We start from the raw sequence: 71349 nt of genomic DNA, 5'->3' as shown, positions 1-71349 counted from the left end.
ACGAATCTAGAAACATTGATGTGTCCACAAATTCCTCATTAAAAGGATAGTTCACCCAAAAATGAAATTTATCCCATGATTTACTCACCCTCAAGCCAGGTGTATATGACTGTCTTCTTTCAGATGAACACAATCTGAGATATATTTAAAAATATCCTTAGTCCTCCAAGGTTTATAATGGTTGTGAATGGGGGGCCACGTTCTGAAGCCAAAAATAATGCATCCATCCATAAAAAAAAGTAATCCATTCGACTCCAGGGGGTTAATAAAGGTCTTCTGAAGTGAAGCGATCCATTTTTGTAAGAAAAATATCCATATTTAAAATGTTAAAAATTCAAATAACTAGCTTTCGGTGGACGACCATACGCAGAATGCGCAAGTCGATTTGCGACGGAAGAGTATCCTTTGACCTGACGCACAATGTAATGACGAACACGGAGGCGCAGAGGATAGAGCAAAACAAATCACCGGTCACGGATTATAAGTCTAAAACGATAATTTTTAAAGAGAAATGTCAGAAGATTTCGATATAAGAGAAGAGGAGCTTAAATTTGTTGCGTAGCCCTATTTGTTTGAACCGCGAGAGGCGTCTAAGCTTTCAATATTCCTACATCCTGCGTCATACATCGCGTCAGAGGATTACTCATTTGGCACAAGTCGACTTGCGCATTCTGCATATTGTTGTCCACCGAAAGCTAGTTATTTGAATTTATAAAGTTTTAAATATGGATATTTTTCTTACAAAAACGCATCGCTTTGCTTCATTAACCCCCTTGAGTCATATGGATTACTTTTTCTTTTTTTTTTTGGATGGATGCATTATTTTTGGCTTCAAAACACAGCCCCCCTTTCACAACCATTATAAACCTTGGAGGACTAAGGATATTTTTAAACATATCTCCGATTGTGTTTGTCTGAAAGAAGATAATCATATACACCTAGGATGGCTTGATGGTGAGTAAATCTTGGGATAATTTTCATTTTCGAATGAACTATCCCTTTAACCCTGTAGAGATACTCACACACACACACACACACAAAATGATATTCAACATAATACTGTCAAAGATCACTATTTTCCAGAGATTGTCCAATTAAGCATTATACTGTTCTTCTCTTGCAAATACATGTTTGTGATGCATTAATTAGTTGGATCTCTAAGCAGTCTGATGTTTGCAGTCACTGTCGGTAATTCTGTGTGGATTACGCTTGATTTATGGAGGTGGTTGAAGCTTGATAGAGGCGCTTCTAAAAATGACTATTGGGAATGTATCTAAACACTCCCACCTCATGTCACAAATCTGAGGATTACGGCAAGAAAACTTGAGCAAGAAAGGGAGATTAATGAAGTATGAAATGATGATTAGGATGACAGTTCTGAGCGCACTCACACAGCATGTCCTGTCGTGAGTGGGCAAGATAAGGCCTGTCAAAGACAAGGTGATGATCTGCGTTTCTCTTTTTCCCTCGCTACCCTGACACCCCCCTCGCTTTCTCTCTCTGTTCTGCCATGTCACTATGGTTCTATAAACAAGTGAACTCCTATCTTCCCACCTGAGTGATGGGGTTCACACCTTTGTCCATCTTTTTCCATTTTTCTCATTCTCTCTTTTCATCCTCCTAAAGCACCAAATGTGAAGTCACACCTGCTGTCAGAGCCCTACTGAAAAAGGCCTACAATGGCTGCCAGCACTGCAACCACATTGATGTGGCTGCCATTGTGACAGCGCATCAGCTGTAATGTCACGCTGACTCTGGCTCTGGCTCACATATTTGTGGAGTTCTGATCCAACAGTCTCTTTTCAAGCGTTCATCTCTAGTGTGCCGAAGACCTTCCAGAGACCTTCATAACAAAGGCTCTTGCTGCTGTCTCACTACCATCTGACTACAGCGTCTACACTGAGACATAATGAATTCACTGTTTAAATTGCAGTGAGACCTTCAGCAAGATCAAATTTATGAAGCAGTGTGGAGAGAAATCTATAACTTGTCAATGAAGAAGCCAGACCACATTGAAAGCAGGACTGAGAATTTATTAAAATATTGAACTGCTGTTAATAACATTTATTTCAATTTTTTAAAGATACACTCAGTACTTTTTTCCCTATGTTTCACACAAAGAAATTAATTGTATTTTTAACAAACCTGTTTAAACAGACTCCAGTCATATTAGTGGCCTAAGATGATTTACACGACATGGTGGCAGACATGCTGAGATCACATGACCAACCAAATGGTATACACTCAATCATAGTAACTCCCTAATATCAGACATTTTCATTTCTGGAATAAATTAATCATGGTTAAATGTAAATAACACATTTCTACAATGGTATTGGTAACAAAACATTTGCTTGAGACATCCACACTCCTAGGTGTCAGTATACACTATAATTTCAACAACATTTAAAGTTTTGGGGTTGGTAAGATTTTGTAATTAAAAAAAAAAGAAAAAGACAAAAAGTCTCTCTTGCTCACTGAAGCTGCATTTATTTGATCAAAAATACAATAAAAACAGTAATATTGTGAAATATTATTACAATTTAAAATAATTTTTCTATTTCAATATATTTTAAAATAATTCATTAATAATTTATTCTTGTGATGGCAAAGCTGAATTTTTCTAGTAGCCATTACTCTAGTTGTCAAATAAAGTCCACTGTAGGCAAGTCAAGTAGAGCAGTTTATTATAGCAAATAGTGATGGTTGTTTTCAAAACACCCTTTGTGAAGCTTTAGAAACCTTTGCGAATCATTTGTTTCGAACCAGTGATTCAGAGCGCATATCAAACTGCCAAAGTCACATAATTTCAGTAAACAAAATGTTTTGAAATTATAATGGATTGCCACTATAGGGGGCGATGATCTATGTGAACCCATGAACCAGTGTCTATATTGGCGGTGATGATTTATGTGAACCCATGAACCAGAGTCTATATTATTTTTACCTGATCTCGGATAATTTTTTTAAATTTGTAGATATTTAATAACACATTTGTATATGTGACGAGCAGGGTGGGCGAGAGCCGTGAGGGAACGGCGCGAGGCCGGTGTCACGAGTGATAATGAGCGTCAGCTGCGCGTTGCACCGGTCTCGAGTCTCTCACGGAGGAGCTCCGGAAGCATAAAAGGGGAGCGATGACAGTGAAGGACGAGAGAGGACCAGGCCTGGACTTTACTTTATGTTTTATTATGTTTGTGTGGCCAGCAGACGTCCGTGAGGGTCTGCCAGCATTACTTTCATTTCGTATTTGTTATATTTCGTATTTGTTATATTAAAGTTGTGTTTACCGCTCGCCGGTTCCCGCCTCCTTCTTCCCGTATCTATGAACAACGTTACAGTATAATAAAAAGGAAGAGTAATCTTTTGGTATGATTGGTATGATTAACCAAGCTCTACATAAAATAAAACAAGCCGTACAATTTAATAAAATAACAAATATCATAAAGACACTTAATATTTAATGGTATTAGATGATTTGTTTATTGCATCTAATAGATTACATCTTCAGTAAAACATTTGCACTGCATTTACACCGTTCTGACCAACAGGCATCATCAGGGTGGAGACACAGGACACACAGGAGCTGTGTGTACACTGCTTGGGAGAGGAGCATGCACGAACAGCTCTTGAGGGGGCTCAGAGTGCTCAGAGAGGCTTGTGCTCCCCCCGGCTCAGGTCCCGCATCTGCCGGTGCAGCATCTGTTGTCGTGTAGATCGTAAATGATGCTCTGACACTCCCGATCCCGACGCGAAAGCCCACTCTGCAGTTTCTTCTGAGGATGTGAATGTGCTCAGCATCGATGCAGGGGATTTTGAGGACTCACCACCTCATGCCCCAGCGTATGAGGAGCACATGGAGGTTGTAACTCGAGCTGTGGCAAAATTAAATATCGACTGGCCCTGCAAGAAGCAGGAATCGCTTAAGAATAGTAAGCTGGATGAGCACTTCCTGCAAACAAGAGCACAACCTCCACGTTGGGATTTATCATTTTTCCCCAATCTGCATAACGAGTTATGTAGATCGTGGAACAGACCGTTCTCCTCAAAAAATCTAACTGTTAACGAGTATAGCGGCATACAGGGGGCTAAGGAGAAGGGGGGTTGTGTCCCATTATAGATCTGTGGCATCTGAACTGTTCTTTGAGGAGATTCAGGTTCAAGATGCTGACTATTCCTATTATCGTGAGTCCAATCAGGTCCGAGGACTGGTTTGTCATGATAGATCTAAAGGATGCATATTTCCATATTTCCATCCTTTCTTCACATAGGAAGGTTCACTTTCGGGGGCAAAGCATTCCAATATTGGGTTCTTCCAATCGGCATAGCTCTCTCTCCTCGCACGTTTACCAAATGCATGGATGCAGCTCTGGCTCCGCTGAGACTCCAGGGCATCCGTGTGTTGAATTTTGATGACTGGCTTATACTAGCCCAGTCTCAAGATATGGCAAAGAGATGTCGTCCTTGGCCATATAAAACGCCTGGGGTTGAGACTCAACACAAAAAAAGAGCGTGTTGACACCTGTGCAGAGAACGACATTCTTGGGGGTGTCATGGGATTTGATTACAATGCGGGCACGATTGTCTCCTGCACGTATCGAGTCCATCTTGGCCACGGTGTCCAGGATAAAGCTAGGGCAGGCCATCACTGACAGGGTCAGTCTGCTCTTGGTAGCCCCATTCTGGCTGGCCTGAGTATGGTTCTCAGATATGGTTCTGTGGGTCTGGCCCCTGAGGGGGGCTCAGTACCTAGAGGCTGCTCTCTCAGCCAGAATGGTCGAGACTATACTTAATTCTAGAGCTCTATCCACAAGGAAACTGTACGACCTAAAGTGGAATGTTTTCACCTCTTGGTGTAGAGAGTGTGGGTTGGACCTAGTTAACTGCCCAGTGGCTTCAGTGTTGGATTTCCTCCAAGTTCGCTTCTCTGCTGGACTTACCCCATCCACACTTAAGGTGTATACGGCAGCAATTGTAGCTTCCCACACTCCGTTAGGTAATGGACCTCTGGGGAGGCACCAGTGGGTCATATGGTTCTTCCATGGAGCATGGAGGATGAAGCCTGCAACTCATACCCGAGTCCCAGCCTTGGATCTGATTGTGGTTCTCTAGGGCTTAGCCTTTGCCCCCTTCGAACCGCTTGAGTCAGCGTCCAAGAAGTATCTCACGATTAATATAGCTTTTTTTTGCTGACCATTATGCTCCTCAAGAGAGTTGAGGACTTTCAAGCTCTTTCTATTTCTCCTCCTGCTTGGAATTTGCCTCTGGGAGGGTGAAAGCTATCTTGCATCCTAGATCAGGCTACGTGCCTAAAGTGCCTTCTAATGTGGCTCGGTCTACAATCCTTCAGGCCTTCCATCCTCCACCGCATGTGTCGGCAGAAAAAGTGAGACTTAGTGAGAAAGTGAGAAAAAGAAGACCTCTGGAGGTCCCCCTAAGGCCTGAATAAGACAGAGTAAAAGGCCTTAGAGGGACCTCCAGAGGTCTTCTCGTTGGAGGAATTACAATTATTAGTATGTTTTGAGATCCCTGGTCTCCAAGTTCCCACATGCTAATATGATGTTCCCACTAATTAATATCTCATGGCCACGACATATAAAGAGTTTGGTTCCAAAACGCGATAAACGGCATTTTCAAAAAAATTTAGTTTCCGCCAAAATCAGTATTGTATCTGGTCGGTATTGAAAAGTCATTTATTAATTTTGCGCAAAATGCGAAATCCGTTCTATTATTCTGTCATGTTTTCTCCCTTTCTTTCCGAAACGCGGCAAACGCCAGTCTCCTTTCTCTGCAGAATGCGATATATCCACTCAACCAGTCACAGCTCACCATTCCACGCACTGTAAACAGTAATGGCGGCGCTCTGAATACACCAGGCATCCTAGTTTTCCTTATCTGCTTTGTACTTTGTGATCAACAAAAACAGAAAAATTAATAATTTTGACGGCATTGATGAACCTGTGGTGGTTTCTGCGGTGGGGAAGAAACGCAAGTCATTGAAATGTAATCATTTACGTGAGGAGATTAAGACGAGGCACTCGAGTCGGGAGGAGGAAAAATGCCGGCTGTTGCTTGTTCCACGACAGCATCAAACTTCTGTCATGGTCCCCAAAACTGAATTATGGACAGTTTTTAAAACCTGTTTTTAATACCAATGTACTCTGTAAATGTGTTTATTTTAGATACTCTTTAATCGGTTATGACAAACGGAGACAATTCATTTATAACATTAACAAGATGACTCGTTGAATTCATTTTGGGAGCGACGACTGAATGTATTTTTAGTAAAATGCCTGTATATAAGATTAGTATTGGCAAAGTTCAGAGGCTGTCATATATATGAATCAACTTACTTTGTTGGGTATTTTCAATATGAAAAATAACTTTTATATTGATGGATTTATTGCATTTTGGGGAAAAAAATAACCCGTTTTTATAATAAACCTTTTGAAATCAAAATGTAGATTTGAATTTTTAATGTTTTTATAACCAAAAGATGCTATGTGAAAGTTTGAAACAGAAAATAGCGGTTTTCATCTTGCCACTTTCTTGGTAAAGAAAACACATTTTTACTCAAATTAATTAAAATGGAGTTATAGTGTTTTGGAACCAAACTCTTCATATTATCATGTTCCCATGAGTTAATATGTCATGACCACGACAAAACTAAGTGAACCGAACATGTCCCTCCTGGTCACCGTAGATTGTGAGCATTAGCAGAACTGAATGTTTCAGAATAAACACGAAACACATGCGATCGTTGTCATGCAGTGAATCTGGCCAGCGTGAAAACAGTTTGAAACAGCTGTGTCGTCATCAGAGCTTGTGCAGCTGCTCTTGAGAAGCTGCGCCTGCTGACTCAGCCAACTGCTCTCGAATCGCTCTCGCAATACTTTGATGCCAAGTTGGACAAAATTTCTAACCGGCATGCATTGTTTCAAGTCAGAAGCCGATCGGTCATGAAGTCGAACACACCAAATCACTTGACATGGATATGACAATGACTAATTTCAAAATAAAAGACATGAAACAAAACCCAAAACAGACATGGCACTAGTTTTCAGTGTCACATGATCCTTCAGAAATCATTCTGATTTGATGCTCAAGAATCATTTCAGTTTTTGCTGCTTAATATTTTGTGGAAATCATGGAACAAATTTTCATGGATTCATTGATAAATAGAAAGTTCAACATGCATTTATTTGAAATAGAAAACTTTTGTAACATTATAAATGTCTTTACTTTTACTTTTGATTAAATAAAGGCATCCTTGTAAAAGTATTAATTAAAAAAAAAAACTTTGAATGGTAATGTAAATCTTAACTTGGAAAGTTTGACTAGTTCCACTAATTATAATAATTTACTTAAACGTTGTTATTAACTAGTTAATTACTGAGAATTAGCTTAGCCATGCTAAAACATTTCTAGCATGATTTGAGCTTAAGAAGCATTGAAGATTTATTGGGGTTTTTGACTACAGAGCCCCTGCACATGACATGCAAGGAAAAAAATTAAACCATGCGCACGATTTACTAATTCGTTCCCTCGATTTACTAAATCGTGCGCACGATTTACTAAAACGTGCGCACGATTTACTATTTTGTTCCCTTGATTTATAAATCATGATTTATAAATCGAGGGAACGAAATAGTAAATCGTGCGCACGTTTTAGTAAATCGAGGGAACGAAATAGTAAATCGTGTGCACGTTTTAGTAAATCGAGGGAACAAAATAGTAAATCGTGCACACATTTTAGTAAATTGAGGGAACGAAATAGTAAATTGTGCGCACATTTTAGTAAATCGAGGGAACGATTTAGCCTACTATTTTTTTCCTGCATGTCATGTCCGACAAAAAAATTTGAATATAACATTCAAGTACCAAAATGGACACCGAGTGAACCAACATCAAAGAAGTTGTAGGTTTGCTCTTCTAGTTTTCCAATGTCAGCTATTATAAATCATAGTTATGAAAAATTCTTAATGTACAAATGATGTACAGTCTGTTACAACATAATGTTAACATCTGATAATGGTTTTACTTTCACAGCTGGTTAAATTTAGCCCACATAACATTTCATGCATCACAAGTTGCAGACAGGTTTGAAATGATTTATGTGAGGAATGATTTGGAGTGACGAGTGTACTGTTTTTTTTTTTGTTTTTTTTTACATAGACAGCCCTCAATCAATTTCCTCACATACACTCAAGCATACACTATGGGTGGGCTACAATTTGCAGTTTGCTCTGTAAATTAGTAGTAGTGTTGTTTATAAAATTTAGCACATTTAGCACATATTTTATAGTTAAGCCACTTAAAATATTGCAGAGCCTGCTCTGAAGGCAATTCTAAAGAAACAAGAGGAACCCATTTGTTATTATTACTATCCAGATGCAAGCGTCTGATATTTCACAGATTTAACTCCGAGTATGAATTTGCGCTCAGTGAGTTTGATACTCGAATCTGACCACTTGAGGTTCTTGTGAAACTCTTTTATTAAGACACAATGTCATGACCTTTGAAAACTTTGGAACTTTGAAAAAAATAATCTAACAGCTGTGTATCTTCTAAACAAGCTTGAAAACAAAAGTTTTAAAAACTGAGCTGTATAGAATGTACACTGAACTATAGAAATCTGACAAAACAAAACGGGGAACAGCTGAATATCCAGTGACCACAGATTCACCTCAAACAGAATCATGGCCACAAGAAATGTTAGTTTCAGGCGAGTTTGAGTTGTTCAAATACTAATGGTCACTCTATCAATTTATGGTCTCTAAACCAGTGAGCTAGAGAAAATCATTTGATATCAGAATTGGAATTTTGACCTTGTGGCCTTCAGACATCCATACATTAACATGTCCTTGGTCTGGGTCTCAAAACTTAAAGAAATTGTTCACACAAAAATGAAAATTCTGTCAATATTCCTGTCAACATTATTCACATGCTTCAAACCTTACTTTCTTCTGAGAGGTGAATTATTTTTGAAGATCAACTAATAATAATAGTAAATGGGAACTGAGGCTGTTAAAGGGTTAGTTCACCCATAAATGAAAATTCTGTCATTAATTACTCACCCTCATGTCGTTCCACAACCGTAAGACCTTCGTTCATCTTCAGAACACAAATTAAGATATTGTTGGTAAAATCCGATGGCTCAGTGAGGCCTCCATTGACAGCAAGATAATTAACACTTTCAAAAGCCCAGAAAGCTACTAAAGACATATTTGAAACAGTTCATGTGACTACAGTGGTTCAACCTTAATGTTATGAAGTGACGAGAATACTTTTTGTGCGCCAAAAAAACAAAATAATGACTTTATTCAAAAATATCTAGTGATGGCCGATTTCAAATCACTTCCTTATGAAGCTTCGAAGCTTTATGAATCTTTTGTTTCGAATCAGAACACAAAACGAACTTCGTTGATTTAGTTTGAAGTATATCGAGGTCTTAAGAAGTCATGGTAAAATCAAAATTGATATTTTTTGTGGAATATTGCGGTATTTATTATAAATAATTTTTATATTATAAATAATTTAATCACAATGATCCAACAATCCCAATATCAATGGGCAAGATCAAGTCTTGTCCTACATTTTTTCTTTTCTAAAAGCTGTTTCACTCAGATATGCGTCACAACAGGTAATAAAAGATTATCACAACTTCCGTTTCATTCCAACTTTAAATGGAAGAGGTTCAGTGTTCAAAGCGAATGGTGGGATTTCAGGGATCTAGTCTTGAGTCTGGGTCTTAGGGAGGCTGATAATGGACTCCAAATCTGGCTGATATAGACCTGCCTGTTGGCTACATAGGAAGAATACTAAAAACATATTTATAAACTGTCTTTCATTCACATTGGGGCAAGTTCACTTAACAGTTGCCACTTCAGTGCACATTATTTCACTATCATTCCTCTCAGTGCAAACACACCTCCTTTCTATGTGAATGAGGCTCGTTAGAGAATGTTATAGAATGCTGTATTCACAAAACTCATAAGTAAAGATACCCGCTGTAAAGAATCATTCAGCTCATTCATGTGAAGAAAACTAAAAAGTGTCAGGTGTTGTTCTGGTTAAAGGCATATAATGACATAATGTCCAGTCAATGGGCACATCCTTACTCAGAAAACATAGGCTAAGTTTACTTGTCATTTACAATAGGCCTAGTGGCTGGTTGTCATGACCACACGAAATAATAATAATAAAAATAGCCAATTTAATATTTCTTTCTCTCTTTTTCATTTTCCAACAAAAGACAGAAAGCCTTTTAGTGCAACTACAAACATGAAAAGCAAAAAAACATGCATTAGATGAGTAATCGATGCTTTAGCAGTTCACTTGTTCTGTGAAAGAAATGTGTGGGCTCCTGAGCTTCCCGCCAGTAATTACGAATGTTTGGTGGCGTTCATGCGCGATCATCTCGTAAATACCATAAATCTTACCTGACTTAGCTTAAAATGCTTCATAAAGAACTTAAGATTTAAGAGGAAAAGATTTCACCTAGAGGAGAGACATTCAAGTCCTGATCGTCCTCAGAGTGCAACTTCAGCTGTCTCAGGGCGTTTAGATCTTGCAGCTGTGACGACGAGTGGCTCAAACAGGCCGTCAGCACCAGAAACAGCAGCCGCCCATCAGAGATACAAGAGCTGACAGCCCTGATTTAGAGCCGCCGTATCACTGAGAGAGAGACGGGGACATGCCGATTACAGCAGTCTACTCAACTTATTTCTGCTCTTCATTAAAGCAGATGCACCCACACATAGTTAAGATTTTCATAATCACACTCACAGAAAGATGATACCCACTTACAAAGAGGATTACTACATATTTAGCGAATTCCTCTCTCAACGGTCCCAGTGGAGCTCAAGTGCCCCCTAGTGACTAATATGCTTATTTGATTGAACACATCATGATATCAATATTACAATTGGCCTTTTTCCTGTCTTGCTTTGAGCTCATCTCTATCAGTGTTTCTCAACCCATCATCAGCTCATTAGAAGAAACTCCAGGATCTGAAATTAATTTGTCAGATAAGCAAGTCATCTAAAAAGTGCAGTGTTGGACCAGGTTCAGGGTTGAGAAACACTTATCTACACTTGGTGCTCAATTATTATTGGCGCTTAAGTAATGGTTATTAATATCAATGTTGAAAACAGTTTTTGCTGCTCAATTGTGGAAACCGTGATGCATTTTTTTTCCCCGGGATTCTTTGATAAGTTCAAAAGAACAGCATTTATTTGAAATATAATCTTTTTTAACATCATACATGTCTTTACTGTCACTTTTGATCAAAGGAAAACAAGCATTCTTGATGAATAAAAATATTAAGTTGCTGGTTTTTATGTGTCATTGTATCACACTGTTTATTTACTTCATTATGTATTCATAAGAGAGAAGATTAGCCCTGTGATTGGCTGGTTGATCTGTCAATCACAGTCACAGCAATATCAATTGAAAGGGCTGTACTGATTTCTGATAAAGACTGACTGACAAGTGCTATCAGTGTGAGAGAATGTCAAAACAAGCACCATAAAAGGACCACAGATGGTCCATCCGACTTCTCTTCTGAAGTTATTTGATTATAGTGTGAAGAACATAACCAAATTTCAATTATTCACTAAAAAATCTTCCCCTCCTCGACTGCAGCACTCAAATATGCCATATGAGCATGTTTCGTGGAAGGTTTGGTGTGGAACCATGTGTTGTAACCATGGGGTTTTGAAAGCTACAGCATGTAATTTGTTAAATTATATGATAGTGTTGACTGTTCTGGCAATTAACATTTTACTTGGCAATGATTCACTGAAAGGCAAATACAAAAAAACAAAACAAAACTGCAGCCCTCTTACAGCCTTTCTGGTCCCCACTTGGCTGCACCAGAGATTTTCTGGAGGCGCCTCTGCCCAAAAAACAGAAGAATTAAAAATGATCATAATTTTAACAGTAAAAGACTGTAAAAATGCTATGGTAAAAAACCTGCTTATTGTGTCCAGTACTGCTAACGATAAGCTCCTTTACTCTGTAAAAAATCCAACAGGGCATTTCATGTAATTTTACATTAAAATATTAATAAATTTACAGTTCTTAGAAGTGAAAAAGAATTCTCTGTGACACTTCACATGTGAAAGTTTTTCATTTAAATAACTGTTTCTTCTTATGTTACATCTTATGTTGTTAAATTAATTGCATTTAGTGTCATGTTTGTTACCATGGTACTGTGTGCACCTTAATTTATTGGTTTTTACCTCAGCCTGTTGATTCATCATGTGGTTTTCTCTTTACCACCACCATTATAAAGGTAGAAAACAGATTTTAGAACTTCAGTAGGTTGTTATATTAACATTATATCACATTATAACATTATGAAATACTACTGTTTTTACCATACAATTCACTGGATTAATTTTATCATGCTTTTTTGTCTGTTTTGGAGTGTAAAACCGAAATTCCTGGTAAAACTGAACACAAGAGCTCTCACAAAAAACAGACACGATGCAACAAAACAATAAACTTGCTAATATCCGAAGAAACTCAAACTCAACTAAAATACCATGTGCAAAACATACCTAACTGAATGAGTAAACTTTAAGTTACATATGCCAAACTAACTTAAATTATTTGATTAAAAAAATACAGTAAAAGTCAAATTGTGAAATATTATTACAATTTATAACAGCTGTTTGCATTTTAAAATATATTAAAATAGACATTTAGGTAACACTTTATTTTACAAGTTACTACATGTACTTAGTAATAACAGTAAATTATGCATAATTACAAGTAATTAACCCTAACCCAAACCCCAACCCTATAAGTGCATGTACTTAATTAATATTACTCAGTACTTATTACAATGTAAGTAATTACAATGTAACTAAGTAATTACAATGTAACTACATCACCTTAAAATAAAGTGCAACCAATATTTAATCCTGTGATGACAGCAGCCATTACTCCAGTGTTACATGTCACATGATCCTTCAGAAATCATTCTAATATGCAGATCTGCTACTCAAGAAACATTAATGTTGATACAGTTTTTGCTGCTAGATATTTATTTTATTTTTTTGGGGAACGTGATACTTTTTTCAGTAGAAATCTTTTGAAACATTATAAATGTTTTTACTGTCATTAGATCACTTTAATCCATCCTTGCTGAGTAAAAATATTAATTTCTTTCAAAATAAAAATATATTTTACTTATCATATACTTTTTTTCTAATCTCATCTCACCAAAAAAAAAAAAAAAAAAAAAATTTCACTCTCCTCATCCCATGTAAAGCATTCTGTGAATTAGAAATCCCCTGACCAGATTCAGTTAATAATATAAATTGCACAACACAAATTAATTACATAAACTTGTTATACAAATTTAAGTTGATTGCATGTAATGAATTAAAGTTGGAAAAAAATATTCAAGAATTGCGATATTACCTCATTTTAATTAGTTCAAACAAGCAGCAAAATAATTTGACTGAACTGCATAAGTGTGAACATTCTGCTAAACATCTCCATTCGTCTGAGTTTAGAACGACATGAGGGTGAGTAAATAATAATTTGAAATTTTGCATGAACTGTGTTTAAATATAATAAATTAACTTGTTTTGCAAAATTTAATTACAGTGCACTTACCAAATCAAGTATTTTTGCTTACTTTTGTTCAAAACATAACTCTGAAACTGTAACAGACTTTTAAATGCACAATCCCGCATTCTACAATCATTTACAATATAACTCATAGGGAAAGGAATATCTATTTTATTTTCAGTGAAGGACACGCATGATCCATTCACAAACATTCTTAACACATCTTTCATTGTAGGTGCTAACAGCGTGGTTCTCAACCCTGAGCCTGGGAACCCAAAGCACTGCTCATTTGTCTCCCTTATTTACACACGTGATTCAGATCATCAGATCATTAGCAGAGAGCTGCATGAACTGAACACTGTCTGTCACATAAGGGAGTGCTGTGAGTCCCCAGGACCATAGTTGAGAACCACTGGCCTTAAAATATCACCAACATTAGTGCAGAGGTCTTCAGCCCTGCTCCTGGGGACCCACTGTCCTACAGAGTTTAGCTCCAACCCAAATCAAACAAACCTGAATCAGCTAATCAAGATCTTCAGGATCGCTTGAAAATCACAAGCTGATGCAGTTTGTATAAACTTTGCAGGGCAGTGGAGTTGAAGACCTCTGCATTAGTGCCATTTACCCTGATGTCAGAAAACACACAAAGACACCGACAGTGTAAATTCTTATTATGGGAGTGTCTTAAATATCAGTCTTCACCTTCAGATCGGAGAGTCATGAACTTGAAATCTGGACATGGCTACTACGTGACATTTTGGCACCAAAACAAAGGGAAAATGAAAAGTAAGTGCCTAAACTTCCACACTTAAAAACAAAAAGCAAATACTGAATGTGTTCCAACAAAACATCATAAATTGTTGCTTTTCACATGTAAAAAAGGAATACTGAATTTGCTTTTACAAATACGTGACACGGCAGGCTTGAAGAGCTGAGCTTGGCTGTGCAGGAAGTGAGTAATGAAAAAACAAGACAGCTGGAAGGGCAAACACACACTCCACCTGGGGCGACACAATCCCCGTCCCTGTCTGATTCGGTCCGTCAGTCTCTGAGGGCGGTTTGTGTGAGCGTGTTGGTGTCTCACTTGGCTTTGCCGGCGTCCTGTGTCTCTTCCTCCACCACTACAACGGGCAAATTGTGGAATTGACCATTGGCATCCAGCTGTATCTCCCCTGTCTCCTCCGTTTCGCCTTGCACCACCTCCTCGCCGTCTTCCACTACGGTCGCACCACCCCCCGCTTCGTCTCCCTCAAGTTGCAGTTCCATGACACTCACGCTGTGGTCAGCGGTTGCCGGGTCTATCTCAATCAAGGTGGTGTTATCCTGGTTCTCGTCCTCCTGCATGACACTGACGACGCCGTCTTGCATCACAACCGTACCTGCGACCACCTGACCGTCTTGGGCTACACCAGCAGTAGTCACCTTCTGCGTCAACTGGACAAGCTCGACGGGACTCATGACTGTCCCGAGCTGTGCGTGGTCCTGCATGGCTGTGGCGCCCAGCAACGTGAGACCAGATGCGGGATGGAGGGCAATGGCTTCGGCTTTTCCATCAGAACCTCCAGCGATTCGCGTGAAGAGCTGCGAGCCTGCGGGTAGAGCATGTAGGGTGACCGTGTTAGATGACTGATTGAGGCCGGCCACTGTAAACGAATGGCCGATGGATGAAAGGGTGATGGGGGAAATGACAGTGAACTGCTGTGGCTGGAGGGTGATAGGCTGGGCTATGGATGTGCCAAGCACGGTGGTGGAGGCGGGCCGCTGGAGGCGGGGCCGTTTGGGAGCACGTTTGGCTGGAGGGGTGGAGGGGAGAACCAGACTGCTGAGGACCTGTGATTGAGACGACCAGCTAAGGGACTGCTGCCTCTTCTGTTCTTCTACCTGCTGTTCCAATGCTAAAGAAACACAAGAGACAAGTTTTCAAAGAATTAAAGCAATAATCTATGTGTTACAATGATTTTAGCATGGCTAACGAGTGCTCTTATTGGCATAATGCAAATCACAGTCTCTAAAACCCCCATAAAGTCAGCATGAAACGGAAATTGTGCCAATAACTTTTACATTTTCCATTTAGCCATTTTCACACAAATTATAATTACAGAGGCAGATTATCAGTTAACAAAGACTTATTTTCGAATGGTTCTTTGCACAATTGTATGTTTGTAAATAAATACATTTTAAAGTTTGCATTGCATAACCAGATTCTATATGTAAGGCTTTTCTAATGCAGTGCTTCTCTAACCTGTCCTGGTGACCACCCCCACCACTGCACATCTTAAGGCCTGTTTACACCTGGTCACCTCATGTGTTTTTACTGATTTCAAAACACTGCTTCATGAAGCTTCGAAGCTTTACAAATCTTTTGTTTTGAATCAGTGGTTCGGAGTGTTTATCAAACTGCCAAAGTCACGTGATTTCAGTAAACAAGGCATTGTTACGTCATAAGTGTTTCGAAATTTCAATGGTTCACGTGACTTTGGCAGTTTGATACACGCTCTGAACCACTGATTCGAAACAAAAGATTTGTAAAGCTTCGAAGCTTCATGAAGAGCAATGTTTTGAAATCACCCATCACTAGATATTGTTGAATAAAGTCGTTATTTTGTTTTTTTTGTAAAAAAAAAAAAAAAAAATACAAAAAGTATTCTCGTCAGTTCATAACATTAAGGTTGAATCACTGTAGTCACATGAACTGTTTTAAATACTTCTTTCAGATGCCCAGAAAGCTACTAAAGATCTTGCTGTCAATGGAGGCCTCACTGAGCCATCGGATTTTATGAAAAATATCTTAATTTGTGTTCCAAAGATGAACAAAGGTCTTACGGGTGTGGAACGATATGAGGGTGAGTAATTAATGACATAATTTAAATTTTTGGGTGAACTAACCCTTTAAAGGTGCAGTATGTAATATTGACAGCTAGCAGGTAAAATGGGTATGCAGTCCAAATTCAAAATTAGGGGTGTTGCGATATACCGGTATTGACGATAACCGTGATATTTAAAACATGAAAAATCGATATCGTGTTAATTAAGGGTCTGACAATATATCGTGATAACCGTAATATTTAAAATGAATAATACACATGATAATATGACACGTAAATAATCCAGCGCCAGTGCCTGGTTGACATCCCAAAGTACAATAGGTGGCGGTATTGCACCTTAACGCTGCCATATGCCAAAAAACAGAAGAAGATGCAGCAGGCGCAGCTGCTACTGCCGTGCAAAATCATGTCGTCTGATAAGACAGAGGAGATTCTCTACACAGCAGAGCATGTGAGCGAAAACGTTTTTAGTTTCATATTTATCTTTAAATATTATAATGTTATTTTTTAATTTAATTTACGTTGATTATGAAAAGTGAACAGCATGAGTAAGATAGGATAGCTACATCAAAAGATGTGCAATATCGGGAGACATGGAGTGGGTCAGACATGATTTTGACCACTTCATTAAGTTTTGTTTTGTAGAAAGCCTTTCGTTAAAGTGATTTTCGTTTTGTATAAATTGTATCTTAATTTTAATCAATATTTCATCAGCCAATTTGGATTTAATAAACAAGAAGCAAATATTGCAGACAATATAATGGAGGCGCCGGCGCGATCACTTGCATTGCACGTGAACTGGAGCAGGTCTCATAAATTAACCGAAACTCAGCGTATAGGCTGCTTGCCTCACAGACATGAGAAATATATCTATAGAAAGCTTGAAATGTCTACTTTTAAACGAAACAATTCAAAACGAAAAGAAATAGGCTACTCTCTGATTATGTAATTCATATGAAATGTGCATTTAAAATACGGATAGAGACGTTTTAAATGATTTAACATGGAGAATTAACACACCATTTTGACAGTATATGGTTTGTCTGTGTTCAAGCCATCTTGGTTATTTTCGTTAGAATAATGTATATTTATAATGCTATGCTAATCTACATAGCCTTTATCACTGTATAGAATACTATAAAATAATATAATTTCTGCCTCTAAATAAAATCACACAGCATGGTCTTTAAAATGTGCATCAGAAAGTCTTTTCAGTTCTTCAGGATACATTCAGGCAGTGTTTTTTATTCCAGCTTGAAATCTGATAAACTAAATACTTGTCTTCCTTCATAAAAATTTGCTAAAGACAGAGAATGCAAAAAGTAAAAATAATTGTGCCTTGTGTTTATCAGTTGTTTATCAGTATCTGATTACCCTTAAGTGTAGTTGTTGTATGCAATGGTGTGATTCATTGGCTTAAAAAAAATAAATGAAAAAGACAAAATAAAGTAAAGATGAATTTGACGGATAACATTAGGTTTTTTTCAAGGTTTCTATAGATATCGTGATATATCGATATTGTGAATTCTTCTGGCCACGATAACCGTGGTGTGAAAAATCTGATATCGTGACAGCCCTATTCAAAATATTGGAGAGAGCTGTTTCTCCTGCCCCATCCTCCTCAGACTCGACGCTCACGCAGGTTGCCAGTTTGTGGACACGCAACAGGAACAAATGCAATTGAATGGAAGGTGATAAGCCTTATACTTATATTAAGTTTATCCGCATTTTAATATGCCTCTGGCCATAGAGCTTTTTAGATGGATGGCGAGGCTTTTTAGTTGGGTATAATCTGCGATCTCACACCTAGTTCAAATTGGGTAATTTGGCAGTGGGCAGGATAACACAGACCAAAAATAAATCCGACACGGAAAGCACATTTTAAAATAGAATAACTGGCTGTAGCATTGTTTTTCTGAAAAACAAGTATGTGAACTTAGAATTTTCCTAAATATCTGCAAACATATTATGGTATTTATATGCTTTAGTACAGGCAAAAAAAAATACATACAGCACCTTTAATGTTTTTGATTAAAAATTAATCAACAAGAAAACTAATGACGTGCACAGATAAGTCACTTATAATAAACACTGCAAAGTTCCAGAGAAATAAGAATTGTCCATTTTGATTTCATGGTGACTTTAACAGTAAAAAAAAAAAAAAAAAAAGTAACTGACAGCCCACAGCGGATTTTCATTTGTTAATAAATTGAATGAATAATTCTCCACCATACAGTTTGTTAATCTAACTATTTACAGTTAATTATTTTCTAAGATATTTAAAGCTGGCACTTGGCAGTCAATGTAGCTTGCTGTATTGATATGGAATTCAGCTAATGTGTGAAATACACATGTGTATTTCAGCTATTCCAAATGTGTATACATGGCGCATCTAATTAGAATTTATAGGAGGAACTATAGTAGGGTGTTTCATAAACTGCATTTAATTGTGCAATAAGTTTTAAAGATGGGAATGATGGGAATTTGTAAAATAAACTAAAGGTAGTTACTTGCTGGGTTCAGAAAAGTGTAGCACCATGCAAAAATGTAACTTTCACGGGACGACAGTTGTGTTTGCTGATAGACAAAGTATACTTCAATGATAGGAAATCACTTCAGTGAATTAATTAAATTAATAGGAACACAGTTTCAGCTTGTCCAACAGGCCACACCAAAAGTTCCATTGTGAAAATGTCCCTACTTCCCTTCGGCCTCTTCACTCACTTGACAGTGTTCGGAGGACCTGTGTCTGCTCTGGGTCCGTCATTTGCCTTCGAACATTCACAATTTGTTTGATGGAGTCCAGCAGGTTAAAGACTTGTGCCAGGTTGCTCAAAACCGCAATCTCTGCAAGACAGAACATGTGATCACATCTCAAGTACATACAAAAACAAACAACATATTAAGCCACATTCCTCTTTCACCACTGCACCTGAATAACAAAACAACAAAATAAACTGACATACTGAATGTGTTTTTCATGGATCTCTAATCCTGTTTTTAAACTACAAGCTACACCTGCGGGGTTAAAATACACCTACAGGGTTAATCTTATCTTGCATTAAACATTCATTTTGGATTGATCTATTTTTGGAGTTCACAATTTGCAACAAAAAAAAAGTTTTATAAGAAAAGTCAGACAATTTTGTGACGGATAGGATTCAGTCTACGATATTACAGTTATTTTGTGGTATCTGCAAACAGCGATTGACAGTTATACAACTCTTACAGAGAATCAATAAAGTCAAGGCTATAATGTGATCTTATCAAGGCACACGTGATCTAAGCTGATACACTTTCTTCAATAGCGGAGCCATAAAGGTTGATATCATGCTATTTAAAGATGGGCATACACTGTGCGATTTTCATCCGATTTCATCCGATCTGATTCTGACTCGTGCGACTCTTTTTTGAGTCGGGCCGATTTTCATCTTTGTCGTGCGGCGTTTGTCGTGCAGTGTTTCTGCAGTGTACAGGGGGAACCGAGAGGCGATAAACCTCTCCCAACCGGCAATCGGATGGTCAGATGAATTACTAGCATGTCAGAAATTTTGGGCGCCCCTCGTGAGGATATCGCACAGTTGAAGCAGAGCTACGAAACGATTGCCCTAAACTCTGTGTTTTTTCCTCTCACTGCGCCTGCAAAATGGATAAACCATAGGCTATTACCCACGTCTTCCAAGCCACCTGCGTGTAGGCCTACATATAGGCTATACGGTGCCTCTTGTATTAATTTATTTGATCATTAATTTACTTGTTTCATTTTTCACTTTCTATTTACTCATTTAGGCTATTTAATATTTACTTAATTTTATTATCACAGGAAATGTGAACCGTTGCCCATCATTTGGCAATGGTGATAAAGAAAAATGTCACGTCGCAGGAATTTTTTCCATTTTAAACCATGAAGGCGAGTCAGTGGATATCACACAAGTAATGCGCAAACTTTGCGTGAGAGTTATGCCGATGAAGAAGTCTCTGCAGAAAATAAAAGTAAAACCGAGAAGCTTTCGGTGCATATTCTCTCAGAGACAATGAGAGATAAATCCTACTTCAACATGCTGATAACGGTACGCTATGTCTTAATTTATTTTCTTACTATTTCTATTGTGGCCCATATACTGTACGTAGTGAAAAAAATGAGAAGATATGTATTTCATGTTAAACAAGTTGTTTTTGAAGTGAAGCTGCTTTTGACTGATTGCAGTGGTCAGACACATTATAGACTTATTAATTTTAATTATAGGCCTATAATTCATTGTACAAATGTCTTTAAATCATTTTCAATGAGGAGTAAGCTAATCTATCAAATCTTTTTTTATTATCCTTGCAGCGCAGTTGTGCAGTGATGCGCTATGAAATTAGTTTATTGCGGGCCAAATGAATTTTAAAATAAATTTAATAATAAAAGTAAGCCTACCCTAATAATAATAATAATAATAATAATAATTTAATATATAAATTGGAAATGTTAAATTCTCTTGATATCCATAGCTGATGCTTTTAACGATATCTCTGGAAACATATGGTTAATCGGCACAATCCAGTAGGTTACCGGGGTTTATCGTGCATATTTCAAACGCATAGTGTGAGCAGTCAAGTTACAACTCGTCCATTGGACCACATAGTATTTTTCTCCTGAAGGTCTTAATGAGCTGGTTCAGGCGTGTTTGCTTAGGGTTGGAGCTGAGCTGAATCCATGAACAGGATTGGACAAACCTGGCACAGATCATTTTCTGACATACTGACCTGCGTCCTGTAGAGAGCTCTGATCAGTGCGTAGCTGAACTCCTCTCAGCAGACCCAACAGCTCTGAGCGAATATTAGGCACCACCTCCCCCATCATCCCCACCTCAGCGATACCCCTCCAGAAACTCAGCGTCTCATCTAGGAGTCACACACACAGTATAGCATTTTTAACATCTGTGGATACCAACATCATTAATGTATGGCACTCATGAGTGATGTTTGATGACCACATGACTTTCTGAATGTTTTATTTGCTGTGTTTACCTGAGATATCAGTTGTGTCTCGTTTCTCTGAGGCTTCTACGGTGGCTGGGCTCCACTCCATAGTACCAATCACATCTTCTTTCTTCTCCTCTACTGTGGCCATCTGACCTCCGTTACCCACAGAAACATGCCCTGCAGAACATATACAATATGTATTGTTATATCGGTACATCTAAATGAAAACGATTAAAGTTTATTTTACTGAAAAAAGTGTAGAAAACATAATTTTTGACTTAGGGCTGGGCGATCTGGCCAAAAATATTATCACAATATTTTTTCCATATCATTCAATATTGATATTTATCACGATATTCATTTACCTACCATTAATGAGGAAGAACATATTTGTTAGATCTTGAGAATGAATGTGAACATGTAAACATGTTTGTTCACAATTAAACTCCACAGAGTATCTACCTTTTAAAGGGTTCACCCAAAAATGAAAATTCTGTCATTAATTACTCACCCTCATGTTGTTCCAAACCCGTAAGACTTTCGTTCATCTTCGGAACACAAATGAAGATCTTTTTGATGAAATCTGAGAGCTTTCTGTTTCTCTATAGACAGCTATGCGACTACCACTTTGACACTTGTTGACAAAAAGTTCATAAAGTGATCGTAAAACTAATTGAGCCATTTTTCTGAAGAGACATGATCACTTTATATAATAAACAAATTGAATTTAGGCTTTTGTTCACATATAAACATTCAACAACTCACATCAGTTGTGGTAAATGGAACCTCAAGCATGTTTGCTTGACGCGTGCGAGAACCAGTGAGGTTCATTCTTGTGTGTCAGTGGTAACTTTGTTTTAAAAAAAAAAGGGGTGGGACAGGAGTGTTTGGGGGGGGGGTACAATAATAAATGCACAAAATTTGACATAGAACGCGTGATTAATGTGACAGTTTCATCCTTACGTCTACTATAATATAATATATTGTAAGTCTCAAGGGTATTTAAATTAGTGAATAAATATGTAGATCCACTTTGAAACTATACTTTGAACGTGCCAGAGGTTCTGGGTTCTAATCCCCCCTCGTATAGTTTTTTTTTTCCTCATTAAAAACAAAGATGTTCATCAGTGATTACATATCAAGAGCAGGGACACGTTTGTGTGCGTTTTTTCACCAGAACTGATAGAGTCTCCGCAACAGCGTTAAGCGATAGCATAGATTGAAGCACTCGTCCGTGTGAAGACTGCGCAGTGTGCACGAGCGCCAAGAGAACACTTGCGCCAATAAGCACTTTCAGCATGATTTCAAAAACAACACATTACAGCGCCAGATCGCCTCTTATTTAACACAAATGTACGAATTGCTAATCGACTAGAGATGTTTCTTTTGCATTAGATACATCCGTGCCAAGAGATGTTTCAAAAAGTGGTGAGGACAATGTCGACCCTGGCAAAAAGTGATGTCCCATCCGTCCCACCCGCAAATTACGCCTAGGTCGTGTTTTACGCAGAAAGTTTGAGGTTCTGAAAGAGGTTTGTTCTCGCACATGAAGCAGGTTTGTTTGAGCTTCTGTTTATGTCCGCTGATGTGAAATTAAATCTGTTCATCATAAAAAGTGATCAAGTTTCTTCAGAAAATTTGGACTAAACCGTTCAATTCATATGGATTAGTTTTAAGATCTCTTTATTAACTTTTTGAAGTGGTAGTGGTAGTTGCGTAGCTGTCTATGGAGGGACAGAAAGCTCTCAGATTTCATCAAAAAGATCTTCATTTGTGTTTCGAAGATGAACGAAAGTCTTATGGGTTTGGAACAACATGAGGGTGAGTAATTAATAACAGAATTTTCATTTTTGTGTGAACCATTAATTTAGGGCCTCATGATTTAAAACAAATTTATATAAACTTATATAACTGATTATATAAACAATTTAATCAAGCTTTTAAAATGCAATTAAATAAAGATATAACAATAAATTTACAACAAATCATAGCATTTTTATTTTTTGTCTGATAAGATGCTGCACAACAGAACTATGAATTTAAAACATGGATGAAAAAATATCTTGGTTGTATGATATTCTTTAGAAATAATAATATTATTATTATTACTTTGAGAAGTTCATTTTAGTATAGACAACAGAAGTGATATATTTCTGTCATAATTTCTTGAAGTTAAACCAAACTTTTATTTTGACGGTTTGTCATGAAGGTCTTTCAGTTTTAGATTTTCGGTTTCAGAGTGTATTTGATGGCAGTTTTACTCAAATAAAACGGTGAAAAGCTTGTGAAGTGACTCCCAAAGCAGCTCTGGAGATGAAGTTCATGAATTCATGTCCTCATATATATAGGCAGATGCTGAAAACACCGTGAGCGTCACATGCGTGTGAGTTTGTGTATTAGGTGAAAACGTGCCATTCATTCACACAGAGACACGCAAATCACTTATTAGGGACATTCACTGATATACAATGATTTATATCTGCTGCGTGTTAGGCTGTTAGATTGATCCATATTGAGTAAAAATGTCCAGAGCTTATCATCGTTATCACCGTACATTTTATTGCGATCTCAATATGATATTGTTTATCGCCCAGCCCTATTTTGACTAGACTTTTTACTTTTGAATTTAATTTGCAACAGTAGCTGTTCGGTCAAAATGATGGCACTACTTAAATAAGTCCCTTGTCAATTTAAAGGATAAAATAAATATTGAATATTGAACAAAAATATTGGAAAATAATCAAAAGCCTGAAAAATATCAAGAAATAATTTTCTAACTATGTCACCCAGCTGTAGTGAGTGTATGTGTGATCTAACCCTGAGCTGTGGTGGGTGTGTTGAGCCCACTGCCATCCGGTGGGAAGCGTGTGTTGTTGATCAGCAGGTCAAACTTGGTGCTGCGGCAGGTGTTTGTGCAGAGAGTGCTGTGCTGATAGAAATCCAGCTGACCCGAGTCCATCATCTTCCTACATGACACACACAGAGCTTTCAGAGGTTATGACTAATACTCAGTTGAAGAATATTTGTTTTTATTAAAAAATTTAAAGGGGTCGAAGTGGGGAATTTTCATTGGTCTATTGTAACAAATCAGTTTGATATACTGTGAAAACTGTGCAACTTTCGGAAAACACAAAACTCCCCAAAATGCAAAAAGACTGATGTCAGGCAGTGATCCATCTGGAATAACTCAGGATAAGAGTAAAATATAGTAAAAATCTGTCAAAACTTATGCTGTTCTTTTCCGTGTATTGCACCTACCACTCTACAGATCCATCAGAACAATCACAAACAGAACAGTCGCATTTACCGGCGCTCAATGAAAGGTAGAGAATGATATCCAGTCATTTCAATAGGAATCTCTGCGATCATTTTCCATGAGGGCGAATAAAAGTTCCCTACACGGACCTCACTGATGTTCAATTTGGTCATGTGAATTTGCCGCACTGTGCTAAATGCTAATTTTGCTATTGTGATCGTACCTTTAGAAAGCATTGGAGTGGCTGAAGTTCATTTTAACAAGATCTCTGATCTTTTCAGTCTCATCTGAACAGTCTGAATGGCATATTTTGGTGGAAATTGTTTTATGAATATGGCTTATTGTTTTATGAGGTTACTACTGAACAAAAGGGCTGTATATTGTGAAACATCATAGCAAAGTGCCATTACTCATGGTCATGAAAAAATAAATTATGACTGACTTTGAAGCAGAAAAAAATTACATAACATTACAAAGGAGAAAAAAAGGTCACAATGGATATTAGCTGTCTTTAACTACTATGTACTTGCATTAAAAAATGTTAGGTACAATGTACTTTTTGTGTTCATGTTGAATCGCACAACACTTGCTGCTATTATGGTGGGATACGGGTAAGTTTAGGGACAGGTTTGGTGGTATGGGTATAGGTTTAAGGGTGGGATAAGGTGTAAGGAAAGGATCAACAGACGTAATTATAGATGTATCTATAGAAATTAATTACAGCTATAATTAAATGCAGGTTGTTGTTTTTTTTTTGTTTTTTTTAAATATAAGTACCATGTAAAAACATGTATATACACAAAAAAGTGCATTGTATCAAATTATTAATTTAGCAGTTAAAGCCACTTAAAGGGATAGTTCACCCAAAAATGAAAATTATCCCATGATTTACTCACCCTCAAGCAATCCTAGGCATATATAACTATCTTCTTTCAGACAAACACAATCTGAGATATATTTAAAAATATCCTGGCTCTACCAAGCTTTATAATGGTAAACGGGTGAACGGGAATGTGTTTTGAAGCCCAAAATAAACGCATTCATCCATGATAAATATAATCCATACAGCTCCAGGTAGCCTTCTGAAGCGGAGCGATGAGTTTTTTTAAGAAAAATATCCATGTTTAAAACTTTATAAAGTAAAATAACTAGCTTCTGCCAGACGACCGTATGCATACTGTGCAAGTCGACTTGCACCAAATGAGTAACCCCCTGACACGATGTACGACGCAGGATGTAGTAGCGTAAGCTTAAATGCCTCTCACAGTTAAAAAAAATATGGCTGGGCAACAAACTCAAGCTCTTCTTCTTTTAAAAGAAATCCTCTGACATTTCTCTTAATATTACTCGTTTTAGACTTCTAATTTGTGACCGGTGTTTTGTTTTGCTCTATCTTCTGCGCTTCCGCGTTCGTCATTGCATATTGCGTTGGGTCAGGGGTTACTCTTCCACCGCAAATCGATGTGTACGGCCGTTTGCCGTAAGGTAGTTATTTTATTTTATAAAGTTTTACATATGGATATTTTCCTTACAAAAACCCATTTCAGAAAGCAACGTTTTTGCTCAAAATGTTGCTTTTTTTTTTTATGAAATTTACTACTATTCACGTGGGGATAAAAAAAAAATGCTTGAAGTTAGAATAAAACAGTTTAAAAGTAGAGGCTCTGTTCAATATTTTGATGTATTGCTTGTTCAGATATTCATACAACAAAATATTCTGGGAGCCATGAAAATGTAGTAAAAATTATCAAAAACGCTGGCGCTGACTGGCAACTTTTTTCAAAAATGCTGACAGGAAAAGAGTTCATATAAAGTGGCACCAAAAAATAAATACATTCAAAATATATGATATGTCTGAAAAAGGCTAGCAATACCGTAATGGGACACATAAAAACTACTAACACTGATAGCTGACACTGAGGTCTGATCTGAAGAGACCCAGAATGCTTTTTACCTGAGCATAACCCCACCCATTCGGATCGCTCGCTTCCAGTCCTTCAAAGTGGCTTTACCCGACATGTGCACAAACTGCTTTGGACTAATCAACTGGTCCTCATACTGCAGAAAAACAGAGAAAGCCACATTAAAACACATTAACAACTGTTATCTGCAGCATTAAGGTCTACACGACACCAACCTTCACACATTTGACATTGATTCCTGGGCAGACAAACTTCTTGAATAGAAGGATGGCTTTACTCTCGCCGCATGTAATGGGATAACCAAGCTCCAAATCCTCTCCTTCAGCAGATGCCTCATCTGCACATAACACACACACAACAGTTTATTGTGAGAAAACTTCATAAGGTGTATTTATGGCAGAAACTGAAGCGTAATCCGCTGCTTGGAGAGAGCTGATAAATTTGAGCAGACAGACCTTAGAGCATTTTTACAGCTAAGACGCATTTGCAGGAATCCACAGTGAGATTACTGTCTAATAGTTATTATGTGAATTAATGACTGTTTTAACTACTTGACTACATTTTATGAAGAACATATGAATGATACTTGGCTGTGCAAAACTCACTGTCATAATGCAAAGAAGGAAAGTATCACTAATAAGTTTTGGGACATGTTTACCTTGTGTCTCCACTGCCACAACTGCAGCATCTGTCTCACTGCTTTCATCTCCAAGCCTAAAACATAAAACATCCATCTATAACATCAAGCTCCACTTGTATACTCCCAAGAATTAAGCTGTTTTGGTCCTTTCTTTAATATGACAGATGTAAAGTGTTTGTCTATTGCATGCTTGTGTGTTTTGATATACCTAGATGTCTAGTTTAAGGTCCTCACACCTACCCAGCTGTGATGGGCTGCAGCTGTAGGATCATTTGAGTCTTGCTTTGGTTGTCAGGCTCCACATCCTCTTCCTCTGTGCTCTTCATCACCACCATGTCCTCCACGGACACAGTGACTTCTGTCTCTGCCATAGCCCGCGCTCTCCTTCAACACTGAGGAATATGAAATACCTGGTGAATATTTTATCTATACTTAGGATTATTATTATAATAACTAAGTATCAATAATAATAATTAAGCACCAAATCAGCATATTAGAATGATTTCTGAAGGATCATGTGACACTGAAGATTGGAGTAATGGCTGTAATGGAAAATTGAGCTTTGCCATCACATAAATACATTACATTTTAAAATATATTAAAATAGAAAACAGTTATTTTAAAGTGTAATAATATTTCACAATATAACAGTTTTTATGTATTTTTAATTAAATAAATGCAGCCATTGTGAGCATAACAGACTTCTTTCAGCAGATAACTTTTTTCAAAATCGAAATTATTCCAAATTTTTGACCGGTGTTTATAGTAATAATAATAATATGCATGATATTCCATTAAACTACTGATTATATTTCAGAAGATGTTTTGCTTGATATGTCATTATCATTTAAACTCAACATTGACCATATTTAATTTTCCTAAAGTGATAGTTCACCCAAAAATGAAAACTCGTCATTTACTCGCCATCAAGTAGTTCCAAACCTGTATGAATTTCTTTGTTCTGCTGAACACAAAGGAAGATATTTGGAAGAATGTCAGTAACCAAACAGATCTTGCCCCCCAATTGACTACCATATTATTTATTTTTCCTACTATTGTAGTCAATGGGGGGGGGGGGAGATGAACAAAGGGGGACCTTTGTTCATCTTTAGAACACAAATTAAGATATTTTTGATAAAATCCGATGGCTCAGTGAGGCCTCTATTTCCAGCAAGATAATTAACACTTTCAGATGCCCAGAAAGGTACTAGAAACATATTTAAAACAGTTCATGTGAGTATAGTGGTTCAACCTTAATATTACAAAGTGACGAGAATACTTTTTGTGCGCCAAAAAAACAAAATAACAACTTTTCAGCAATATCTAGTGATGGCCAATTTCAAAACACTGTTTTAAAGCTTTACGAATCTTTTGCTTCGAATCAGTGGTTCGGATCGCGTATCAAACTGCCAAAGTCATGTGAACTATTGAAATTGCGAAACACTTACGATGTAACAAAGCCTCATTTACTGAAATCATGTGACTTTGGCACTCCGAACCACTGATTCGAAACAAAAGATTTGTAAAGCTTCGAAGCAGTGTTTTGAAATCGCGCACAATGGCGCACAAAAAGTATTCTCATCGGTGTCGCTATATAATATCAAGGTTGAACCACTGTAGTCACATGAACTGTTTTAAATATGTTTTAGTACCTTTTTTTGACATCTGAAAGTGTTAATTGTCTTGCTGTCAATGGAGGCCTCACTGAGCCATCTGATTTCATCAAAAATATCTTAATTTGTGTTCTGAAGATGAATGAAGATCTTACGGGTGTGGAACGACATGAGGGTGAGTAATAACATAATTTTCATTTTTGGGTGAACTAACCCTTTAATACAAGGTTGTGGTCTAACAATTCATTTCTTCATTGTTATTCCAAAAAAGTAGTCAATCATATGAATGTGTTATAACGTGCTCCACCTCTTAATCAACAGAAACACATAAAACATTACACATAATGATGACCTAAGTCGAAATGGAAAATGTCAACTTATAACACCATTGTGGACTTCAACGTTTAATGTTTTTATTTTGTTCTTCTTCTCTTTACAGTAATAAATCAAGGCACCAAGAACATTGATCAATGGCAGCCTCAGATTACAAAAATCGTGCATCCGAAATCTCTTGATAGCGATTCCGTAACTGTGTCAGTGTATCCTTTCCACAGCTATGCCAGTCACAGCAGATGCCCTTTTTAATCTTTCACAACCCCTAACTGGAAGACCCACTAAAGGTGTCAGGGTATCTCCATGAGGGTAACTCAGATCTCAGACAGTAATAAACAACAGATTATACAGTGGCATCATCTGTAGCATTAATTCAGTATGAACAAGTGAATGTGTACTGTATGATAAGGCCAATCTACAAGCTAGTGTCTAAGAACATAATATTCAAATAAGGAAAATGTGCATTCAAATATTTTTTACTCCAAGACTAAGCCAGTTAAGATAACCAAATCTAAAGCAGTGGTCCATAAATGATTAAAATGGCCTGAGACGAAAAATTACTTTAAATGGTGACTTTCAACAGTGAAGTCACTGTTACATGACCAAGCATTTCCATATTTAAAAAACAAACAAATAGAAAACTATATAAAAAAAAAAAAATTAAATATGGCTTATATTAACTAAAACTAATTGTTTTATATTAACCATTTTCAATTAAAAGAACCATTTCTACTGTTGTCAGGATATAGTGTGCTTTTAAACTAATATATATATATATATATATATATATATATGAAAGACAAACTAAACAGTGTGTATATATATATGAAAGATAAACTAAACAGTGTGTATATATATATATATATATATATATATATATATATATATATATATATATATATATGTCAGTTTATCGAATTATTGCTCATCTGTCTAATGAAGCCTGTTAAACGAAACGATGGCACATGGTGGTACCACGTTTTGATTGAACCCATGGTCGCATCCCATGGTATTCTTTAAAGTACGTTGAAGTAAATACCACGGTACATGAATATTGACATCATACAGCCTCATAGTACTAGTACTTACTATCTGACAGCACCACTGTACCATGACACGATTACCTCTTCTGTTTACCATGGTAACAACAGATTCCGTCAAAATACCATAGTTAGCGACTGGTATTAAGAACCACCTGTGGTCAAAAACGTATTTACCAACATGAAAAAAGTATTGCGCTGTTTGAAAGAGACCACTCATGCATTTATTAAGATTTAACAGCAGCGACAATAATCGTGGTAACTATTGTATTGTGGGGAAACTGTGTTGGTTGCCATGGTGAATGTTTCTAAGCGACTGCACTTTTAGAAGTGTTGTGTTCTTTGGTTGCTAATTCAGTTAGCATTTTAGCTCTTCATGTTGCGCCATTTCTTTCTCACTCATCTGCTGTTCATGATGCTAACGTGCTATGCTAACACACACCTTCATTTCACTGCTTGTTTGTTTGTGGGTGAATGCGTGTTTACAAACAAACATCCCACTCTCAAACACCTCAAGCGCGGCTAATTCATGAAGCATTCACTGGCCGTACGGGCGGACTGTATCTAAATGACGCGCTGGCGTCGCGCCGCGGTGTTCTGTTCTCATGACGTCTCCCGTGCGGCGGGACGCACACACACAAACGACAAGACGCTCCTCCGCCATTCGAGGGGGCTGCTGCTGCCACCCGAGCCGTGAACACTTCTAGTCGACGTTCTGTCGAAGTTCTCCGCTTTGCAGACACGTTTAACCGTTACATTTGAGAGGATGAAATGCGCTGGACTGGCCTTACCGTTTAGATCGCGGTCGGTGTCATCCTTACATAGCGAGAGGCTTTGAGTGAACATGCGCAGTTTGTTGAGCTACACTTCCTGCTCAAGCTCGTCCCTGTTCCAGCTCAAGCCATGAGAGACTTTACAGTACACATAGGACTGCTTGTATTAAAATAAACAAGGTTCATGGGATTGCTAGTATCATTTAAAGTAGTTGTGATGTTATGGTGCAGTTTAAAACTTTAAAAAGCCACTGTTTTTGTAATAAATTTGAGGTAAAGCATTTCACCCGCTGAATACTGCTCTCTGCGTCTGCTTGTGTGGAGTACAACTTGAAAACATGTTTTCAATTGAATGGATCTAATGGAGATATTTGTACACTGATATTAGTATCATTGTTTAAACTTAATAATTCCTTAGCCTGGTATCTACAAGCACTTGAAAGTCCATTAAATAATAATTACAATAACTGTGGGTTGTATATTAACTTTTGGAGTTTGTTTAAAATGGGCACTAATATACAAATTGGAAATCCACCCAAATATCCATTAAACAATCAAAATTGAGTAGCTGGAGTACAATAAGAGTATGCATGCGTTGTATGTGAATATGGTAATCCCTCATAAAATCATCTGATACAATTGAAATAATTTTTCAAAAGGTTTTATTTTTGTTTAACACACCACTTAAAAACATTCACAAACGCTATATACAACTCACGTTTAACGTGTAAATCTAATACTTTTCTACTACGGAAAAATAAACAGTTTATAAACAAACAGATACACACATACTACACTTAAATAACTAGGACGAAAGCGTTTTATTCTACATTACTGTTCATCTATCTTTAACATTTTAAGAATGGAGCGCCAAGAACAACGATCATTGGCAGCTCCGAGTTTTAAAAATTGTGCATCCGAAATCTCTTGATAGCGATTCCGTAACTGTGTCAGAGAATCCCTTCCACAGCTGTGCCAGTCACGGCAGATACCCTTTTTAATCTATTGTTTTTTTGACTGGACCTCACATTCTGGGAGTCAGGGTTTCTCAGCGAGGGTAACAAATATATGGCAAGTCAAAACAACGTTTATTTTTAGTATGCTTTACGATTCCCAATTCATTATACACTGTATAATCAATTGTACAAGATTATAGATATATTTGTTGGTTAATACACTAAATTAACTCGAAACACAAGTGCAGAAATGTATTCTAACGTGAAGCATCATGGGATTAGGGCGGTAACGTTGATGATTGACAAGCACTTTGGCCAATAACATAACTGTGGATGCTTCGTCGGTGTTGTCTGATTGGCTAGTGATTACAAAAAATGTTTAAACGAGTATATAATAATTACACACATTAAACATCAAATTAACAATAGCTAACATATCTTAGAGGTAAAAACGTTGTTGATTATTATGAATGCGTTCTACTGTAAATGTCATATTGTGATTGTGTGTGTGAGTGAATGCAGTCATACAGCAAAGTCTTATCCTTCATGACCCAGGAATAAAATGCTAGAATATTATTTTTTGGTAACACTATAGCATTAAGAAGCATTGTTACATTATGCTAAACTGCTGGGCTTCTTCGGCTTATTCTTTTCCATATTCCAAATTCATCACGTTTTCAGGGAGAGTCCATTCGGTGGCCATCGAGCATCTATTCTACAACTATAATGCTGCCTTCACGTGCTATCGGAAATTTCCTACTTCCCAGTCGTGATTACAAGCCCGCATTCAAGTGTTTTGTTGTCGTAAAGAACATGAATAATGGAGAACACCAGGTTTATTCTTGCCTATTTATTGGGAAATCATTTTAAAGCCAAAATGATATTTAGCATTCTATATAGTAAGGCTGCTTGCAGGTGATGTCAGAACTCAGAAGCCTAAGGCCCCGTTTATACACGTGTTTTAGGGTACGTTTACACGACAACGATATGCTTAAAACGGAGAAGTTTTTTCAAACCCCATTGTCAAAACGATCAAGTAGTGCGATCCCCATTCATACGAATCTGTGTAAACAGCGCTTGTGTTGTTCCGTGTAAACTCTGCTGGCAGGCCATTAGATGGCGATGAAACACTAGACTGAACATCTTATAAGCATGTGCATGACGTAATCGTTTTCACAGATTCGCGTTTGGAGACGTTTTCAAAAACTTGCACTTTGAAACCCGTTTTCAAAAGTTAGCATTTTCAGGCCACCAAAACGCTGTTGTCATGTAAATGAACAGCCAAAACACATAAAAAGTTACACGACGGTGTCATGTAAACATCCCCTTAGTTTTAAAAGGCATAACTTTTGCTACGGTTAGGCCTGTTGTTTACACTAGGCTACTCCGGCGTTTCGACCCTCAAAAATTCGAATTCGAATTCGAATTCGAATTTCGAAAATGCGCTGCAGAGCCCGTTTTAGTTTGAAAACGCCGGGGTTGCGTTTCAGTGTAAACGCACTAAAACGAAGACTTTGAAAACGATGGCGTGGCTGCCCAAGTTCTCTCTGCGCATCCTTGGCGACCGTGTAAACAATAACATGGAGACTGAACTGCAAGCTTTGCTGGCTTTGTTGTCATTTTTAGCATCCATTGTGCAGTTAAACTCTGCTTTTCTTTTTTTTTTAATACTGCAGCAACATGCGCAAGAGGCAACTGTTTAAACAAACGCGCATACCCAGTGTGCATGAATGGACATTTGACATGTGTTTTTGGTTGTGTAATGTAGACTGAGATCATTTCTAAAACTGTGGGAACGCTAGCATAGACCAGGATCGTTTTCATTTTAAAACGAAAACGCACTAGTGTAAACGGTGCCTAATTCGCCGCTGGTTCCTTTCGAGATTTCCTATGGGGTTTTATAATGGGTTTTTTTTTTTTTATTTATTTGTAAAATAAAACATGTGGTAAACATAACTTGATGATACTTTGACGTTTTGTTCTACAACGTAAATTACACACAACCATAGCAAAAACGTGAGTTAATTTTTGAAAATGTACGTTTATATCAAGTAACTATAAGACAGCTTGGGGGTGTGAGTGTGTGAAGGATCCGTCCTTTGTATCCTTCATTGCCTGTGAAATGAAGGACGCATTTCAAGGCCGCATTTGAAGGAGCCTTTGAATTGGGACACACAATCGGCCTTCGAATGCGGATTTCGAAGGATGCAGCTTCTTGAATTGAGACGCAGTTAACGGATGGATCCTACGCAGCCTATAGCCTATCCCAGAATTCATTGCACGGTTTAGATGTTGACTTATATCTTACCAAGATGTGGTTTTATATACTTTATATTCTGACTTGAGACTTTAAAGGTGAAGCCTTTGAAGTCCGAGTCCTTCGAAGAATGCAGCCTTTGAATTGGGATGCAGCTTATATCAGCAAGGAGTGAACAAAATGAAGTGAGGAATTCAGACACTCATGTATTACACCATGTGTCAGAGAGCTGGAGCTGTCGCAGAAACAACTTTGTCATATACTTTTATCCCACATGTAGCTTAGAAATAAAAAACAGTCATGTTGACTTTATACATACCTCCATGCCAGCTTTGTAGTTTGATGTTAGGCTATAAATATAAATTTGGTTGTTTCATGGTTAAGCTATTTATGTTCATAATCAACTGAAAACTCATCTCTTCCGTGAGCACTTAACCTAATCATTAAAAAAAAAAAAAAAGATGCTTTCACCCCCCCCCCCCCCCCCCCCCCACCCCCCCCCCCCCCCCAATTCTAGCTTATGCTACTCTAAGCAATGTCTGAAACTTGTATTGTGAGGACTTCTTGTGTTCATTTGCCTCTTTACAATGAATCGCTTGCTGTATTCCTCATTTGTAAGTCGCTTTGGATAAAAGCATCTGCAAAATTAATAAATGTAAATGTAAATAATCAACTAACCATAAATCATTAAAAACTCACATCAAGATTCACATCAAGTTTACCCAACCATTATAATGAGACGAATTCATTAAAGAATACCTTTTTTTCTCATTTTCTCGTTTTTGATTCTGACATAATATTCAACGGCTGTTTTTCATGACTTTTCCCTCTGTAAAATCAGATATCGGCAACAGCTAGGTGACAACATTGAGAGCTACTCATCATTTCGATGTAATGTCATCTCTAAATTGAGATGATCCTCACTGCAGAACACGAGATCCAGGGGCGAGGTTGGATCCAGATCCAGCTCCTCCCACTTTACATAACCCTAAGCCTACCTGTTTCCACCCCTTGATCCCTAAACTTACCCATCTCCACCCCCTGGATCTGGATCCAACTCCTCCCACTTTAAATATCCCTAGACCTACCTGTCTCCACCCCCTGGATGTCATGTTCTGCAGAGAGGAGCTACTGCCTAAATTGGACTAATTTGGACAGTCATGCTAAAAGTGTGTTGTTTTAATAAGGGAAATTTAAGGCTTTGTGTCGGGGAATTAAAAAAAAAAAATGTATGTGTGTAATAACGACTGCAATCTCATTCCTGGCCCTTTTTGATGTAAAGTAAATGGAGTCAATGGTGGGAGTTGGAGTCAACTCCGAAAAACCTGGAAATCGAACACCCCTAATTGAATGAATCGGTTAAACAGATGGATGTGTCTGTAATCGCCCCTATTCCCTATTATTTGTGTAGGCATTCATTTGTAATAGTGTCCGAAATCATAGTGTACATACCAAGTGCACTCATTCAATCATTCACTCGTTTTCATTCACTCATTCAGTGGACTATATTAGTGGAGTAGTGTAGGGAATAGTGAATAAGCATATAAGGGGCGGTTTTAGATACAACCTATAAAGAAGTATGTGAATTGAGATGCACCTACTTAATTTTCCGCCACTGGTTCAACAAAGTAACCTGCAGAAAGAATAACTGAAAAGTCAACATATACAAATGGTACATTTTCAGAATGGTGAAATCATGCCATATTACACTGCTTGTCTTAAAAAAAAAAAAAAAAAAAAAAAAAAACCTGCAAGAGATGAGAACACAGAACTTCATCCTAATTTTATTTAAACATAATGAATCTTATATAATTACCAAATCACAATGCAAATATATTGACAGTTTACAATGTCCAGAGCTTGATGTACATCATTACTATTGGCTTTAGCATTCATTACAGTTGATGTAACATTTAAAATTTACATTTTTCTCTGCTCATCCACACCACTGATGAGCCCCTAAAGGCATGTACAGACATGTTTATATGTACAGAATTAACAGTGTGTGGCTGATAGTGGGTGACTAATGAAAGTCCTGCTCTTATACTAAAATGTCCTATTCTCTATCTATAATACACAGTTATCTTATTTCATTTACACCAGCTATTTAACACCATTGTGATTTATTTCACTGCAACCCATTTTCTAAAAATGTAGTCATAGAGCTGACCACAAGGGGGCGTGTAAAAAGTATTTGGCACCACCATTTTGAAAGATTTGTGGTAAATATACATTAAAAATGCATTTATCTGTGAAATAGTAAGTGAAGAGCAATGTGCAGTTAAATATGGCATGCGTACATATTTAATTAATGCAGTTACCATGGAAACTAGTTGTCAAATTGTGCAAAACCATTCAGTGGCCACAACACAACAGCAGTGTGGTCACATATTTCGGTCCATTGAGTCAATTTTTTTGAATATTTATATATGTATACATACACACTCCTTTAAATATTACTAATGTAGAACCTAATTTACTCAATTCATCGTAATTTGAAATATCATGTTCAGAAAGTGATTCCACAAGGCTTTTCACGCTGCATTTGGCTATTTTCATGTGTGAATTGTGTTGGTAAATTTAACCTTAACCTTATTCTCAGCATATTAACATATATCTCTCATCACCATCATTTTCCATCCATGTAAACTCCACAGCTCCCAACTTGTTTAAAATTGTTCACATTTAGAAGATTGGTCAGTAATTTGTCCACAGTCCTTTTCTTTGTGTTCTTGGTGCTTCAAAATCCAATCTGATTTCCCATTCCAATAAACATACAATCAGCCACTGCAATGTCTCAAGAAAAGCAATTGTTACAGCATGTATTATTACACTTTATTAAGAAAAGAACAAAATAAACCCAGTGTCTCATAAGTTCTAATGTTGGATGAGAAAAGAAACCCTTGAATGTGTCAATATTGCAATTACAACTTTTAATGGATTTAGTTATTTACTCATTTCACTATAAATGAGCACAGAAACATGATTGTCCTACAGCATGTGGTTCAAAAGGAACCAAATCTGACATTTTTTCTTCCTATTTTTCTGTGCATTTGAGGGGAGGTCTGCAGAATGGATATGATCAACTATGTTTAAATACCAACATATTACATTGAAGATCATGTTTGGGAGAATTTCATACTTGATCTGTAAAATCAAAAGGTGTGTTCAGTACTATTTTGATGTTCTGCTGACCCAAAGAAGACTTTCCCTTACTCTTTTATGAAGCTTTCATAATTACTCTATAGAGTATGTGTGGTATGAAAGGAGATGTTACGTTGACCTGCGGTTAAGCCACAAATCTTTTAGCTTCCATCAAAGCCTCACCTGACATTTAAGTACATTGCGCCTTGCTGCTATTTACAATACATTTAGCCATACAGAAATGTACGTACAAACACACCCAGTAAAGCCATCGGCACATGATGGAGCTAAGACGCTCAGCTATGCTGCATGCAAAATCTCTTTACAGCAGGCATAACTGAAGTCTTGCTGACATGCTGGTAAAATAAAGAGTGTCTGAAATGATGGTCTTATATCTGTACCTCTGCACTGATATGAAGTAGCACATGGTCTTCGTTACTCAGAGACTATTGTACAGTCAGTGCCTGAGACACGATCCTGGTGTTGGTGAATTCAACCTCCATACAAGTAGACAAAACTAGAATTTTAGTGGTGCTTGTTGGTGGATGCCAAGGCATTGCTATACAGTTATTTTAAAGTATGCCCACCTGCAAGTCTGTATGATATTCTGGTCTGAAGATATGACTTGGGTCCCTCATACAGTGTAAAGGCCCATTGACACCAAGAACCATAACTATAAAAATGTAAACAAAGGCATCTGATTTCACAAGATGCGTCACTCGCATTATTTTGAATAGGAGAAAGTACAACAAGCAATATGTCGGAATAAGTCCCGCCTTCTAAATAAGAGCCAATCGCCGATTGGTAAAGTCATCGCATCACTGCAGCGGCCGTTAGAAACAGTCAGACGCTTGCCTCCGAAATGAGGCACAAGAGACGCGCATTTAGGACTGCGCATGCGCATTAGCTTGATCCAGCCTGAAAAATACCGGGGGGGGTTTTGTTGTTTTTTGTCATGATTCGAGCGTTTAGAAACAAAATTTATGAGGCAGTTGTTGTCAGATTTCATTGGTGATTTCAAATATGAAATTTAATCGAAAGCTTGGCAAACAGCTTTGGAGAATTTGATGTTTCCCTATTCAAAGAGATAGGAGCTGCACTATGCCCGAGGGGTGTTTCAAAGATGGCCGCTGAGTGAAATGACTTGTCTTAAAGGGACTTTGGTATTCATGTACTTTAAATCTTCTCTTTTACAGCTTGATAAACATCATTGTGGAATCATTGAATATCAATGTGACAACCTTCTAGTGATAGTAAGTCATATTTGCTCAAATAATCTGATTTGCCATTTGTTAAATATGGTATCTATTAATACTTTGTTATATATAAATTACTGTGTTATTTATTGATAGACTTTCCACAGGCTGGCACAATTGGATTGCCATCGTTAGCCATCAAATCCTTTTGTATACCCTTTCATCACTGGGCATCATAGGAACTGCACTTTGCTGATTCGAATCTTCCCTCACAGATAGGCCTTTCAAAGTTGCCTGGGGAGGAGAGGAATCCAAAGCACATCAACTAGTCATGGGGTACCTGAAGGGTAAATGCTAGGACCCCTCCTCTTTTCCATATATTCATATACATTACTGGGACCTACTATACATGTATTCTCCTACCATTGCTATGCTGATAACACACAGCTTTACTTTTCATTTCTTTTTTTGGAGTGCCCGGCGGACATCTCAGCATGTATGAAAGAACATCACCTGCAACTCAATCTAGCAAAGACAGTACTTCTCGTCTTCTCAGCCGCTCTGATGATTTTGTATAATTTCACCATCCAGCTAGGCTCATCAACAATAACTCCATCCTGATCCGCCAAAAAATCTTTTGGTAATCTTTGATGACCAGCTAACATTCAAGAGACCACATTGCAAAGATCATCCAAGTTTGCACTGCACAACACCAGAAAGATCAGGCCATTCATAACGGAGCATGCAACAAAACTTCTTGCCTAGGCTCTTATCATTTCCAGACTGGACTATTGCAACGCTCTCCTGGCTGGACTTACCACAATCTTCCTAACCCTATATCCGGGCGGCTGAGAACTCATCTCTTCCATGAGCACTTAATGGCATCCTGCTGACTCTTAAAAAAATCTCTTCTATGCTTTCACTATTAAATCCCTCTCTGTTGTAGCTTGAACAATGTTTGAATCTTTGTATTCTTAGCATTTCTTGTGTTTGACTCCTTAAGATTGATCACTTGTTGTATTCCTTATTTGTAAGCATCTGCTAAATGAATAAATGTAAACATAAAATTTCAAAGTTCTAAATACAATAACTCATTAACAAACTGTTTATTTATCATATTGAATGTTTTGACAGCTATGGATATTTTCTGTTTTTCTAATCTTTTAGGTTGTTTTACAGTAAATAACTGTTTATACCTGACTTTTAAATAAAAACACCTCAAGTTTTGTCTTTTGTCTCTACATATGGGGAACAACATTGGAAGCATTTCTACCTAATAATTTTTTTTTTTAAATGTTTTAGTCTGAGTTGGGCAAGCATAAAAATCCTTTATAAATATATCCATTTCATTTAAGCTGTATTTGATCAAATTAAGTTGGACCAACTCAATTACATTTCACTGTATAAATCTGGGGGATAGACACCCACAATTCTAGTACAAACTATAAATTTGAGTACAAAGACATTTTTATCGCTCATAACTTCTGGAGAGAAATCACGCAGACACTGAACAAGGATGAAATGTTTTAGTTTGCATTTGTCAAGTGCCTGTGTTCGCGCTATCACGCTACATATGAAGTATACTTTGAAAGGTTATGTGTTTCTGCATACGCTATTCGTGTTGTAAAGTTTATACTTTAGGATTAAGGCAACATGCTAACAAATGGAACCTTATAAGTGACTGTTATAAAATGCTATACATCAGTAGCAATTTGTACACTTGTTAGCGTGTTGCTGAGCTAATGATATTGGATAGTAAAAAACACAAACATACATAGCACACACACATTTTGGGTAGAATAGTCCATTTAATTAGATTGATATTTTTTTAGTACTCAATGAGATATTCATTATCAACATTTCTTTTGACTTAATCTTGGATGATACATGTGATGCTGCCAAAACACGGTGTCTTAGAAGCAGCAATAATATTTGCCGTCTATTTTTTGGAAGTCTTTGTGTCAGGAATTTATCTATGATGCACTACAATGCTGTCTAGATGGGCAGATCGTGATTACATTATATGCTTTTAGAGAATAAATACTACAGATTTGACAAAATATTATGTATTTATCCATGAACAATTTAAAATATGTTGCATTGGCAATTATTTCCTGAACTATTACAGTAAAGTATTTTGGCTTTGTGCACATAATAATGTCTGCAGAAGTTGGGCTGTAACAAACAAAGTAGTACAAAAATGGATCACAATTGTCTAAATCAGACAAAATTGTCTAAAATTACATTTGCAAATCCAGCAATCAGTTAAAAAGGAGGTTTAGTCAGGCCTCTTTACCCAGAAATGATGTCTACCAGCCAACAACTGTCCTCATTGTCTCAAATTAGTCTTAACCGAAGAATCCAGAAAACCAAAATGGGAGTTTTGTGGCTTTCAGTCCAAGTCTCTCGCTTTAAAGGCATCTATATGCTATGTGCACTCCTAAAAACATTTAAAAGACAAAAATATACTGGGGAAAATGTTTTACTGCTACTGGATCAAACATTTTGATGTCCAGTCAAATGCTCTCAAATATCCTTTTCCTAATACCACCTGCCAACTGACTAGCAATAGCAAATTATGGTTCACAGCACTAACATAAGCTAAAAGCTAATGGGTATTTTTAAGGACAAGCTATTGTCCAGCTCCAACTACCTGCTTTAATAAGAAATGTGTCAACACGGGAAAGAAAACCATGTTGTCAAGCCATTTTATGGGGTCTTTAAATCTGTAAGTGAACGGACATTGTACGTTGTAATCACTAGATGTTTTTCTAAATAGTAATGGTACCACAGTAATAATGGTTAAAGGGAAAGGAACAAGCCAAATAAACCTTAATATCTCCAGACGATGTGAAGTACAATGAGACATACAGCTTAAACTAGAATGTAAAAATGTTTATCCACATGTTATCCACAAGATTGCTGCAAACTTCAAAACATGGGGTGAATTCCAACAATATGAAGCAGGACCTGTCCATGCAAGCCTAAATACTAAACACTTTTGAGTGGTTTGTACCATCAACCTCAGACAGCAACAACAAGGTAAGTGCAGCGGTCCAGGCCCTGAGGCAGTGACCATGATGCGACACATTAGTGAAAGCCGAGGTGAGCAACAACCGACTGATATACAGGTGAGCAATTACAGGTGGATTGTGGAAGTCAGCAGTTGCAGCTCTTTTCTCGCTCCGCCTCCTCCTCGGCTGGATAAAGAACTTTAGCGGTGAGGCCACTCTTGACCCCATCCCAGCCGTCACGCGTGGAGATCTCACCCATCTTCATCAGCTCATAGATGTCCCGTGTGAGCAGCTCGAAAGCACGTTCCACATTGCTGTTGCACTTGGCTGAAGTTTCCACGTAGCGAATGCCGAGTTCGGCCGCCAGCTGCTCCGCTTCGTCCCGTGTCACCTTGCGGTCGCGGCTCAGGTCACTCTTGTGGCCGATCAGGATGTAGACCATGTGATGAGGCAGGATATGCTCGCTGACTTCTCGGTGCCATTCCCGCACGTGATCGAAGGTCTTCCTGTTCGTCAGGTCAAAGACTAAGAGCCCGCCAACAGAGTTGCGATAGTAGGAAGTGGTGATGGACCTGAGGGGAAGAAGAAGATGATATTTTCAAGGCTCATGTGATTGCATAGATACACAAAATAATTTCCAGAGATTCTTAGATCCAGACCATTTTAAAGGAATTGAATAAGTTAAGCTCAAGTTAAGCTCAATCAAAAAAGTAAGCATAAAGCTCCACCCTTACATCTAACTATCAGTGGGTCATATGTAGAAAAAAAAAGTATGAATGGGATCATAAAAATTCATACAAATTAGCCACCATATATATATATATATATAAACGGTTAGTTCCTGTTCTTGATTCTGATTGGTCAATAGCTGTGTATTTATTTTTGTGCTTCATCCAACGGTTCTGTGTAACACTACATAACACCCTTAGCAACCATTCTTAGCAACTGTAAACTGAATTGAAGCTTACTGTATTATGTAGAACTAGAAGAGTATTGTGAGAAAGAGGTTGATTGAGCGAGTTTATTACCTGCATTCAGATTTAGCATTTTCCTTCAGGTCAGTCCTATGTTCATAATAAAAAACCTGTTTAAATGTCCGATGTATTATCTTGTCCTTTTAACAGTTAAGGGGTTTTCCCGTGACTGACGGCGCTAGTCAAAGCGTTTGTCAGTTGCGTCTTGTTCCGTGTTCACAACAATTCAGTGTTTTCAATGTAAAAGTCTTCGCTACTGACTGACACAGTCATAAAGACAGTCTTCGCTGCCATCTAATGGCGTAATAATGTAACTTCTGTTGCTGTTCACGGTCAGGGACTATTTTTTCCGGTGGAAGGAAGGCTTTTATTGAAAGTTTACTTCATGAAAGTTGCATTGATACGTATTTTTGGCTTTAATTTTGTATGGTAACCTTTTTGTAAAAGCAATAACGTACTCGAGGCTAGTGCTGTATCGATAATAATTAATGGCTGAAGGGCGTTGTTAGGCACGATGCGAATACACGATACAGCACAGCCTCTCGTACCTTATTGCTTTTTATATATATATATATATATATATATATATATATATATATATCAAAACATAAAATAGATGAGATTGTGTTTGAAAGGTGAAGCTCTTGAAGAATTTTATAACATCACTTAGGCCTACATCAATTCTTCTGGCATACTGTTTGAGCTGTATATATATATATATATATATTTTAGTTGTTATTGAACCCAGAATATTCCTTTAATACCCAATGTGTTACTTTAACCATTTAACCTCATACATCGTAAGAAATACCTGGTGATACATCTGAAACCAGAAACCATTGAGGTTTAATGGTTTAATTCATTGTGTAATATATTTAACTTATAGCTACCTAGCGCACATCTGAATTGAAGGATGGATTTTGCAAGATGTAATATCCAAATAACAGAAAATTGTTGAAAAAACAAGTAATATGAAAAATCAAGTAATTTATAAGTTACATCAAAGTTACATTTACAAAAATTCACTAGTGGAATAATCCCTTACACAAGACACAAAATCGTATCAGGACTAGCATATAGCTTTAAAGGGATAGTTCACCCAAAAATGAAATTTCTGTCATTAATTAATCACCCTCATGTCATTCCACACCCGTAAGACCTTCGTTCATCTTCGGAACACAAATGAAGATATTTTTGATGAAATCAGAGTGGTATATGACTCGTCCATAGACAGCAATATAATCACCACTTTCAATGTCCAGAAAGGTACTAAAAACATTGTTAAAACAGTCAATGTGACTGCAGTGGTTTAACCTTAATTTTATGAAGAGACAAGAATACTTTTTGTGCGCAAAAACAAAACAAAAAAACACTTTATTCAACAATCTCTTCTCTTTCCTGTCATTTTCCTTACATAGTTGACGCAGTAAGCACAGTGAAGGCTTCCGTGTTTACGTCCGAATGCCGGCTCAGTATTGGCCAAAGCTGATCATGTGAGCAGCACAACACATGCGTGTGATGCTGACACAGACAGCCGGCCAGAGTCGGCATTCTGACGTAGAACCTGGAAGCACTGGAAGTAAAAAACTTATGAGAATGACACAGAAGAGAAGATATGGTTGAAAATTTTTGGATTTTTGTTTTGATTTTGTACACAAAAAGTATTCTCCATAAAATTAAGTTTGAACCACTGCAGTCACGTCGACCGTTTTAACAATGTCTTTAGAACCTTTCTGGACCTCGATAGTGGTGATTTGCTGTCTATGGACAAGTCATATACCTCTCGGATTTCATCAAAAATATCTTAATTTGTGTTCTGAAGATGAACGAAGGTCTTATGGGTTTGGAACGACAATGGGGTGAGTAATTAATGACAGAAATTTCATTTTTGGGTGAAATAACCCTTTAAAACTGCAAAAAGGGTGTTCAGTGAGGCAGTGAGGCTAGAAATGTATTCCTTATTTCTTTGTCCTTATTTCAATTGTCTATTCCACTTTTCACTGTGTGGCAATAGCAATGGCACACATTCAAGCAGTGTGACTTTCTAGTCTATATAAATCTTGCATCTGCAGTTGCTTGTTTCTAGGTGGCCTGGTGTACTAAAATATTGTAATTATACATTTAATGTTAATAGATCATATACCTGAAAGGATGTTGAGCAGAGAACCTGTGTGTCCATTTGTGCATACAGTGTTCCATGATATTGTATGGAAATCAAGTGGGGAGTCTGATCATTCAGAATGCATTTATAAAAACAAGAAAGGCTTTTGTGGTGGTTGATTTTTAAATTTCATGAATGGTCCTTTAAAGCATTGAGGGTGGATGTTTGTGCTTCCCTGAAGGCAAGTGGTGCTTCAAAAATAGGGCAAGCTGATCAGAGACATCAGGATCTAAGCCCAGTGACAGTACTAAACCAAACATGCTCAGTAATGAATCCAAACAGGTGAGGCATATGACATTAAAAAAAATAAATCAATGAGATGAGCCAGTTTAACTCATTCATAAACAGTCTGGTAGGCCTGTGAATGTCTGCCTGAACTGTATTACGCGGAACCCACCAGGTAAATGATATAACAGGCATATACATAAAGGTAGAATGATAATATATTACAGTAAAAATACTGATATAAAGGACTAACCTAGAACATAACCCTGCTCTACACAATATTACACAACCAATGACATCGCAAAAGCATGCGTGGATACTTGCCGTCATTCTATGTGATAAAATCATATAGTGATGTAGGCTACGCATTCAATCCATATCACAGTGCATTGAGACATAGCCAGCAGACAGAACATAATAATAATAATAATAAATAGAGCACTAACCTGAATCTCTCTTGTCCGGCTGTATCCCATAGCTGTAGTTTAATTTTAACCCCGGGTTCGATGTCTAGTGAACGGGCGTAGAAATCCACACCGACCGTAGGATCCGCTACATCGCTGTATATGCCATCCGTAAACCTCTTGAGCAAAGATGATTTGCCCACCGTCGAGTCCCCCAGCAAAATGATCCTGAACTGGTATTGCCATAAAATATCCATGGCATGGCGAGTCGGGAGCTCCAGCCACAGGCTCAAAGACAAAGCAGGAGCGCTAACGGTGTTTACATTGAGTGTATGGAGCGGAGCGGCGGGGGCGGTGAGGTGGATGTGCTGCAGTCATGTGATGCACTCATTCTCACATCTCAGTTCTAACTAATGTGTAACTACAGCAAATGAACTGAACTACTTTCATTTGAGGACTGGAGGAAGCGAAACCTGTTTTGCGACGTAAGCGTTTTTCCTTCACATTAGTATGTAATGTTGCTAATAAACAGGCATACTACGCCTGTATTTATAAGTTTATGTAATATTCATAAATATTTATGTTCTTATAAACCAATAAGCCACGAAAACAGTGCGATACAATGATTTTGCTACGAATAAACAGGACGTGAATCAGAGTGAAGGGTAAAGTCCTTGTAACTCAAGACTTCGCGGTTTATTGCCTGTATAAAATAGCAATATGATAAAAGCACCAGTGTTCAATAATCAATTTCATTTATATTTAACAATACTCGGAGTAAATAATTCATACCAAAAATATAGCAAGGATATGTTTTATTAAAACATTATTTTATAGGAATTAAGTTCAATCTTAGGCCAAATTGCCCCTGGCATAACAGAACCTTTTTTTTTTTTTTTTGCATTTGCATTTGCATTTGCATTTGTGGTTACTGGTTAGTGAAGATTATCCGGTGATCTTGTCTCGGTCCAAGCGGAGGCTGTACAGGCTCTGTCCATGGTGCTGAAATAGTGACACTGAGGCAGCCGGGGGATTCCTCAAACAACTCAGGAAGCCAAGGACCCAAAATATGCTTGTAATTAGCCTGTAATTTAAAAAGAAAAGAAGATAAAGCGCTCAATGAGACTACCTTAATCATCTGACCGGTAGCGTATCCCACTAATCCTGGTCACGGATTCTCTCGCTATGAATTCCTGTATGGTAGGCCTATAATCTGTAAACAGATAAAATTAGTAGCCTAGTTTAATATGATTTTTTTTTTTTTTTTTTTTTTTTTTACTGCATAGTTTATTTGAGCTAAGATCATAGTATTTAGTAGTTGTGTAAAAGCAAGTTCTTGTTAGAGCACAATTTTAACAACAACAACAACAACATGAGAATGACTTTATTACTTCGTTTTATATACATATATTTTTAAGTATAAATATATTTCACAATAAAAACATTCAGTTGGTTAAACAAAAGAGAGTCTTCGGTTATCAAAATGGCCTATTATGTCAAAAAAAAAAAAAAAATCCATAACTCCTTTTATTTCAGAATCAGAAATACAAATCCCATCAAGCTTTGCGAAGCGAGCCACCTCATTCAACCAATCAGCGATGAGCCCGTTCACCAATCAGCGTTAAGTTTCTCTGTATAAAATAACGCGTCACCATTCTCAACTTCCTTTTTTCAACCGCTTTCTGAAAGAGTGGAGGTGAGTTTTCTTCAATCCTGAAACATCGAAAATGGTGTAGTATATTTCAGTAGCTAGTTTTCAAAAAAAGTTTGTTTGGTTGTTATACCACTGTTTTGGCTGTGAATTATTGGAGTTCATCGTAGAATATTTGTTTAGAAGTAATCAGGATGTAGTGCGAAATAGCGCGGTCAGGGTTGGACTCGAATGAAGTAGTTTTACAATTTCTTACTGATAAAAGTTACTTATTTCTAGATTTTTATGGTGCTTTTTAAAGTAACAATTTGGTTTTGTGACTCAGTGCAACGTTATGTAGTTTGTAGTTTACAAAGCGGCGCCATTTTAGGCTATATTTGTACGTTTTATATCTGGCAAGTTTATACCTAATGCGGTTAATATATATTCCTTTCTTACACGTTACTATTTCTAGATGCATCTGAAATGTTTATTATTCGCCTATAAGTTCGTGCAAGTCATGCCTTTTTTTTTTTTTTTTTTTTTTTTTCCACCACGAGGTTCCACCGCAATCACTATTGCGTAGGTATTGGTTTAACTTTAATATGGTTTTATGTACGGTTGAAGTACAAAGTGAGATTTTTTTTTTTTAATGTATTTGATCGAATACTAATTAAACTAAACTTGCAGCTGAAAAATTGCCGCCAGCTCATGCACCTTAAATTATGGTGTTATTGAAATCGCTGTTCACGGCCCTGATCGAAGCCGCTCTTGTTCATCTATAGCAGGCGCGGTCAAACAGGAGCCGATAGCAACACTTTTACCGACGGTCGCTGTACAGTTCACTTGTATCTGTCCCAGCAACATTAAGGAAAAGGACAACCGAAACGTGTTTTCATGGATGTTCTATTTTGTGTAGCCCTGCCTAACAGTTACTTTTTCATGCAGGGTGGATGGTGCAAAATAACAAGACCATGTTCTCGGATGGATGAAATGTCCTGCCATCATAATGCTCTGATATGGGCTGAGTGAACCTTCGTAAAAGGTTGGTTTCAGTTTTAGGCTTTCCATTTTCGTGTTGGCTATGATGACAAACTTGCCCTCTCTGAGAGAGCAGCTCTATTATGACAATCAAGTTAACGTTCTGAGCCAGCTTTAACTGCCCTAATTGTTCAGTTAAAATTTAGTCCTTGTTTGGCTTTAATGTGCTTTATTTTGTCTTCCAGAAGGTGCAGTGCTACAAGTGACAAGATGCTAATTGTGGGTCAGTGTGCTGTAAGTTCATTGTCATTATGGTCCATTTGCATGTTTTCTGAGAATCCATACTCTCTGGGGCTTTCACACTGGGTTCGTTTGTCGCGATTGTTCCTGGTGATCCCCGCAGAGTTGGTCTGGTTTCACTCAGATTGATTGTTGAACCCTGGTGTGTTTGCGTTCATTTTGTGTCATTACAGACGTTCACAGCGCATGATAGAAAACACAGGTCAATATATATTTTTTTTATTAATTTGGAAACGTGCAGCAGAGTAAATGACACTTGTGTTTACTGTATGTGCGTCGCATGTAGATGGTTTTCTGCTGCTTGCAGCCTATTTTGAGGAGACTACAAGTGCAATCAGAGTGGCAAATGAATCAGCAGAGCGCGAATACACTTCACTCCTGCTTGAATCCAAGGTGAATCAACATGATCATCTCTTACATGTGTTTTTAAGTAAATGCATTATAATTGGTGAAAATGCATGCGCAGGTTACCTACCTTCCTGAACAAGCGTGCACCCGAGTCGGTGTTGACTTCATATTCACGTGAACTGCGGCACAGTTTGAGTGCAACCAAACTCAGACCACCTCCATCAGGTCGTCCCGGGTTCGCATGACAACTTTCACTTTAGCAAACTTTTTTTTTTTCTCTCCATGTGAACTGTGCCCCATTTCGAAATAAACTGCCAGTGTGAAGGCACCCTCAGTGTGCACCAGATTGTCTAAGTGCTAAATAAATGGGGAGACTTGGACCACCTGTCTGCTGGTGTCTGTGTAGGTCACTTTACTGTGTAACATTCAGCACAAGCCAATGTTTTGTTCAGGGTTGGGCTCAAATGAAGTAGTATTACAATTTCTTACTAATAAAAGTAACTCATTTGTAGTTCTTAGGACACTTTTTAAAGTAACAATTTGACTCAGTGCAACGTTACATGCAGAATAGTTTACAAAGCAGTGCCGTTTTAGGTTTTGTACTTTAGTTTTATACCTGGCAACTTTATACATAATGCGGTTACTATTTCTAGATGCACCCCCCCAGGTGTTTGAAATTTGAGTTATGGCTTACCATGAGGTTCCACCGCAATCATTACTGCATGGGTATTGGTTTAACTTTAATATTTAAATTTATAATTTTATATTAACTTTAATATAAATATATGGTTTTATGTACAGTTGAAGTACACTACATGTGAGAACTTCCTTAGCAGTTATCAAATACTAATTAAACAATTTGTAGCTGAAAAATTGCTGCTAGCTCATGCACCTTAAATGGTGTTATTGAAATCACTGTTCATGGCCCTGATCGAAGCCGCTCTTGTTCATCTATAGCAGGCGCGGTCAAACAGGAGCCGATAGCAACACTTTTACCGACGGTCGCTGTACAGTTCACTTGTATCTGTCTCAGCAACATTAAGGAAAAGGACAACTGAAATGTGTTTTCATGGATGTTCTATTTTGTGTAGCCCTGCCTAACGGTTACTTTTTCATGCAGGTTGGATAGTGCGAAATAAGATGGCTATGTTCTTGGATGGATGAAGTGTCCTGCCATTATAGTGCTCTTTGAGATTGGCTGAGTGAACCTTCTGTGAAAGGTTGGTTTCTGTTTTAGGTTATGTTGGCTATGATTACAAACTTGCCCTCTCTGAGAGAGCAGCTCCATTATGACAATCAAATTAATGTTCTGAGCCAGCTTTTACTGCTGTAATTGCTCCATTGTAATTTAGTCCTTGTTTGGCTTTAATGTGGTTTTTTTTTTTTTTTTTTTTTTTTTTTTTTTTCTCTTCCCCCTCTCCCCTCAGAAGGTGCATTGCTGCTGGTGAGATGCTCACTGTGGGTCTGTGTGCCGGTAAGTTCATTGTCGTCATGGTCCATTTGCACGTTTTTAGAATCTGTGCTCTCAGTGTGCACCAGATTGTCCAACTACGTGCTAAATAAATGGGGAGACTTTGACCTCCTGTCTGCTGGTGTCTGTGTAGGTCACTCTACTGTCCAACATTCAGCACTACCTGATGTGTTCTTGCATGGTGTTTTGATTTCTGTGGCTTGTTAATAGTTTTTCCTCTTAAAGGTGCTGATGACTGGTGGTAATGGTGGCACAAGTGCAGGTATGTTGCTATTAGCTTTTGATTAGTGCAATTGATTCCTGATCAGTGATGACAGCATTCTCATAGTGACTGCTGGATGAAACTTACGGATATGGGGCTGAGATCAGTGCTTGTGAAAACTGTCTTTGTATGTGTTACGGCTCATTGTATTGCCTGTTTGTGTTAATGGTTTTTCTTCTTAAAGGTGCTGATGATTGGTGGTAATGGTGGCGCAAGTGCAGGTATGTTGCTATTAGCTTTTGATTGGTGCAATTGATTCCTGATCAGTGATGACAGCATTCTCATAGTGACTGCTGGATGAAACTTACGGATATGGGGCTGAGATCAGTGCTTGTGAAAACTGTCTTTGTATGTGTTACGGCTCATTGCATTGCCTGTTTGTTAATGGTTTTTCCTCTTTAAGGTGCTGATGATTGGTGGTAATGGTGGCGCAAGTGCAGGTATGTTGCTATTAGCTTTTGATTGGTGCAATTGATTTCTGATCAGTGATGACAGCTTTTTCATAGTGACTGCTGGATGAAACTTACGGATATGGGGCTGAGATCAGTACTTTTGAGAACTTCGTGTCTGTGGTGTATGTGTTATGGCTCATCGTATTGCCTGTTTCTTTCTTTAGGTGCTCAGAAGCTTTTGACCCAGCAGGTGGAATTTCAAGTGTTTATATGGGTGGTGCAAGTCAAACCTAATCCTGAAGTGTAAATTGTTTATAACTTCTGGCTTTTTTGGCTTTTCCTCAATAAACTGAAGCACTTAGTGCTTTATTGGGACAATCCTTGGCTCTTGCAAAATCTGTTTCAGTGTACAAAATGCCTGCATTTATTTACACTTTAAAAAGTTAAAGGTTTATAGAAACTTGACATAGGAACAGTCATTAACACTACAATAGAATACAGGTTCATACTGAATTTTTTTTTTTTAACCACAGTACAATGAAGTTACTTCATTAATTACCTCAAGTAAGTCTAAAACTTTATTCAACAAATTGAATTGGCATGATCACATGTACAAACAGACAGTTTAAAAACAAATGAAGCAGCTGTCATCAAAATCCATTGACTGCTGAAACTGAACAATTTAAAACCACCCATTTACCAAAAAGCAGGCCCTAAAAGCAATGGGGGATAAAAGAAATTAAACATACCATTAACTGACTTATTCCTGAGCAATTGAACATAGTTTAAAATCTGCAATCTCTGAGTCTGGAGAACTGCTGCCACTTCGGTCACTGTACGTGTCTCTGTGAATAAAAAAACAACTTTCATTTGGTATCATGCAAAGCTTGTCAAATGGCCACTGCTTAGAGGTTCCAATAGCTGTTAAAATAATTTGCAGCTTCAAGATGTTTTGTATGAGGTCTCTTTTCCAGAGACAGCACCCAGTTTTTATTGACATCTTGGGATGACATTGGGCAGGATAAATTTTGCTGCCTAGGGAACATCATACCGTGGCGACAGTCGACAACCTTTCTGGACATAACCTGGAAGCCTCCCTGCAGCAGCCAACAGCAGGCCAAAGTATGGTGGAGATGGTTTTATGGGTCTGGATGTGAATTCTGGGTGATACTGGACACCAACAAAATATGGGTGATCTGAAACAAAAAATATAAAACTGAAGAATTCCATAGCCAAAAAAAAATTTAGCACGTTCTTACTACTGAAAAATAAATTGTTAACTGCTTTAAATGAAAGTCTCTTAACAGTTCCTGTTTTTTGGTATCTTTGAAGAAAATTACTGGTCATGACAGGATTTAAATATGTTAACAAGGGTGTGTTCAGACTTGTATTTCAGTTCTATTGGTTGTTTTAGTCTTAAAGAAAATGATACATTTAGTCCTGGTTCCCTTAACTTTCACGCTGCCATTTTTAACACCAAACCTAAATATTCAAAACACACAAAAAATGTTTTATGACCTATTTTGTGACAGAACTTACGAACATCCAAAACAATGCTGCGGGCTGGGCTAAATGCACTTGTTGTGTGTGCATACACATGATGGTACTTCACACATTTTATAAGCTCTTAGTGAGTTCTCAGCTGGTAAAGGACTCAAAACAGTGCCAGGGAAGATCTGCTGCAAGAAGATGGTGTTTCCAACACCTGTACCAGACTAATGGGTAACTTTGCACACCTGTTTTTTCTCGTAATAGGAGCTTTCTGTTTAGGGGTCACATCTTGTGACGTCATGTCCTGTTCTTGTTTTGTTTAGATGTCTTTCGTAAGTATTGGGTTCGTATTTCAGTCGAACCGGACCAGAGTTGATTTGGATGTGGACCGAGACCCACCTTTTCAGGGTTCTTGGTCTGCTTGTTTGGTGGGCAACAAGGTTCGGACGGTATTGTTTGCACTTATTCAAATGAACCGCACTAACAGAGCAAACACAGCAGTTTGTTTTAATCTAACTAAACCTGCTAAGTGTGAACACACCATAAGTGATTACACTATTCTCACAACAACAAATATGACTAGCAAATATGCTTTCAAAATAGTGTCCATTTCAAATTATCTTGTGTTCTCTCACGTACCATCCAGCTCTATGATCTCCATTCTCTCTCCCTCCACATCCTGACCCACAAAATTGAAGCCCTTGTCCTCAAAATGCTGCTTCAGCTCTGGGTTCACCTGCTCAGACAGAAGGAATAATACTGGATTCATGCATGCTACTAGGATAATACAAATATTTTTTACCTTTATTAGGTATGCTAACATGCACCAAGTTTTGTCAATGAGAATCCAATCTGATTTCAGATTCTCAAAGTTCTGTTTCTACAAACCCTAAACATTGCAATCTGATTCACATATGTTTACATGTGCATTACAAGATTTCTGAACAAAACTTCAGCGCATACACAAGGTTAAGTTGCCACCTTCAGAACCAGAGAAAGCTGCCACGATAATGTCACCAGAGCTACCTTGAGTATAATTGCTGTTTTTGCCTTGAAATATATAAAAAGAAAGCTGACGTGTCAGAAGAGCTTTTTTAGTAAATATTTAGTAAACATTCAATCTCATTTACTGACCAGGGGCCATTTCAATAAGGAGGTTCAACCAACTCTGAGTTGACTTACTCTGAGATGGGAAACTCAGAGTTGATTGAACAAACTAAGTAGACTAAGTGCATGCACCACGACTATGAGAAGCCATGATCAATGGAGCTCCAATATTACTATTCAAAAAGATGTCCGCATACTTCCGAGTCAATACAAGTTTAATTCTTAATCACTGTTATACAGTAGTCAACATTTTAAGTGGATCAAAAAAAAAAAAGTTAAAAGTTGTCCTAAGAACTAAGTTGTCCTAAGAATAAGTTTTAGGAGAACTTTGATGAAAGGTTTTGATCCACTTCAAATGTTGACTACTGTGATATGTTATAATAGGTGAAAACTGGCAGAACAGTTATAACAAATAACAAAGTTATTGAACTAATAACTAAAGTGATTATTTCTTATTTTGCTAATCTGCCAATGGGGGTAGAAAAATAAGGCAGTGGCTATTTACACCAAGTGGAAATAGCATATTTTCTTAGCAAAAGATGCTATTTACGCAGCGACATATTCTATTTAACATGTAAAAGTAGCAGTTCTTTGCAATAAGTGTAAATAGTAATTAGATGCTATTTATACTTTATATTGGCAGATACATAGTATTTGCACCTCAGTTGTACATTAACAGGATGCAATAATAACATACAGTGTAAATGATATGTATTAAAATTATAAATCCCTTTATTATTATTATTGTTAAACACTCATTAGGCACTTTACTTCCACTTTTAGAACATCTTCACTTTTATTGAAAATAAATGCCTTTCTGATGCCTTCCGACCATGATGATGGTTTCCCAAAGCCAACCATCATTGCAAGTTCCGTTGTTACCAATAGAATTCAATGGAACTTGCGACCATAGTTGGCTAATGATGCTTTTGGGAAACGCACCCCAGGTTAGGTTCACAGAGTAAGTTACCATGGTAACTGACTCAGTACAAGTTACCTCTCTTTCAGTAACGGGCTTGACTTACCCTGCTTTCTCGGGTTTGACATGCCTCCCATTCTGAAACGGAAAACCTAGAGTTTCCCTCATTTCAGGGTTAACATACTCAGTTTTCACATAACCTCCTTTCTGAAACGGGCCTCAGTTTGTAAGACATGTAAATAAACATATGCATGTTTAAATGTATGTTAACATACGCATCACGGCACTGCGCCTGGTATTTTCAATCCGATTGAGAAAAACAGAGTCAAATGTTTACATGCTTTTTCTTTTTTAGGTGTTCAAGCCTGTTCAGTCTGATTGAGCCATTAATCTGATTATAAACAGCTACTGATGGAGAAAAGGCTGGTATATAGCAAGCAAAATGCCTCATGGGAACCGAGAGACGACGCAAACCCATCAAATGTTTTACTGAAACTGACATTTTGAACTGATTTACAGAAACAAATCGACTTACCATATCTAACAACATATTTGAAGCGGACTTAAAAAAAAAAAAAAAATAATAATAATAATAATAATAATAATAATAATATTAAAGTGAAAAAAATCAAGTCTATATAAATTTCAAGAGATTGCTTAATTTATACCACCAGCAAAATCATGACAGATTTAGCGTGAATACTCCCACAATCTTATATACACTATAGACATTGTACATGTAAAACCATTTAAATAGCTTTTAAGTAGAGATTTTGTACCTCAAAACGATGCCTGTGTCTTTCCTCTACATAATCTACGTCTCCGTAAAGTTTTCCTGTGAGAGAAAAAAAAAAAAAAATCAGTGATTTCATGCATTAAAACAATAAATCATGCATTAAATTTCATCAATATGGTATTACAGTTAGTGAAATGCACTTACTAAGTATGCTGTTTTTGGTTTTGAAAATAGTTCGCCTTTTCCCCAACCGCATAGTTCCGCCCATTTGCCCTGGATTGTGCTCAGGCATGTCAATCACCTGTGACATGACCAATTAAAAACATTATAGTTATATCCGCTCTATTGTTTCTGATCCAAAATGAACCAGAAATCCACATTTCAACTCACCACAGGATGTTTTGTTTCTGGGTCAAATTCCGTGGAGTTAGCATCTAGGTAAAACAAAAGAATCACACATTATTCAGCACGGCTTGGTGAATTGAGTCATGAGTACAACATTCTTTTGTGAAGGAAGAACTTGCCTGTCCAATCCAACATGTTCCTAGCAAATTCACACACAGCTAGCTGCATCCCCAAACACACACCTGAAAGATGAATAGTACAGTTGTGTTACATTCACAGCCGCTGCAGGACATTGGAGTTTAAATTCATTTTAAAAAGGTCCTACCCAAGAAAGGCTTCTTCTGTCTCCTGGCCCAATTGATGGCTTGAATCTTGCCCTCTGTCCCTCGTACTCCAAAACCTCCAGGTACTAAAATACCACTGATGGCATGAAAGACAGCAGCAATAATATTAGTAAAACTACATCAGGATAACTGGCAAAATAAAGTTCTTTAACCGTTTCTAAATTCTCCTCAATAAAAAGAACACCATTAAGGTGTTAACATCTTCTTACTAAGCAGAATAGATGTAAATTATGCTAAAATGTGTCAAATCAGCCATGTAAATAGAGTCATTGTATTTGGAAGCATTACTGACTCTGCACTGCAGAGTTTCTGCCAGGCCTCATGGTACTTCACCGGCTCTTCCTGTAATGTAATGGGCTCCAAATCTGCAGAGTCAACATACTAGAGAAAGAAACAAGAAGAAGAGAAAGATTTATTGATACAATTGTATACACAGATGAACTATTCTTTAAAAGGTAAAATCAGACAGATACCCAGCTGTAGAACCAATTGCATTGGGCTGTTTTACCCACCTTAACCTCTAGTTTGTGGCTGATGGCGAGAGCGGAGTGCTCCAGGGCTTTGATCACAGAGGCATACGAGTCTGAGAACTTAGTGTACTTCCCCACTAGAGCAATGGAGCAATGCTCCAACAGCCTGTCTGATCTACCATAGAAACACAATGCAGAAAACAAAAACAAAAAAAAGAAGCCTTTTTTGGTCTTTTTTGCCTTCATTATGATATGAAATAGATCCCAAAAGGAATGGATGATCGTGGCCTACATGATCAATTATAGCTCAATATCAATTTATAAACTGATCCTGAATCACTTTTAAATGTATTCTAACCTGTCCGACATCTCTTTCCACTTTGCGAGCATCTTCCTGGGTCTGGTTTCAATGGGCAGGTCCAGTCTGCGAGAAAAGTAATCCACAACACCCTGGTTTTCTAAGAGCAGGGGCACTCTGTAGATGGACGATACATCGTGTACACAGATCACCTATAGAGAAGACCAACTGAGATTACTGGGTTTCATTCACTAACTGTACGCACAACTTTATGCAAACAAATCATAATTCATCAATAACTTTCATATTAAAACTTATTCTAAATTACAAAAAAAAAACATAAGAACAAAAAAAAAAACATAAGAACAACTTAAATCATATATACACAAATCACATACTCAAAGACTTTTTTTTTTTCTCAGGTGAGAGCGTGTTTTGAGAGAGCATCATATGTTTTCTGAGAGTGAAGAAAGGAAAGATTATATGGAAATGATTTAGGTGTGTTTTATTCAAATTACTAACCTCGAGCACATGGTCGCTCATTTATAATACTCCAAATTCATTAACAATAGAACGGGGTTAAGAACAAATTCATGTGCTTATGCACATGTTAATTAGGCAGAAATTTTCTTGAGCAGGTTCTCCAGTATCTATAAATTTGAATAATCCACGCAATTATTAGTAAATGAAACTCATTGTCCTTGTGACATTTTAAATCAGTTTCAGCAGAATACAGCGTTTTACACATTTTTTAACATGTTCTTGATAATTATGTTTCATGGAATTTTTAACCATTTTGGCATTAAACCAACAGCTATGTTGGTAAAAGTGGCTCATTTGTGGTTTTCCGTTCTGCAGGATCTAGACTAACCTGTTCAGGTTCCACATGACAGAACATGGATATCTTCTCTTTAACAGAGTTTTCAAGTGGAGTGGAGCATCGGCACATTACCTGCAACAGCAAGAATAAAAGAACACTCAAAACTCTCAGAATTCATCTAGAGTTCATTCATTGTAGACTTAAAAAAAAAATTCAAGCTAGTGACAATTCTGAACATACACGTGCTCTATGAAATTTGACTCACCAGGTCAGGCGACAGTCCAAGTCCTCTGAGCTCTCTCACACTGTTCTGAGTGGGTTTGGTCTTCTGCTCTCCTGTAGCGCTGGGCTGGACATCACAATCAAGACACTATGTCACTGACATTACCAGGGCATGCGTACATGTAATGTGATAAGGTCTTGGTCAATAATGCACTGTTCTGTGTGACGAAGTGAATGTGCACAACTCCTCACCTGTGGTACCAGACTGACATGAATATTACAGAAATTCTCTTTCTTCACTTTAAACTGGAACTGTCTGAAGGCCTCGATGAAAGGCATGCTCTCTATGTCTCCGACCGTACCGCCCAACTTCAAACAGACAGACAAAACTTCAGACATCAGAAACCTGTTAAACTTAAACCCCCGGTTTCACAGACAAAGCTCTGGACTAAAATGCATGTTTGAGCCGTTTTAACTGAAAGCAACTTGCACTGACATATCTTAAAATAAGCCAATGCCATTGTTTTGTCTCAAGATGCACATCAGTAATGTTTTTTTCTAGAGTACATTTATAAAATCTACTTAAATGTCTTAATTGAACTAAGGTCTAATCCTGGCTTAATCTAAGCCCTGTCTGTGAAACCGGGCCAAAATATTTACTTTATCTTTACTCACCTCAATGACGCAAACCTGGGGCTCAACATCATCATCATCTACAGGAACTTTAGCTTGACGCATCACCCACTCCTGAATAGCATCAGTTATGTGTGGCACCACTGGAACAAATGATTATTCAATTAAACATATGGAGAACATACACATAAACGGTATGCTTAAAGCCCATTTAGACGACACAGTTTGAATGGTTTGTCACAGTTTCAATGAAAGTCTATGGGGCAATGCACTTGAATAAAAATTTAAATAGGCTGTTTTATAAGTACACCCACAAGACAACAAGACTTAATATAAGACTCCCTTCTCACCCTGTACGGTTTTGCCCAAGTAATCTCCTCTGCGCTCTTTGTTGATGACGGACTGGTAGATTTTTCCTGTGGTCAGGTTGTTGTCTTTGGTAAGCCTGATGTCCAGAAAACGTTCGTAGTTTCCCAGATCCAAATCAACCTCTCCCCCATCATCCAAAACAAACACCTCACCTACAAAAAAACAAAACACATATTTATATATAGACCAAAGAGTTGATTATTGTCCATATAAATAATTGCAGTATTTTTCTTTTATTAGCTTAAAGTAACAGAGCGGCGTGCTATAACACGTACGAGGCGGCTTTAGTCTCTAGCGGAAAAGCAGAGGCTGACAATCACAAAACCTTGTTCATTTAAGATGCATAGAACTATCCATAGTATGCATTGTTATAATTAGGGTTTCAGGGTTTGTTCAAATAATAATAGCGATGCTTGAATTTAACGAACAGATTGTTTCTTTTATGGCAAGTTTTAATCATTTATAGTCAAGATTTGTAAATCAACCGATATGTACTGTAATATTTAATTGTAAAACAGTCTCAGAAGTAGAAGGAGCTTCTATGATGAGTTGTGTGAGGTTACCGTGCTCATATGGTGAGAAGGTTCCTGCATCTATGTTGATATACGGGTCGATCTTGATGGCTGTGACATGCAGGCCGCAGGACTTGAGAATCGTGCCGACACTGCTGGCTATAATGCCTTTCCCGATGCCTGAGATCACACCACCCGTCACCAGAATGTACTTCATACTGGCAATCATATGCTGGATAAATGAAAAGAAACAATAGGATATGATTCATCAGACAGTAAAGGGAAAAGGGAATATTGATTTTATTGTTTCTTGTTTAAAAAAAGTCACCATCATTTAATGAAGATAAATTTCTAAGTGTAATCTTGCATGGTCAAACTCCATCTCATGAGCAAGCACTTCACAGTGATGAGACCAACAATATCAATTCTCTGAAGCAACAAACAGGCCTGTGAAACCCTTTGACTAGATATCAAATCAATGATCTATGGGTTTCTTTGTTCTCTATTACCTGAAAGAACAGTTTCATTAATCATCAAACATCTTATGGAACATTAGAACATTTCAGATACACAAATAAATCTCAAGGTTCTCAAGGTTTCAGTGCATAAGCCATTGCAACACACATTTACAGCTGGTTATTAACTTGATGATGTGGACATGAGGAAGATTTGGATCCTATTCCTGACAAAAATGTTAATCATATTATGGCACCATGGCAACCATAAGTTTCCGCCAAAATGCCATACTTACTACTTCACTGCTACTGAATCATAATTAAATGACCAATTTTAATTACTGTAAGAAGCTTTCTGGATATTTTCTTTCTTGTTGTTTTGTTAATTTATTATTTGATGACAGAGTACGTTATCATACCAAGCTACCGGCTTAAAAAAAAAAAAACAGCAGTAGGCTAACTGTGGTACTAACTTCGAAAACCATGGTAAATTATGTATGGGAATTCCGCTTCTTGGACCTCAAATGTATAACTGGTAGGCAATTTAGATTCAGATATCATAATTTATACGCGACGTGTACCATGTGCTAACAATGGGAACACGCGTTTGTTACGCATTTATAAAGGATACAACCCCAAATATTATCATTGAATAAAGAACAAGTTCGCTTCATTGTATTATTTAGTTTGTATACTGTGCTGTGTTGTCATTATTACTGAATGGTATGAATCACATACTTCGCTTTCAACAACAAAGCTAAGAAACAAACAACTTACCAAATGATTTGAAGATGCGTTGCTGAGATACTTGGTGTAAAATAGGCCTGGCCTGATGCGACAGATCGACAACGATCTATACAACACAAAAGCCGTTGTTGTAAAGCGATAATAAACGTGTTCACAACACACTCATGCACAGTGCTCATCTACTACACGTGCTGCTCGACCTCAGAGTAGCGGAATAGCTACGGCAAACCGTAAGCGCGTTTCGTAAATGCAGAGTAGAGGGTTTTTTTTTTTTTTTTTTTTTTTTTTGTTAGACGCCCGAGTTGCGAAATCATTATGAATATTAATCACGCGCTGTGACGTTTACACACTAGGCGTAACTTATAGAGACAAAGCGCATTTAGGCCACGCCCACAATTGGGAATCCAATCCTCTCCATTGACTTTGTATTGCGTGAAATTTAGCAACTTTTCAAACTTTTTTTTTTTTTTTTTTTCCAAAAAGCACCTAGCAACAAATTTAGTTATTTTTAAAATTTATTTGGCAACTTTTAAGTGACAAACAATAAAAAGGCACATATTTTCATCTAAATAACACAAAAGAGGAAACCATTGAATAGCTAGCCAGCCAAGCCGCACATCAGGAGAGAGCTGAAGAAAGATGCTTAACAGTACACACATCATAAGTGAATTATATTCATCGTTGCAATTGTTCAAATATAATTTTTCATTTATGATACAGCATGATAGCTTGCCTTGTAGCCTACCTATAATTGCTGTTCAGTTAAGTATACTGTAAGAAACAAATTGTAGAAAAACGGTAAAGGTACTGTTAATTTTCTGCCAGGACATTATCTGTTACAATGTAACTCTGTGTAACCCTAAAACACAAAATGCAATGCATAATTTAAAACAGGCAAAACACCTGAATAATCAATACGGATAATTCCTTCATATTACCACAGTACATTGTGCCCTATTTTTACAGACCCCAGAGTGTAGTACACTAACTACCAATACACTGCTTAAAACTAATTGTTCAAAATGTGTAGTTGTAGTTAATAAGAAAATAGGAAAATGTAATTGTTCAAAAATGTGTAACTGTTCAATAATTCAATGTTGTATTTAAAAATAAAAATATCTGATCATGAAGATGTTGTTTTACTTTAACAAATAAAATGTTTATATTATTTTTTATGAACAAATCTAAATTAACATATTTCAAATCATGCAGTTTTGCATCATGGTTATGGTAATGACATCACACCATCATTTAGCAACTTTTAGCAACAAATCGACCTGCCTAGCAACTTCACCTGAAAATTAGTTGGCAACACATTGCTGCCTCCTTGTCATTTCTTGCTTCTAACCAGTGATGGGAATAACGGCGTTACTTTTTTCAGTAACGAGTAATCAAACTAATTACTTTTTCTCCCGTTACAACGCCGTTACCGTTACTGACAACAAAAAAAAAATGTCGCGCTACTATAATTGAGCACTGAAGAGGTTTTCATCCGAGTAGTCTCTCTCTCAGCCATAGGACCTGCAAAGTTTTATCTCTGGTGTGTGTTGGGGCAGGACACTCTAGACACATTGGTGTGTGACTAGAGATATATATACAAAGCGTTTTGTTGTAAAGAAATAGTACAGGTTAGTCATACACAAATATAATTTAAACTGATAATAATGTAGGATGAAGGCTCTGTCCCTGTGTCTGTGTGTGTGTGTGTGTGTGTGTGTGTGTGTGTGTGTGTGTGTGTGTGTGTGTTGGTGTCAAAGCATGCGAGTGGAGCACAAGCTCAAACCAGAATACCCTATGTGACATGCTGCGAAAATATGTGAAATAAGTTTTTTCTAGTCGAGTAGTAGTTGTTCATTTAAGTCATTAGTTAACTAATCACATTTATATTAATTTAATTTCTATACTGGAGATAATAAACCATAATAATGAGCGTTTAATAGAGGCTAGTATATATTACTCAAGCGCACGCATAAAGCTTGCCATAAAGAACCGGCAAAAGTAATGATTATGAATGTGACAAAAACAGCAAGGAGACATTTTAATTGTTTATTAATAAAGTAATGTTTTCTGAATCAGTGTCGGCTGCAAATTTGAAGTTGACATTACTGACTCTCATCTCCGCATACTGGATGCGCCTAGAGATTATATTATTACATAATCAGAGTAGCCTATTTCTTTTCGTTTTGAATTATTTCTATTAAAAGTAGACATTTCAAGCTTTCTATATATACATTTCTCATGTCTGTGAGGCAAGCAGCCGCTGAATTTCGGTTCATTTAGCCTATAAGATGCGCTCCAGTTCACATGCAAGTGATCGCGCCGGCGCCTCCATGTCATGATTATTGTCTGCTATATTTGCTTCTTATTTATTAAATCCAGGGAATTGGTTGATAAAACATTGATTAAAATTAAGATACAATTTTTACAAAACAAAATTCACTTTAAAGAAAGGCTTTCTACAAAACAAAACTTAATGAAGTGGTCCAAATCATGTCTGACCCATTCCATGTCTTCCGATATATTGCGCATCTTATTCTACTCATGCTGTTCACTTTTCATAATAAAATAGATGAATTTAAAACATAACATAGGCTTATTTAAACATAAATATGAAACTACGTTTTCTTTAAAGGAACACTCCATTTTTTTTTGAAAACAGGCTCATTTTCCAACTCCCCTAGAGTTAAACAGTTGAGTTTTACCGTTTTCGAATCCATTCAGCCGATCTCCGGGTCTGGCGGTACCACTTTTAGCATAGCTTAGCATAGTTCATTGAATCTGATTAGACCGTTAGCATCTCGCTCAAAAATGACCAAAGAGTTTCAATATTTTTCCTATTTAAAACTTGACTCTTCTGTAGTTACATTGTGTACTAAGACAGACGGAAAATGAAAAGTTGCGATTTTCTAGGTCGATATGGCTAGGAACTATACTCTCATTCTGGCGTAATAATCAAGGAACTTTGCTGCCGTACCATGGGTGCAGCAGGCGCAATGATAGCGCCTGTGACCCCCTGCTTGCACAGGGAGCGTGCCTTGTAACCATGGAGACATTTGAGAGAGATGCTGCGCAATATCATGGTACAAAGTTCCTTGATTATTTCGCCGGAATGGGAGTATAGTTCCTAGCCATATCGGCCTAGAAAATCGCAACTTTTCATTTTCCGTCGGTCTTAGTACACGATGTAACTACAGAAGAGTCAAGTTTTAAATAGAAAAAATATCGAAACTCTTTGGTCATTTTTGAGCGAGATGCTAACGGTCTAATCAGATTCAATGAACTATGCTAAGCTATGCTAAAAGTGGTACCGCCAGAACTGGAGATCGGCTGAATGGATTCGAAAACGGTAAAACTAAACTGTTTAACTCTAGGGGAGTTGGAAAATGAGCCTATTTAAAAAAAAAGTGGAGTGTTCCTTTAATGACTAACAACACGTAGTATAGTACAGAGAAATTTCATGTCGTGAGCAAGAGCGGATCATGAGTCACGAGTCCGATCAAGCATCATTTATTTTTAGATTTATATTTAATATTGGGGGCATCCAAGTTATTTGACATATTTTTTTTTTTTTTTTTTTAAAGTAACGCAGTAGTTACTTTCCCTGGTATTTAGTTACTTTTATAATGATGTAACTCTGTTACTAACTCAGTTACTATTTGTGAGAAGTAACTAACTATAACTAATTACTTTTTTAAAGTAACGTGCCCAACACTGCTTCTAACAAAAGACAGAACACTGCCTAAAAGCTGCTGTGTGACAGGGTATACAGCAAACAAGCTAAAAAACCCAGAACTAAGTTTTTATAAGCTACCTAACTGTAAAAGCCAGCCTTTAAGGACACAAAATTCAGAAATGACAAGGAGGCAGCTTCGTGTGGAGAGGTTGGATTGTTTTTCCCATCATGATGGATTTTCCATCATCCGGTGTCTGAAGAGCATCTACCCCTGATCCAGACAACAGCCAGACCTATAGAGCCCAGCCCACCACCACCCTTGACCATGGAGAATTCACCCGAGCCCCCCGCAGACGGAAAGCTTCTGCCCGCCGCGAGGATAGAGCCTGTTACCAGCACTAACCATCGACCCGGAGCCGACGCCTCAAAGTAAGTCTGACCAGGGGTGTGAGCCGGCAACCACGTGACAGAGGGAATCCTGGTGGAACTGGACATGGAGGACTGGCTAATAGACTTGTATTCTGAGGTAAAGCTTCCCACCCAACCCTACCCTGAATCATCAATTTCATCATCGTCTGAGTCTCCTTCTCCGCTGGTTCTGTCCAGCCTGAAAACTGTGTCATTGAACTATATGGATTTAAAATTTCCCATCGGGCTTTCCTCTTTCACCTTCACCACAAAGCTCAGCCAGTCCTCCAGCCCCGCCTCAGTTGTATGCTTGCATCTCCTCCATGGCACCTACCTCCTCCTGCTCCTCCCTGGTTGTCGTCATCTGCCAGTCTGCCTCCCCTATTTTCCAGCCCTTTGCCCACTCCTTGTACCATCCCTGCGCCATCTCCTCGTCCGCCTCCAAATCCCCCTCCATCCCTCCCTCTTCTCGTCAGTTACAGCACGAGGTTGTGCCTTCCAGGATGGGGCGTAATGCGGTTCTGTTTAGTTAGTTACTTTTAGTTTTAATTTTAGTCATATGTGTTTCCTTTGTCTAGTTTCCTGCCACTCATGAGTCATGGTTACCGATATGATTCGTTCTCTTAGTTCAGCTTGTGTCTCCTTATTAACCTTGTTTGTACCACTACTTAAGTTCCTTTGGTCCCTCTGTTCATTGTCAGTTATTGTTTGTTACATACCCTCTGTTACGCCTTGTGGACTTTTAAAATTTTGACAATCATTATAACACGTTTTGACTGATCAAATTTCTACATTTTATTAAATGCTGTATTATATATTACAACCCGAATTCCGGAAAAGGGGACGTTGGGACGTTTTTTTAAATTTGAATAAAATGAAAACTACAAGACTTTCAAATCACATGAGCCAATATTTTATTCACAATAGAACATAGATAACATAACAAATGTTTAAACAGAGAAATTTTACAATTTTATGCACAAAATGAGCTAATTTAAAATTTGATGCCTGCTGCAGGTCTCAAAATAGTTGGGACAGGGGCATGTTTACTATGGTGTAGCATCTCCTTTTCTTTTCAAAACAGTTTGAAAACATCTGGGCATCAAGGTTATGATTTTCTGGAGTTTTGGTGTTGGAATTTGGTCCCATTCTTGCTTGATATAGGTTTCCAGCTGCTGAAGAGTTTGTGGTCATCTTTGATGTATTTTTCATTTAATGATGCGCCAAATGTTCTCTAGGTGAAAGATCTGGACTGCAGGCAGGCTAATTCAGCACTCTGACTCTTCTAAGAAGAAGCCATGCTGTTATAGCTGCAGTATGTGGTTTTGCATTGTCCTGCTGAAATACACAAGGCCTTCCCTGAAATAGACGTCATCTGGAAACCTTTATATACCTTTCAGCATTCATAGTGCCTTCCAAAACATGCAAGCTGCCCATACCATTTGCACCCCCATACCATCAGAGATTCTGGGTTTTGAACTGAACGCTGGAAGGTCTCCCTCCTCTTTAGCCCGGAGGACACGGCGTCCGTGATTTCCAACAAGAATGTCAAATTTGGACTCGTCTAACCATAGAACACTTTTCCACTTTGAAACAGTCATTTTAAATGAGCCTTGGCACAGGACACGATGGCGCTTCTGGACATGTTCACATATGGCTTCCTTTTTGCATGATAGAGCTTTAGTTGGCATCTGCAGGTGGCACGGTGGATTGTGTTTACCGACAGTGGTTTCTGGAAGTATTCCTGGGCCCATTTAGTAATGTCATTGACACAATCATGCCGATGAGTGATGCAGTGTCCGGAGGACACTGAGGGCCCGAAGACCACGGGCATCCAATAAAGGTCTTCAGCCTTGTCCCTTACACACAGAAATTTCTCCAGTTTCTCTGAATATTTTGATGATGTTATGCACTGTAGATGATGAGATTTGCAAAGCCTTTGCAATTTGACGTTGAGGAATATTGTTTTCCACAATCTTTTTATGTTCTCTTTCACAGATTGGAGAGCCTCTGCCCATGTTTACTTCTGAGAGACTCTGCCTCTTTAAGACATCCCTTTTATAGCTAATCATGTTACAGACCTGATATCAGTTATAAGTGGCTATACCAAATCATTATGATGACAAACTTTAGCTCAGGCATTTCATAATGATCAAACTACAAATCACATCTACTGTTGAGGCAAGTCACACGATTTTGTGTGTGTGTGTGTGTGTGTGTGTGTGCGCGCGTGTGTGCGTGTATGTGTGTGCATTGAGGGATTATTCGGTAAATACAAAGTTCTGGCATGAAACTCTAGACGGGCAGGCTAATAGGTCCTTTAACTCAACCTGCTCGTAATCACATCATTATAAAAAATCTGTAATTCCCTTTCAAGGGAACTCGCGCTGCGTCAAGCGCTTTGGGAACGCCTCTGCATGAATGTGAAGCACATGTGAAATCTGTCCAATGGCGTGACGGAACGTCATAGGCGGGTGACGTCATGACCAGGAAACTATAAAGCACACCCGAACCAAACAGAGTTAGCTTCTGTGTCTTCAGTAAGCGCTCTCTGTGAAATTGTCTGTCTTATTTATTGTTGTTTGTCTCTCATGTTATTCAAGCACACATATCTAAGACACTATTATGGGGACACAAGTGCAGCAATTCAGGCCGTGTGCGTCTCCTTGTCCTCGCTACATTCCGGCGGGAGATGCACACAAGCTTTGTGTTGTTTGCTTGGGAGTGAAGCATGCCCAGTCAGCTCTCGAGGGAGCTGGCTGTGTGCATTGCGAGCAGATGTCTATGAAGACGCTCCGCTCTTGCCGTGCGCTTTTCGAGGAAAGCGGTTCGGCTCGCACTCCCTGCGGCTCGGGTCCCGCTGCTGCCGAGGCACAGCGAAGGCTTGCGTCGTGGGGTTCACAAATGAATCTTGCAGAGGGGTTAGAGACGGGCCCCACCCTTTCTCTGCCTTTACCTGCAGGATCCAGCGCTTCATTTCAGGAGCTAGAAGCACGCTCTGCGGTTTCTTCTGTCCCTGGTGAAGCGCCAATGCTGCAGTGCTCTAGTTCTGAGGAACTAGACGTTGTCAGCATCGATCAGTGTGAAGAGTCGCCACCACACTCACAAGCATATGAGGAGCTCGTGGAGGTTGTTACTAGAGCGGTGGCCAGATTGAACATAAGCTGGCCGACTGAGAAACAGGAAGCCCGTCAGGCTAGTTTATTAGACAAGCGCTTTCTCCCTTCTCGCGCACAACCTCCACGCCGGGGCTTGCCTTTTTTTCCCGACCTCCACACCGAGGTGTTGAGGTTGTGGAACAGACCCGCATCCTTCCGGGTCTATAGTCCTCAAACATCCAACTATAGTAACATCTTAGGACTAAAAAGGCATGGTTATGGGGAGATGCCTCGGGTGGAAGATACGCTTGCGAGCTATCTCTCCCCTGAGTCGGCAGCCTCCCTCAAAGCCCCGAAGTTACCCACTAAGCCCCTACGTACATCTTCTGCTTTAGTGGGTAAGGCGTACTCGGCAGCAGGTCAGGCGGCGGCATGTTTACACACTATGGCCGTCCTTCAAGCCTATCAAGCTGACCTGCTTAAAGACCTTGATGAGGGTGGGGAAGTCAGTCGCGAGGCGTTCTCTGAGCTGAGGAAAGCTACAGATCTCTCTCTCCGTGCCACCAAGGAGACTGCCAGATCTATTGGGCGGTCTATGGCAGCCCTGGTGGCCACGGAGAGACACCTTTGGCTCAACCTCGCTGACATGAAAGACCAAGATAGATCGTTCCTTCTTGATGCTCCGCTCACGCCGCCTGGCCTCTTCGGCGACTCCGTCAACACAGTCGTCGAGAGGTTCCAGGAAGCTAAGTAACAGGCGGTGGCTTTCTCTAAGTTTCTTCCCCGTCGATCTCAGGTCTCTGGGACTGCTAGTCATAAGGAGCAGTCCCAGCCGAGTACGAGCTCCTCTCACAGGGCGCAACAAAAAGTGAGTGCTGCTTCCCGCGCCCCCCCGCAGAAAGACTGGGGGTCGGGGCAGCGCTCACAACCGAAGCCGTCCAAAGGAAAGGTGGATCTTAGGACCGTTATTATCCAGCAGAGGGCTTCGGGAAAGAAGTCCTGACACCAGTGGTGTCAGGCTTCTGAGGGCAGTCCCCTCCGAGGCGGGTTGGTGTCCACCTCAGTACACGGTTCTGCTAACCCTGCCACCTCGCGTGCTTCAGGGCGCAGCAGCTCTCAGCGAACGCATATCTCAGTGTCCACCCGGCAACGTAGTGGCGCTGGGATGTTCGCTCCCTCCAAGGAGGGACCAAAAGCGGCCAGTTCGGTTGCTCCCTGCCGGGTCGCCGCTTCAGGGCACCGGGCTGGTCACCCATCTAACACCAGAGGTCAGTCTCGAGAGACTGATTCCCTTAGTAGATTCATTGGCAGCGTGGAAACTTCTGTCAAACGTATCTCAATGGGTCCTGCGCACAATAGAATTTGGGTACAGAATTCAGTTCGGGTTGCAACCGCCCAGGTTTAACGGGGTATTGTTCACCGAGGTGAGCCCCGAGCAGGCTCTGGTTATGGAACAGGAAGTACAGACTCTCTTGCGAAAAGAAGCCATAGCAGCAGGGAGTCGGGGTTTTACAGCCGGTACTTCATAGTTCCAAAGAAGGATGGAGGGTTGCGTCCCATTCTAGATCTGCGCCTATTAAATCGCTCTGTCAAGAAGCTCAAGTTCAGAATGCTAACTCTGAAACAGATCGTGTCACAAATCAAGTTCGAGGATTGGTTTGTCACGATAGATCTGAAAGACGCATACTTTCATATATCCATCCTTCCTCAACACAGGAAGTTCCTGAGGTTCGCTTTCGGGGGTGAAGCGTACCATTATTGTGTTCTTCCCTTTGGCCTAGCTTTATCTCCCCGCACCTTCACAAAATGCGTGGATGCAGCTCTGGCTCCTCTGCGACTCCAGGGCATCCGCGTGTTGAATTACATAGACGACTGGTTGATTCTAGCACAGTCAGAAGAGTTGGTGGTTCAGCATCGAGATGCTGTTCTCGCCCATATGAAGCGTCTGGGGTTACGGCTAAACACAAAGAAGAGTGTGCTTTCTCCAGCTCAGAGAACCTCTTTTCTAGGCGTAGTTTGGGATTCAGTGTCAATGCAAGCTCGTCTGTCGCCAGCTCGCATAGAGGCCATTCTCACAGCCGTAAACAAGCTGAAGCTAGGTCAGTCACTCACTGTGAAACAGTTTCAGAGACTGTTAGGTCTGATGGCAGCTGCGTCCAACGTAATACCTTTTGGCCTGCTGTACATGAGACCTTTGCAGTGGTGGCTCAAAACCAGGGGGTTTTCCCCGAGGGGAAATCCATTTCGCATGATCAAGGTCACGCGACGATGCCTTCGTGCTTGTGTCATGTGGAAGAAGCCCTGGTTTCTTTCCCAAGGCCCGGTGTTGGGGGCTCCTTGTCGTCGCTTAACACAACGGCGGATGCGTCCCTCACCGGTTGGGGGGCGATCATAAGTGGTCGCTCGGCTCAGGGTCTGTGGAGGGGTCATTATCTTTCCTGGCACATAAACCAGTTGGAGATGATGGCTGTGTTCCTGGCACTCAAACACTTCCTCCCAGATCTCAGGGGCCATCATGTGTTGGTCCGCACGGACAACACAGTGGTGGTCTCCTATATAAACCATCAGGGGGGTCTGCGGTCGCGCCCCTTATGCAAGTTGGCACACCAGATCCTTCTGTGGGCCCAAGGGAAGTTGCTGTCAGTAAGGGCAGTTTACATCCCAGGGCGTCTGAATCAGGAAGCAGACATCCTGTCGAGGCAGGGGGCTGGGGAGTGGAGACTCCACCCCGAGGTGGTGGAGCTCCTTTGGGAGCGCTTCGGGAAAGCGGATGTGGACTTGTTTGCGTCTCTGGAAATGACCCAATGTCCTCTATATTTCTCCCTCTCACATCCAGCCCCCCTGGGGTTGGATGCTATGGTGCAGACGTGGACGAGGCTGCATCTGTATGCCTTTCCCCCGATTGCTCTGCTTCCGGGAGTTTTGGAGAGAGTGCGCCAGGACGGGGTCCAGTTGCTCCTAGTAGCCCCGTTTTGGCCGGGCCGAGTATGGTTCTCGGACCTTATGTCCCTCCTCGACGGCTCTACCCTGGAGATTCCGATCAGGAGGGACCTACTCTTGCAGGCGGGTGGCTCAATCCTTCATCCCCGCCCAGAGTTGTGGAAGTTGTGGGCGTGGCCTCTGAGGGGGCACAGCTTATAGATTCCGGTCTCCCTACTGAGGTAGTGGAGACTATGCTCTATTCCAGAGCTCCCTCCACGAGGAGGCTGTATTCCTTGAAATGGAATGTTTTCTCTTCGTGGTGTAGAGAACGTAACTTTGATCCTGTTAACTGCCCAGTCGGTACAGTTCTGAAGTTTCTTCAAGAAATGTTTTCTTCTGGTTTATCTCCTTCGACGCTAAAAGTCTACGTGGCGGCCGTTGCGGCTTACCATGTTCCTTTAGAGGGTGCTTCTCTTGGCAGACACCCATGGGTTACTCGCTTCCTCCGTGGTACTCTGAGGCTGAGGCCTGAGGCACTTCAGAGAGTTCCCACTTGGGACTTGGCCATAGTGTTGGAGGGCCTGTCTACTGCTCCTTTCGAGCCTATCGAAGAGGTTCATGTTAAATTCCTCACTCTAAAGACTCTTTTCCTCCTCCCTATCTCTTCGTTAAAGAGAATTGGTGACCTACAAGCCCTTTCGGTCTCTCCCTCTTGCTTGGACTTTGCGCCAGGCATGGTCAAAGCCTTCCTCTTTCCTCGGGAAGGTTATGTCCCTAAGGTCCCTACTAATGTGGCGGGCCCTATTATGTTGCAGGCCTTTTGCCCTCCTCCATTTCTGGATCCAGACCAGGAAAAACTTAATTTGCTGTGCCCTGTTCGGGCTTTGGATGCTTACGTCCACAGAGCTGCCCTGTGGCGTAAGACGGATCAGTTGTTCGTCTGTTTCGGGGCCCCACGTAAGGGGCACCCCGCATCTAAGCAAACCTTGAGCAAGTGGGTAGTTGAGGCTATCTCACTTGCGTATGAGTCTGCCGGTCTTCCTTCTCCACTTAAGGTCTGTGCTCACTCTACGCGGAGTATGGCGGCCTTGTTGGCCCTGTTGTCTGG

At 38.7% G+C, this 71349-nt stretch overlaps 3 protein-coding genes, 1 long non-coding RNA gene and 7 other non-coding genes across 17 annotated transcripts; 6 read left to right on the top strand and 5 right to left on the bottom strand.

Annotated features, from left to right (window-relative positions):
* Nucleotides 1-13422: 13422 nt before the first annotated feature.
* Nucleotides 13423-31234, bottom strand: gmeb1 (glucocorticoid modulatory element binding protein 1). 3 transcript variants are annotated; one of them, XM_051872253.1, is made up of 10 exons: nt 30976-31234; nt 27439-27590; nt 27217-27272; nt 26774-26895; nt 26591-26694; nt 24198-24346; nt 21426-21557; nt 21162-21299; nt 19137-19259; nt 13423-15482 (listed from the first exon to the last, which is right to left on the bottom strand). In XM_051872253.1, the coding sequence occupies exons 2-10, from the start codon at nt 27567-27569 to the stop codon at nt 14668-14670; spliced, it is 1770 nt and encodes a 589-aa protein (XP_051728213.1). In that variant the 5' UTR covers nt 27570-27590; nt 30976-31234; the 3' UTR covers nt 13423-14667. The 3 variants fall into 3 exon arrangements, with proteins under 3 accessions (XP_051728213.1, XP_051728214.1, XP_051728215.1); XM_051872254.1 differs by lacking the exon at nt 30976-31234 and adding an exon at nt 30627-30934; XM_051872255.1 differs by lacking the exon at nt 30976-31234 and adding an exon at nt 30234-30530.
* Nucleotides 29259-29394, bottom strand: LOC127501733 (U11 spliceosomal RNA). The gene has a single exon (XR_007926713.1). It is a non-coding gene; the product is annotated as a U11 spliceosomal RNA (small nuclear RNA).
* A 586-nt stretch (nt 31235-31820) lies between the features above and the next one.
* LOC127501732 (U11 spliceosomal RNA) lies at nt 31821-31956 on the bottom strand. Its single transcript, XR_007926712.1, has one exon. It is a non-coding gene; the product is annotated as a U11 spliceosomal RNA (small nuclear RNA).
* A 3982-nt stretch (nt 31957-35938) lies between these two features.
* Nucleotides 35939-45687, bottom strand: rab42a (RAB42, member RAS oncogene family a). The gene is made up of 2 exons (XM_051872269.1): nt 45331-45687; nt 35939-42096 (listed from the first exon to the last, which is right to left on the bottom strand). Exons 1-2 carry the CDS (start codon nt 45543-45545, stop codon nt 41670-41672), a joined length of 642 nt encoding a protein of 213 aa, XP_051728229.1. The 5' UTR covers nt 45546-45687; the 3' UTR covers nt 35939-41669.
* A 1234-nt stretch (nt 45688-46921) lies between these two features.
* Nucleotides 46922-51050, top strand: LOC127500781 (uncharacterized). 4 transcript variants are annotated; one of them, XR_007926418.1, is made up of 11 exons: nt 46922-46984; nt 47867-47963; nt 48145-48193; nt 48373-48401; nt 48486-48592; nt 49668-49767; nt 49975-50021; nt 50244-50280; nt 50465-50501; nt 50684-50720; nt 50897-51050. It is a non-coding gene; the product is annotated as an uncharacterized LOC127500781 (long non-coding RNA). The 4 variants fall into 4 exon arrangements; XR_007926416.1 differs by lacking the exon at nt 48373-48401; XR_007926417.1 differs by lacking the exons at nt 48373-48401; nt 48486-48592 and having other exon boundaries at nt 46923-46984.
* LOC127501711 (small nucleolar RNA SNORA16B/SNORA16A family) lies at nt 47667-47802 on the top strand. The gene has a single exon (XR_007926692.1). It is a non-coding gene; the product is annotated as a small nucleolar RNA SNORA16B/SNORA16A family (small nucleolar RNA).
* Nucleotides 47996-48072, top strand: LOC127501708 (small nucleolar RNA SNORD103/SNORD85). The gene has a single exon (XR_007926689.1). It is a non-coding gene; the product is annotated as a small nucleolar RNA SNORD103/SNORD85 (small nucleolar RNA).
* On the top strand, nt 49468-49603 carry LOC127501710 (small nucleolar RNA SNORA16B/SNORA16A family). Its single transcript, XR_007926691.1, has one exon. It is a non-coding gene; the product is annotated as a small nucleolar RNA SNORA16B/SNORA16A family (small nucleolar RNA).
* On the top strand, nt 49790-49866 carry LOC127501709 (small nucleolar RNA SNORD103/SNORD85). Its single transcript, XR_007926690.1, has one exon. It is a non-coding gene; the product is annotated as a small nucleolar RNA SNORD103/SNORD85 (small nucleolar RNA).
* LOC127501736 (small nucleolar RNA SNORD99) lies at nt 50758-50829 on the top strand. Its single transcript, XR_007926716.1, has one exon. It is a non-coding gene; the product is annotated as a small nucleolar RNA SNORD99 (small nucleolar RNA).
* A 158-nt stretch (nt 51051-51208) lies between the features above and the next one.
* ctps1a (CTP synthase 1a) lies at nt 51209-60398 on the bottom strand. 2 transcript variants are annotated; one of them, XM_051872252.1, is made up of 18 exons: nt 60171-60398; nt 58990-59170; nt 58408-58578; nt 58100-58200; nt 57677-57793; nt 57468-57551; nt 57254-57334; nt 56443-56594; nt 56127-56259; nt 55907-55995; nt 55596-55690; nt 55450-55512; nt 55316-55359; nt 55130-55226; nt 54969-55024; nt 52803-52899; nt 51724-51868; nt 51209-51517 (listed from the first exon to the last, which is right to left on the bottom strand). In XM_051872252.1, exons 2-18 carry the CDS (start codon nt 59165-59167, stop codon nt 51433-51435), a joined length of 1788 nt encoding a protein of 595 aa, XP_051728212.1. In that variant the 5' UTR covers nt 59168-59170; nt 60171-60398; the 3' UTR covers nt 51209-51432. The 2 variants fall into 2 exon arrangements, with proteins under 2 accessions (XP_051728212.1, XP_051728211.1); XM_051872251.1 differs by lacking the exon at nt 60171-60398 and adding an exon at nt 59267-59391.
* Nucleotides 60399-71349: the final 10951 nt, after the last annotated feature.

Source organism: Ctenopharyngodon idella, chromosome 19 (genome assembly GCF_019924925.1).
Source record: "Ctenopharyngodon idella isolate HZGC_01 chromosome 19, HZGC01, whole genome shotgun sequence".
Taxonomy (NCBI): domain Eukaryota; kingdom Metazoa; phylum Chordata; class Actinopteri; order Cypriniformes; family Xenocyprididae; genus Ctenopharyngodon; species Ctenopharyngodon idella.
Note: the sequence above shows the minus strand (reverse complement) of the source record. Positions and strands in the feature narration are given on the sequence as shown.

Coding starts and splice junctions, on each gene's coding strand:
- gmeb1 (XM_051872253.1), bottom strand. CDS start 27,569: ATGGCAGAGACAGAAGTCACTGTGTCCGTGGAGGACATGGTGGTGATG. Junction 24,347..26,590: donor ATGGGTGGGGTTATGCTCAG/GTAAAAAGCATT, acceptor TGTGTCATGTAG/GAAGATGATGGACTCGGGTC. Junction 21,300..21,425: donor AGACACAACTGATATCTCAG/GTAAACACAGCA, acceptor TGTGACTCCTAG/ATGAGACGCTGAGTTTCTGG.
- rab42a (XM_051872269.1), bottom strand. CDS start 45,545: ATGGATATTTTATGGCAATACCAGTTCAGGATCATTTTGCTGGGGGAC. Junction 42,097..45,330: donor GCCGGACAAGAGAGATTCAG/GTTAGTGCTCTA, acceptor TCTTCCCCTCAG/GTCCATCACCACTTCCTACT.
- ctps1a (XM_051872251.1), bottom strand. Junction 55,513..55,595: donor ACAGAAGAAGCCTTTCTTGG/GTAGGACCTTTT, acceptor TTCATCTTTCAG/GTGTGTGTTTGGGGATGCAG. Junction 51,869..52,802: donor GGAGATCATAGAGCTGGATG/GTACGTGAGAGA, acceptor TTTTTGTTTCAG/ATCACCCATATTTTGTTGGT.